At 34.6% G+C, this 64,475-nt stretch overlaps 4 protein-coding genes and 2 pseudogenes across 4 annotated transcripts; 3 read left to right on the top strand and 3 right to left on the bottom strand.

Annotated features, from left to right (window-relative positions):
• The first annotated feature begins 2,639 nt into the window (after positions 1–2,639).
• On the top strand, positions 2,640–4,368 carry LOC125676411 (uncharacterized; annotated as a pseudogene).
• Positions 4,369–18,623: 14,255 nt separating this feature from the next.
• LOC125673442 (tripartite motif-containing protein 45-like) lies at positions 18,624–22,509 on the bottom strand. The gene is made up of 3 exons (XM_056158215.1): positions 22,271–22,509; positions 21,369–21,706; positions 18,624–19,863 (listed from the first exon to the last, which is right to left on the bottom strand). The coding sequence occupies exons 2-3, from the start codon at positions 21,643–21,645 to the stop codon at positions 18,971–18,973; spliced, it is 1,170 nt and encodes a 389-aa protein (XP_056014190.1). The 5' UTR covers positions 21,646–21,706; positions 22,271–22,509; the 3' UTR covers positions 18,624–18,970.
• A 3,581-nt stretch (positions 22,510–26,090) lies between these two features.
• LOC125672792 (uncharacterized) lies at positions 26,091–33,697 on the top strand (annotated as a pseudogene).
• Positions 33,698–34,709: 1,012 nt separating this feature from the next.
• On the bottom strand, positions 34,710–37,134 carry LOC125681422 (probable ATP-dependent DNA helicase RecS). The gene is made up of 3 exons (XM_056158217.1): positions 36,499–37,134; positions 35,510–35,669; positions 34,710–35,031 (listed from the first exon to the last, which is right to left on the bottom strand). Exons 1-3 carry the CDS (start codon positions 36,920–36,922, stop codon positions 34,710–34,712), a joined length of 906 nt encoding a protein of 301 aa, XP_056014192.1. The 5' UTR covers positions 36,923–37,134.
• A 535-nt stretch (positions 37,135–37,669) lies between these two features.
• Positions 37,670–39,123, top strand: LOC130052646 (P2X purinoceptor 7-like). The gene is made up of 3 exons (XM_056158219.1): positions 37,670–37,892; positions 38,010–38,243; positions 38,508–39,123. Exons 2-3 carry the CDS (start codon positions 38,025–38,027, stop codon positions 38,766–38,768), a joined length of 480 nt encoding a protein of 159 aa, XP_056014194.1. The 5' UTR covers positions 37,670–37,892; positions 38,010–38,024; the 3' UTR covers positions 38,769–39,123.
• A 1,481-nt stretch (positions 39,124–40,604) lies between these two features.
• On the bottom strand, positions 40,605–55,096 carry LOC125678766 (uncharacterized). Its single transcript, XM_056158214.1, has 13 exons — positions 48,959–55,096; positions 48,419–48,577; positions 46,216–46,269; positions 45,995–46,099; positions 45,555–45,656; positions 44,518–44,824; positions 44,053–44,335; positions 43,725–43,961; positions 43,550–43,626; positions 43,349–43,453; positions 42,977–43,194; positions 41,625–41,789; positions 40,605–40,962 (listed from the first exon to the last, which is right to left on the bottom strand). The coding sequence occupies exons 1-13, from the start codon at positions 49,174–49,176 to the stop codon at positions 40,890–40,892; spliced, it is 2,103 nt and encodes a 700-aa protein (XP_056014189.1). The 5' UTR covers positions 49,177–55,096; the 3' UTR covers positions 40,605–40,889.
• Between the last annotated feature and the right edge of the window lie 9,379 nt (positions 55,097–64,475).

Raw genomic sequence — 64,475 nt, 5'->3', positions numbered from 1 at the left:
CTGGACATACCAGAGGTGGGATCAGGTGTCTAGTAGGAGCAAGCATCCCCGTCGACCGGTCACACCCGCCGTGAGCCCTATATTTTGATCAGGTAAACGGAGTTATCCGTAGTCAAAATCAGTGTACCAAGAACGGCCTAACAGTCCGTATGAAACAATCAGATAGCATTTGACCCAATAATAGGTTATATTGGCATACTAGATCGTTATAAAGACCATAGAATTTGCAAAATGCTGACTTTAAACGAGACTGTTGAAACCCCTGCACCATCAACATGTTTGTCATTAGCTTGCCTCGATTTAAAAACTGACCATACGCAGAACAATCTCTTGCGTATCGAATCAGTTGAGAGATATAAACACCATATGTAGGTGATAATGGAATATTGGTACATAGATATGGGTAGTTGACGATGGGGAAGCTGAAATCATCCCGTTTGTCATAAAGTTGAGTTGTTAGTTTTCTGTCAATGTCTAATGTTAATAAGATATCTAAGTATGAAGCAAAAATGTGGTGTCTTGTATTTCGAGCTCACAGGGATATATCGAATCGACATATGAATGAAAATTATTATTATCAATAGACAACATGTTGTCGTTATATCGAAATGTCGAATTCAAGGCCACAGCAAGATATGTTTTCTTCTTACGTAGACGTTTTTGAATAAATTCTGCTTCATAGGAATATAGAAACAGGTAAGTTAACAAAGGAGCACGATTCGTGTCCATGGAAATTCCAACATACTGTTGGAAGACCTGACCACCAAAGACCACGAAAATACTGTCAGTGAGGAACTCTAGCATATTTTTATTTCAACTTCAGAGTAATTGTGCGTGGAAACAGAAGGGTGTTTAACGAAGTAATTTTTTGCATGACTGATCACTAGATATGATTATTTCCTTTTTCCGTTTTTGTTGAAGAAGCAACTGTCTATAATGTCAAAAAGTCTAGTCTTTAATTTATCGTGAAAAGTCATAGGTTTTGATGTTATTTATTTGGGGAAAGTTTTGAGATTTCAAGAATTTTTTAGAATCCAAAGGACTCGAGCTACGAACACCATGTAATGGCCTACGTTTGGGGTGAAATCTAAAGTGTCTTTTGCTGAATTTTTGTATCCTTGATTTTCATGTATATTACTTACCCAAATCACATGTCACCTTAATTTGTGAAACCGGATGTTGATTAATTGAAATTAAACGTCAAACCCATACATGTATTTGATTTTCCCCCGGATTTTCCATCTCTTTTTCATTTTGAGGCAATAATTTTCATATTGTGTATGTTTCACTGTGAGATTTAATTCGATTGAATAAAAATTGGTAATGAAAGGTATTCTTTCCAATGAAAAAAACCTCATAGCGACGTTTACGCTGCAATCGAAAAATAACTGTTTTGAAATATCGCGAGACGAAGAGGAATAGTCGTCTGAACAGCTGACATCACAATTGTGATTACTGCGGATACCGGTGCCAGTTAAGATGCTTCTTTGTGTTGATTCCTAAAAATTAGATAGGTGAGTATTACAATATTTCCATTCAACAGCAAGTATTACCAATTGTATAGCCTGGAGTTAACATTTTCAACTAAATTTTTTTAAAGTGTTGCACCTCGAGTCAGTACGCTAAGCGGAGCTATCACTAGGCCGACCACTCATTGGGAGATTGATGTTTGTCAGTGCATAGGAATTAGATACATAGTCGTTTTAATGTATATGTATGTATTAGTTGTATATCTTCAGTGTCAACATAAAAACAATTTCACTTTTGTCAACATTATCCGTATAAACCCTCTACTCGGCGAGAAAATTGTTATATATAGTGTTTTGTAATGCATTTTCTTTACTTTGAAGTACAATGACAAGTAAATATATATATGATTACAAGTATAAATAAATAATATGTAAATTTATAGATTTATTTTTTATACGAAAAAGGTGGTTGCTTTTTCAAATGATCATTTTACACATTTAAATGACAGTTTTAAGGAGTTTAATTCATATTTGTAAAAATGTAGGGGAGGTTACTGTAAGCTAAAATAAGTGGCGGATCAATGGAACGTGCACACACAATTTTCAATAGAAAATGGAGGACATGCATATATAAATGGAATTTATGAACATTTTCGAAGTATAATAATTACCCCATCATTTTTTTTTAAATCAAGACATCCAAACATGTGATATAGATCTACCATAGTATAATAATTATTGTACCAGTATTACATGTACCGGGGTTAGTATGGTGGATTTGAGTTTGCGTAACATATTGTGTTTATATTTCTACCTAGCCATTTATTATTGAATGTGAAGAGAGCGATACCTTAAATAAAGGTCTCAGTTATTTCTTCTTCTTCTTCTTCTTATTATTTTTAAATATCATTATCTCAATTTTTGCATTTAAAGTTCAGCACTATTACATGTACATGATTTTATCATTATTCCTAATAAAACAAAATCAATTTATTTACATCCAGTGTTTTTCACACCAAATTAAGAAGCTACGAATATTCCTTACTGATTTCGAAAAATTGTCAACTAATTTCGATATTAGGAATTTTTAAATATTGAATTCCTCCTTAAATAAATGTGAGGGTGGGTGAATGGGTGCGTGCGTGTGTGTTTGTGTGTAAACTATTGAAATTTTTGAACTATAGATTTTTAAAGAATTTTTCTTTTTACATACTACTTATTCATGCGACATGGCATGCATGTTGATCATGAAATGGAAATTTTACAGGGTTATCAACCGTAAAATATTCGTATCATATTGTTTTAAAAATTGCAAATAATTTGGACACGATTCTTCTGTAAATTTTGACGATATTTGAGGGGAAACTGCGTGAATGATGTCTTAATACTTATATATGAATAACACTACATAATTTACTTTATGTATTCAACATGCATTGGTATTTTTATGGAGAGGGCTTATATACACAATGCCTGTTGTCCAATCCATTTGTGTTTTCTGCATACTAAAATATTGTTTAGATTCAAATTATAATGAAATTATGCATTAATATTTTGATTTATTTCCGTTTCCAAATTACTTTGTTACAGATGCCTAGAAAAAAGTCATATAAGTGTTTTAACTGCCCTAGAATTACGAAACAGACAGATAGATATGTTATATCAAAGATTCATAGGAATGTGATAAGCAAACTATCTGGAAGAACACCTAGTGACGGTGATTTTCTGTGCAACAAATGTAGACATATATGCAGGTCCTATGTACAGAAATCCGGCAAGTCAAATCCAGAACTCAAGAGTAGTAATCTGTCATCTATACACCAACCATCATCTTCTACGTCCTTTAGTCCTCCTTCTGTTCAATTGTCATTCCCATGTACAGCTAGAGGTCACTCTTCTTGTTGCATATGTAAGAGGCCTTGATCTAAACTTGTTGTTGTTCCTGTTGATGTAAGGCATCAAATATTCATTTCCAAGGAAATCATTATCCCCGCAGGATCAAGATGCTGTCCTAATCACTTACAGGGAAATATTGGTGACCTTCAACCCATCGCAGAAAAAAACAACAATAAACAGAACAACAATAGCCAAACTTATAAAGTTTCTACGGTCAGAAATTCAGAGACAGGAGAAAGTGAGATTCAATTTTGAAGATGACAAGAATCTCAGTGATAAAGAATACTTGGACTTGATGGGAATTTCTAAAGTCTCTTTTACAGACCTAATGCAGTATGTTGAGGGCAAGATCAGACCTACTCCAACCAGATCTCTAAGGACAAGTTTGGCCATATTTCTTACGAAAATCAGAGGAGGCGAATCCAACAGAGTTCTTTCTACCCTCTTCAATGTCTCCAAATCAAGTGTAAGAAGGTGTATCCATTCTGTCCGGTCAGTGCCTGCAGTGCGATTTGTGTCTGAGAATTTAGGTTTTCAGCACATTACACGATCTGATGTCATACAACATCACACAAGACAAATTGCCAAAACACTTTTTGGAAACAGTGCTGATAACCAAGCCATTCTGGTTTTGGATGGAACATACATTTATATAAACAAGAGTGGAAATTTTAAGTTTCAAAGGCAGTCCTTCAGTTTACACAAGGGACGCCCTTTGGTGAAACCCATGATAATTGTGTCAACAACTGGTCACTTTGTACCAGTAATGGGACCATATCTTGCCAGGAACAATTATGCCAGTATCCTCACTCACATCATGAAATCCAATATCGAAGATATTCGTAACTGGGTGCAGGAAGATGACATATTCATCGTTGATCGCGGCTTCCGTGACTCCTTAAACTACTTGTAAGAACTCGGAATCCAAGCCAAGATGCCTTGCTTCATGTCTAAAGGAGAGAAACAGATGTCCACAGAAAGTGCAAATACAAGTCGTCTTGTCACAAAGGTAGATATGAAATACAATTTAGTTTATTGTATTCATTGTTGTGTATATATGCCCTGCAATTGAAATATCATGAATATTGCTTGTATGGTTAATTTTTTTTCTCAGATTCGATGGGTCGTGGAATCTGCAAACTCCAGAATCAAGCAGTGGAAATACCTTGGGCATGTATTGCCAACAAGCCAGATTCCATACATAGGGGATTTTATAAGAATTGTATGTGCTCTGTGTAATAGGTAAGAAATATGATAAGTAGCATGAGGTGTAAGTACCTTCCTTTTCAAATTCAATTCTATAGGCATTGTATATCTACAGTATTATGTAAATCATATTTATTGCAGATACTTGAACCCCCTTTCGTGTGGAAATGCTGATGAAGATGAGATCCTTGGATATAAAATGTTGTATCTGTTAAAGCAGGTGAACATCTTACAACATGTGGAAGATCTAGATCAGCACTTGGATCGACGTTCTGTGTGTTGGGAACCAGTAGAAAATCTGAAAGGTATCTAGCAGCTGTGTATAATATGCTTAAAGGACACATCTCGTGTTTTCAAAGTATACAGAATTATGTGCATTTTATCTTCCTTATGCTTATAGAAAATAATTGTAATAGTTCGTTAACTAAAGTATTGCGATAATTAGCCACAATATGGACTTAAATCTAAGCCCCGATTTCAAAAAGCCTAGTTAAATAGATAGGTAGTCACGTGGTACAGTGACGTCATATGCGACCTTCGTCGATCAACTTGTTGTAATAGTAGTGTTAGATATTTTCAAAAACTCGGGTTTTAGGGGTCTAATTTATTTACCATGGAAAACATTTATTTCGATGTTGACAAATTTCCCGAGTCTTATATCTTTTAGCCACCAGTGCATACAAATAGCGACCCAAATGTAGCGAGGAAAGCGAGTATGAAATCTGCATAAATTTGCGAGTAAATAATGTTTACATGGGATCACTGTCTAAACACTATTTGGTAATTGCCAGTTCTGTAAACAACTGTAATTAGCGTTGTTGCTTTTCTAAAATAAACAGAGCAATTATTATTAAATTTATTTTTGGAGAAGTAAAGATAGGCCTAAATTATAATACAATTATGTAGCATTGACAACTAAGCCTACTGTCACGGGTGCATTTCGGAAAAAAATATATAATAAAAATGATCAAACTTATTGTGAAAATCACAATAGTTTTAAATTATTTTATTCAAGCAATTTTATTAATCATTATTTTTTGTTATCTACACATTGTTACTTAGGAAGTGGGAGCGCGGCGTGCTGTTGTTGTAAACACGTACGCGTTCCTTAAAAAAAATGAAAGCATTATAATTCAATTCAAAGTTGAGAAATATAATATTTTATTATTTATAATTGAAAGTTCTATTATCTTTTATCTTTAAATTTCTTTTTTAAAACTACCAGTTGGTAGACACTGCTAGCAAAGTTCTGTCTATATGTTGTTACAAGGTGAAGGTCAGTTGGTGCGAGTGTGTATTGAATTTGATAGCAGAACGGAAAGCATATGCGGTAGGCCTATATGTAACAGTGCGAAGCTTCGATAGAACCATTTTCTCGCAGTTTATATACGTCTTTGTCCAAGAGCTTGTTTGAAAAAGTATAGGGAAAAATTCTACTGGTTTTTTTTTTATGGCAAAGTCGTTGTGCCGACAAAAAATATTCACGTCTTGTCCCTCATACCTTCCTTCGAAAATTGAAAAAAACACAGTCCAAATCATCTCTACTGACAGCAAGTACACCCTTAAACGGCACAAAACACCCCAATGCAGTGTTATTTACAAGCCGTTAATGTGATAATTGTTTGTTTGTCAATTAAATCTAATCTGTTTATGAAATGGCTAACAACTGTTTTCAAATCTTCTCGTTCGAGGTCGCATATGACGTCACAGATAATGGCGCGTAAAATATCGAAGAAAATATGCATATCGTAAGATTTGAATTTCATCGCTATCAAACTCGAAAACTACGCAAAATGTTTCTTTTAAAACACATATAAAGTAGTTTTAGACATGGAATGAATTAATTTTGCTGAAAAAATTAAAAAGTTTAAAAACATGCGATGTGTCCTTTAACCCTTTCTCTACCGTATCGGTCAATATGACCGATAGCACGTAAAAACAGGGCTACGCAAAAGGAGTGTCTATAAATCTTTGAAACTACGGACGTAATATATATGTTTTATATATCATATTTTTGGAAATTTTCTATATTTTTTAACTATGTAAAAATCAATTGAATAAATAAAGCCATTAAATTAAAAAAAAGCATTTAAAATGAAAGATGACTTCGTCTAAATATTACGCAACGCTTTGTCGCAAGGCCATTTCCCCCCTCGGTATGATTTTTTTAATTTTCCCTATGAATGCAATATTTTTTATATTTTTGAGAAGCATATATTCCCTGCTTTCAGTACATATAAAAAATATTTTTAATGCCTGGCAAAGTTATAAGAAAATAGCAATTTTTTGCACATATACGTTGTTTTACGATTTTATTTCTCAATGTTTAAACAGATCGGCGTTTTATCTATATTTATATATGGAAATAGGGAAAAGTAAATACATTCTGTAAAAGTAGAGGAAATGTTCTTTTTGATGGACCCTTATTCATATTATAATTCTCTGTAGTTTTTATATTACGATACAATGAAATTGGGACATGCTGCGCGGTTTTCTTAAAAATTAGCGACAAATCGACGTCGCTAACAGCAATCGACGCGCGTCGCACAATAAAGTGGTGAAAACTATTTGTATTGTCCTTTTTTAAAAGTAAATTCAGTACCTGTTGATACACTAAAACAACATACATACATGTATGAAATAATCAGCCTGGTATCTCTGCTTTAAAAAAAAAAAAAAAAAAAGCATAAAACCAATATTGGTTTATAACAGTTACACAACCTACATGTAACTTCATAAATGCTACATCGGCAGATTGAATTTAAAAAAGATTAATAAAGTACTTCAAATTCAAATATAAACGTTATATTTGTTCGGAATAGTAATAATTTTTTTCTCTGCCAAAGAAAGAAAACAAAAAAGAAGTTCGCCTATATATAGCCTGTATACTTTTATTTTTCCGTGATCCGGATCGCGGGCCTCGCGGGTTTTTCTGAAAGTGTGCACGGAGAACACACGTGTTTCCGTTTCAACGAAAACAAACAAACACAGCTTCACCGTGACTGTCACAGCGAACGCTTGTATTTTACATCTTTAAAACGACCTGATGTCAGAAGAAGAAGATGCCCTGGATCCCCTGTTGCAGGATGACCCAAACGATCATGCATTCAGTATAAATACGTACATGTAAGTTGATGTAGCCACATAGGCCGACTAAAAAGGGGAAAAAATGCGGTTTTGTTATGAAAAATTCACGATTAATTAACCGCGATTTGATGCCATGCTTTGTCGTTTCATGAAAGAAAATATTTATATTTTATGATATCTAAAACAAGTGAATAACACTCTGTCCGGGTCCGGCAGTTTGATTAACACCCCCCCCCCCTTTTCCCCAGAATTATCTCCTTACCTGACGCGCGAGTGTAAGAAGGGGTTGTATTTAGTGTATAATGGGATGGGGTGGTTTTAATCAGACTGGGCATTCACGACCGCTGGTGAGAAGGCTATTTTCCAAGTTTTTTCCATGTTTATAAAAGAAATTATCTTTCTATGAAAAGAAAACACAATCTGTTAGGAAAACACAATTTGCATTATTGTAATGATAGAATTTATTATCATAATTTGAATTATTTTCTTTATTCTGTAACAGAAATAAAAACAAAATGTGTGTTTGGGCCAAAATGGGGGTGGGTTAACATCAATCAAAGTCTGATTATGACAGGCTAATGAAAAATCATATTGATTTCTCTTTTATCCAAATGCATGTATTTTATATACACTTAATAGCTTATGACCATAAATTACATGTGATCCATACATGCTGGTACTTGTATGCTATGACCTGATGGGCACGTGTCCCATTCTTGCCGTCCTCCTCCGTGGCCGAGTGGTTAGAGCAAATCACACGGCCTCTCACCTCTGTCGGCGCGGGTTCGAATCCCGTTCGCGCCGGTAAGTGAGAAAGTTTTCCCAATTTACTTTCGAAAGATCGGTGGTCTCTCCCCAGGTATCTGGGTTCTCTCTTCCACCAATAAAAAAACTGGGTGCCACCAGATAACTGAAAAATTGTTGAGTTTGGCAGAAAACATCAATCAATCAATCCCCTTCTCTAATTTCGACTAAATCCACAGCCCATCAGAGTACCATACAAGGGGATTTAGACACTGGGTACCATTAAGAAGCAATTCAATTCAACTTTTATATCTGGGGTCATTCACTTTCCCTCAGAGTTTCAGTATTTTCGCTGGACCCTGTAGGTTTTAACCTGAATTTCTTCAGTATTTGCCCTCGTGTATAATATATGCTAGGCATAATGCAGATACCTACATGATACATATTTTTTTTTTTCATTACCCACTCTGCTACTCTCGCAATGTATAATAAAATATTCGATTCATTTCTAACACATGTATGCAATCCCTTACCTTATCTTTAAATAAATTTGAGTAAATAAATTCAAGTGCGAAACTGTTCCATGCTACCGTGAAACTTAGATTTTGCTTTTTAAACATAAACCAACAATTCTTAATTGTAATTTCTTTTCTTCTTTAAAAAGGGTATTGACATCCCAATATTTAGTGGGAAGTTTCCAGGTATCATCCGCTAGCGACAGTCTACTGACAAATCCAGACATGCATTGGAAGGATGCTGATGTGGAGGACACAGGAACACCTGATCCCAGAACTGTGGCATTTCATTCGGGGTGACAACCTGGCTTTCAGTTGGTATGACTCTTTGAGGTTGAATATAGGGTTTAATCAGTATAAATGTGATTAACATTCAAATAAATCCAGATAATACATTCACAATTGGAATCATGGCATTATGGTACACTGATATGTGTGTACCATTTAACTGTTTTTTTTTTTTTTTTTTTTTTTTTTTTTGCTGCATAGCTAGGGATCGTATACATACAAAATGAGACAATTTCTAATTAGTTTCTAATTATAAGGTATGACACGTTTTAAGGTATGGTGGCCAATACTGATTTTATTTTTATTTGCAATTTTCTTTCAGATATGGGACTCTATTATTCGGAAAACTGCAGATTTTATGAAGCTGTCTTTGACAGAAGATTTGGTTTTCTCCATCTGTGTTGCCACCAACCATTATGCTGAGATAGTCATAACTAGGGGGAAGGGTTGCCATATACTTCCCAAGGAAGTTTGCAGCCTCTCACTGAAGAGGAACTGTACAGGTATTACTAGTTTTAAAAACCGATATTGTGGCAGTGATTTCCAGTTTCAAAAGAATAATAAAATGCATAGTAAAAAGATTACCTTTACCAAAATTAATCTGGCTGTGAATGTACATGTAACTCATTTATTAAATGTGTACTACAATTACCTCTGATAAAATTTCATAAGTAATTAAATGCATACTTTTCAGAGGGCCTTGATTATCGAAAACATTTACAGAGCCAATTTGAGTATTCAAAAGCTTTGACAATACATTAGTATTTAGGACTAAGTATTAACGATGACGTTTTGTCTATTAACAATGATAGCTTTCATTCATATGTCGATTTGATATATCCCTGTGAGCTCGAAATAAAGGACACCACAGAGTCGTCCACTTCTGCTTCATACTTAGATATTTTATTGAAAGTAGACATTAACGGCAAACTAACAACTCAACTTTATGACAAACGGGATGATTTCAGCTTCTCCATCGTCTACTTCCCACATTTATGTAGCAATATTCCATTATCACCTGCATATGGTGTTTATATATCTCAACTGATTCGATATGCAAGAGCTTGTTCTGGGTATAGTCAGTTTTTAAATCGAGGTAAGCTACTGACAAACAAGTTGATGGTACAGGGATTTCAACAGTCTCGATTGAAGTCAGCATTTCGCAAATTCTATGGTCTTTATAACGATCTGGTTCGTCAATACAACCTCGCATTGGGTCAAATGCTGTCTGACGTGTTTCATACCGATTGTTAAGCCGTTCTTGGCACACTGATTTTGACTGCGGATAACTCCGTTTACGTGATCAGGATATGGGGCTCACGACGGGTGTGACCGGTCAACAGGGGATGCTTACTCCTCCTAGGCACCTAATCCCGCCTCTGGTGTGTCCAGGGGTCCGTGTTTGCCCAACTATCTATTTTGTATTGCTTGTAGGAGTTATGAGATTGATCACTGTTCGTTATCTTCACCTTGCATTAAGAAATACTTTTTTTCCAGATTTTTGTGCATTATCTTATACACGCCTGCTGTGAAGTTCCAGTCGATAGACAGATATTGGTCAACGCATGCTACTGTCGGAACAACTCGTTATCAAGAATTATGTCTAGAAATAGGTTTCAAGAGGTTGAATATAAGAACATTTTTGTTAAATATGATGCAAGTACATTTAAATCTAGTGATTGAAAGTAAGTACTTGAACATTCGTTTATGTTGAACTTGGAGAGGAAAAATGGTTAGTACTTTTTGATAACATTTGATAAGGTGTTGTTGCTTAGCAACCAAATATAATTGAATAAAAATAGATTATTTTAGATTAACAATAATTGAAAGATCTTTGTTTTAATGTTGCAATACTTATTATATTTAATGGAACATAATGGCAAAACGTCATATTATTAGAAAATGATGGACAAGTATATAAAGTACGAAGTTTCCATTTGATGACCTTTGATCTTAATTCTCTTGATTATATTTTTTGTTAAAAACCTTTTAAAATGATTAAGATCTATTTAAAGATTATATTTTAAAAATAATGTGACATTTACTAATCATCATGGATTGTAATTACGTTTAAATTGTGTCGAATGGATGCAGAAAGGCAAATTATGGTCAAAATTGTACTATGAGTGTTGTTACTTAGCAACCAAAAATATTTGTTTGTCAATAAAATTGATTAGTTTGATTTTGTTCTTTTTGTAGTATATTAAAAGGCACATTAGCTCATACATTTAGAATTTCCTATTTTTGACTCTAATCTAGTGAGAGGGGTCGTAATATATATATATCAGAGAAAAAAGATTGCAAAAATGTGCACTTATATGACCTTTGACCCCGTAGACCTATTTGAGGTCATGAGATACATTGACAAATTTTATAAGAAATTGTTCCCTGTCCAATTCCTAACAAAATTACATGTCATATGCCTACCCCAAATCGTGATCCATGCAGATTTAAATTGATTTTAAAATACTGTCATTTAGTCTTTAAAAACCTCTAAAATGTGCCGGTAGAGAAAGGGTTAAAGATAATTCTGCGTTCTTGAAAGGGGAAGACATGCGGACTAAACATACTGCAACACATTATCCATACCGAGTTTTTATTATACATTGTGTTGTAATAAGATGTGTTATACATGTTCACATTACAGATGTTCAATACACAGTAAAATATTCCAACTCCAGTTGATGAAAGTGACTCATCTGATGAAGGGAGTGAAACTGAAGAGTGACCTTAAAAGCTTGTAATTGTTCATAAATTGCGTGTTCACTTATTAGTTATACATTTTGTTAATGAATGCTGTGGCATTGTTTTGAAAGTTTGCTGATCAAGTCTTTAGTTGGTCAGTATGTGCAACATTGTTTGAAGTTTTTGGGAAACATACTAGACATCATTAAAATTCAACTACAATTATTCATCTATACAACAATCTTTTGGCTTATTTCGTATTACTATCCATACATGTATTTCAAAATATACATGTAATTACACATATGTGGTAAAAATAGTATCTGCTAATGTACAATGTTAAATAAGTTTACTCATTTACTGATGTATTGAGTTAAAGTAGTGTGTGAGTATTGTGAACGCATAGTTAAGATATTTAAATCAGTTCATACAAGAACTCTAATTATTATGTATAATATCTTCTATTTAATGACACATGTAAGAAAAGATGATATCATGGATTGCTATCTGAATACCAATAGTACCAAAAAAAAGTTTTAAATGATTGACTCAGTCTGCAATTCTGCATATATACATATATTTGCATAACATTTATACATAATGGCAGACAACTAAACAAATTTCACCCCAAAAAATCTGGGTTTTTTTAGTTAATCGATTCATATTCATTGATATTGCAAAACATAATCATATTAAGTAATGACGTGTTTTGATTACTTAGTATATTTTTTTAAAAGTGCAAAATGTCATTCTTTCTACATGTTTACAGTGTTTTTGAAACTGTTGTCATGGAAACCCAATGTTTCCATAAAGTTGAATTTGACTGTCATCTTTTGAAGAGATTCAGCATATTCATTGTTACTTATATCATGAATTAAAATTCATCACATTTTCCGTTGGCATGCAAGACTTGCGTTGATTATTTAAGTGCTGGAAAATGGCTTCATGACATATTCAGCATCTTCAAATTTAGAGCGCTATAAGAAACAATAGCAACTCATAACCCATGAAATCCCATTGTATAATGAAAGTTAACACCCTAAAGAGCATTCATGATAAAAATCATCAAATTCTAAGAATAGGCCATTTTTCGTGGTTCGTGGCCTTTGATTAACACCTCTTCTGGCATATGTAGTCGCACATTAAGTTGGAAGTTTTTCCTTCACAACTGTTAAAATTTTCGTTAGGATTAAAGATAGGGGCTTGGCAAAGCACTTACTGGATCAAGCAATGTGTCTTTGTAAGGGTTTTATGTAGTTTAGGAATCCAGTATAGGTACGGTAACTCATATTCATTCGACCCATTGACTGGAATGTTACATGTGTCTAAAACTGAAGCATGGTTTTGAAGAGCTTCATCTTTTGAAAGGGCAGTTGGAGTATAAGTATGATTACCAAAAGTGGAATTAATGCCAAGTTCGTTGAAAATACAGTTGTAATAATGAACCTTACAAACAAAGACAATGTTTTTACTACCTTTGTCAGCTGGAACCAAAACATATTCCTCATGTAACCTATCCAATTCTTTTATCACTTCTGGTTTACTAAACACAGAAGGATAGATGGTACGTACTTTTGTTTTAATATGTGTAATGCGGGATTTTAACATTCCTCTTATGATTTTAACCTATTCAGACAATGTATCAGGTTCTTCTCTTTCATATTTAGCCCATCGTCTGGCATAATCTTCGACATAATTCATAATAGAGATTCTGTTCTGTCGCCAATGGAAAGGCCGTGGTTCTCTGTATTTAGGACCTTTAAGAATAAATGATTTAAAGTTCTGTTCAACTATATCAATATCAGGTGTCAGTAATGACATGTCCAGCTGGATTATAGTTGAAAGAAGATGGGGAACAAGAACACGTATCTAGGCACTGCAGTTTGTTTTTAATTAAAAAGTTTAGATGTAATAGTAGAAATATAGCTGTAGGAAATACAGGGTGTAGACTTGAACTTGAAATAAGTTGGAATACACGACTGAACCATTTTATGACGAAAAATGTTACTTATGTTGACGGCATCTCGATTTGAGCTTAACCCTTTCTCTACCGTACCAGTCAATTTGATCGGTGGTGTGTAAAAACAGGACTACGCAAGAGGAGTGCCTCTAAATCTTTGAAATTACGGTAATGAGATATATGATTTATATATCATAATTTTGGACATTTTCTGTATTTTCTGACAATGTAAAAATTAAGTAAATAAAGCCATTAAATTTTAAAAAAGGATTTAAAGTGAAAGATATGTTCGTCTAAATATGACGCAACGCTTTGTCGTAAGACCATTTTCCCCATCGATTTTTTCCCCTATGAATACAGTATTTTTGAAAAGCATATATTCCCCGCTTTCAGTACATATAAAAATTATTTTTAATGCCTGGCAGAGTTATAAGAAAATAGCAATTTTTTGCACATGTATGTTTTCTTTCGATTTTATTTCGCAATGTTTAAACAGATCGGAGTTTTACCTATATTTATATATCGAAATAGGGAAAAATAAATACAGCCTGTAAAAGTAGAGGAAATTACCTTATTGATGGGCCCTTATTCGTGTTATAATTCTCGGTAGTTTTTATATTAGGAGGAAATAAAATTGGGACATGCTACGCGGTTTTCTTTAACATTAGCGACAAAACGTCGCTGAACGTAATTGACGCGCGTCGCACGATAAAGTAGTGAACACTATTTGTATCGTCCTCTGAAGGTAAATTGAATGCTTTTGACACACTAAAACAATATACACATATGTATGAAATAATCAGGCAAGCATTCTCTGCTTTTAAAAAAAGAGAGTAGAAAACCATTATTGGTATATAACAGTTACACAACCTACATGAATTATGAATTGTAACTTCAGAAAGCACCTATTGAGAATGTTACATCGGTATAGTAAATTGAGAAATAAATAAATAAAATACTTCAAATTCAGATATATAGGATATGTAATATTTGTAAAGAATAGTAATAACTTTTTCTGCCAAACAAAGAAAACAAAAAAGATAAGTCCGCATATGTCTGTACTTTTTTTCCGTGATCCGGATCGCGGCCGTGGGGTTTCCTGAAAATGTGCACGGGCAACACACGTGTTTCCGTTTCAACGAAAACAACACAGCGAACGCTTGTATTTACATCTTGAAAACGACCTGATATCAGATGAAGAACATGCCCTGGATCTCCTGTTGCAGGATGACCCAAACGATCATACATTCAGTATAAACATGTAAATTGATGTAGCCACATAGGCCGACTAGGAAAAAAGCACGTTTGTGGTTTTGTCGTGTTATGAAAAATTCACGATTAATTAACCGCGATTTGATGCCTTATTTTGTCGTTTCATGAAAGAAAATATTTGTATTTTATGATATCTAAACCAAGTGTAGAGCACCCAATTGTTTATTAAGAGCTGACCATATCTGACATCAATCAATCTGTCCTGGCCAGGCAATAATCAGTCTGATTACCCCCTCCCCCCTTCTCTCCTTACCTAACGCGCGAGTGTAAGAAGGGGTGGATTTAGTGTACAATGCGAAGGGGGGTGGGGTGGTTTTAATCCGACTGGGCATTTATGGCCGCTGGTGTTTATAAAAAATTAAAAGAAAACACAATCTGTTAGAAAAACACATATTACATTATCATATTATCATAATAATAGAATTTTTTTTTACCATGATTTGAGTTATTTTCTTAATATTGTAACAGAAATAAAAACGAAATGTGTGTTTGGGCCAAAATGGGGGAGGGGGTAGTAACATCAAAGTCTGGTTATGACAGGCTAATGAAAAATCATATAAATTTCTTTTATCTTAATGCATATATTTTACATACACTTAGTAGCTTATAACCATAAATTACATGTGACCCATACATGCTGGTGGGAATATGCTCCCCCCCTCCCCTTTTGCCTAGATTTTCTCTAATTTCGACTAAATCCACACCCCATCAGAGTACCATGTAAGTGGATTTAGAATGTACAATGAAGTACCAATTCAATTCCACTTTAAATCTGGGGTCATTCACTTTTCCTCAGAGTTACAGTATGTTTGTTAATTAGGTAAAGCCCCAATCTATCCACTATGTGAGAATGAGGAAGGACAGCTACTACTTGTGTGGGAATTATCTAATAAAGTATTTGTCATATACTAAAGGAGCATATGTAATCTAAAGTGAAAGTTAGAGCTACACCGAGTTCCTTGTACATCATATTTTATTCATTTACATGTACTTAGGTAATGTTCTTTCCTTTCTTCTCACATCTTAATATATGTTATAATTCATCATTACTATAGTATATGTATTTCTAATGTACTCTCTGCAAGGAGGAATAAAGTATTGAATGAATGAAGACTCCATTATTAGTTCAATTTTTAAAATTCGTCTAGCTGATCACAGAATAATGAACGGGTAATAGGTCCGAAAAAAATATTAATGTGAAATTCAATTCAACCACGCATGTGGCCCGTATACTCATTAATTTAATAGCATATCTGTACGCTTAACAGTTCAATCAAACTCTGTATGTGTATATGGAACTCGATTTACGAAAAAAGCTGTCCCCATTTCCCATGCATATTTACGCATACTATACCGCTATCGCAACACCCCCCCCCCCCCCAAAAAAAAACCCGTTAATTGTAAGAACTTGCCGTGCTTTTATCGTTATGAATAAGACTGCGTTAAATTACATGTATATGTGTATATTGTTATATAATAAACATTTAAAGGAAGAAAAAACAAGATGTGTTTGTGAAATGGTAAATTCCAAAGATGACCAAGGTCACAAGGACAAATATCTTAGTACCAGTAGAATGACCTTATCATAAGAAATGCTCATGTGCAATATGAAAGCTCTAATATTTACCATTTAGAATTTATGACCAATGTCAATTTTTTAAAAGTAGGTCAAATGTCAAGGTCAAAATGATTAGTACTCATGAAAAGGTCTTGTCACAAGGAATACTCATGTGAAATACTAAGCTCTAGCACTTACTGTTCAAAGATTATTAGCAAGGTTAAAGTTTTCATAAAGTAGGTCACAGGGTCAGGAATGTTGGTACCCACGGAAAGGTCTTGTTACAAGGAATATATGCTCATGTGAAATATCAAAGCTCTAGCACTTACTGTTCAAAAATTATTAGCAAGTTTAAAGTTTCAGACAGGATGACAGAATTACAGAATGACAGACAGGACAAAAACAATACCCCTTCCACCCCACCCCCACCCCCCACCCCGATCTTCGATCTCGGGGGCATAAAAAGCACTACTATAGATTTCAACACATGCGCTTTCATTAAGGATCCCCAGTCCGTGCTGAAAAATGTATCTACTCGTGCGCGGCGATAAGCTTCTAAGACGCCCAGTGTCATCAAATGTTTTGACTGTAACAGATAAACATCACGAATGCTTTTTCATTTTTACCACTTTATGTTCGCCAGTCTTAGTCACTATGGCCACACTTGTTTCATCGCCCGGGTGAAGCCGGTTGATACTTCCGGAAGCAGATAAGTAACTTGTTTCAAGTATTTTTAAGCCACCAGTAGACCGGAGAGTAACCCAGATCGTCCGAACAGGCACATCGAAAACGATATGGCGGAAAATGGTGATAAACATTTTCTTGCTCGTGATTAATCCATTTTTCATTCATTTTAAGAGTTTAATTTTCAATTTATAGCATAAAGAAGAAAGGTAAGTTTTCTGACATTTTTTTGTTTCCATATGCTAGACGATACGATGAACTTCTCTGGAAGTTGCAGCTCAATTTGCAATTTAAGTTAACAAAACATTATAATAGAAACTAATTATCAATTATGATTTTTAAACTGACTTGAAGTGCAATTTATGCAGTCTGTTTTGCAGATGGGTTTTTTTTCTTCTTCGAAAAGTGCATCAGTTTTGTTTTTACATTTTGATAGAAATTCGGCTGATTTCGCAAGACAAACCGGGTCCAAAAGTGAACCGATTATGAAAATTCATGTGCGGGAGAAGACTGCTTTTATCGATGATGTCAACTGTCTGAGTGACTGTTAATGTTCGTCTGCCAACGGGTAATTAACTTTGATTCTTAACTACAAACGAATGCCTTTACACCCAACAATAATCAAAAAATTGTGAAACAAATTGTACTAGTATTAAAGGAGGAGGAGGGGTTTGCGATATACATGTACATAATGAAAATGCTCATCCACCAATAAGTCAAATCACCGTCTTGGAGTGTGTTTGCCTGTTGATCTGAGAGTACTGGCGTTGAAAATACAGGTTTGTATGTGGTTGGATTAAAAGTGATCTCCCATTTGTCACGATCTAGTTGAATGGAAACGTTATAATTATCTACTCTAAGTTTCATACGCTCATACCCTAATTAGAATAGCTGAAGACGCTGATTGGCTTATTCAAATTGAAAATACAACTGTACTAGTGCCTATAAAAAAGCTACTTTGAATCGAACACCGGGAAGTTAAAACTTAATTTTCCACTAAAAGAAAAGCAGATTTGGTTTCTAAAAATCATCTTCTTTCCTGGAAAGATGAATGAACTTTGGACTATTCTCAGCGTAATTATTATGCAAATTGAATGCGACTCCTTAGATAACCCGTCCCGTAGGGATCCCAGTTAGAATAGGTCCTGAGTACCCCTTTCTTGTCGCAAAAGGCGACTAAATGGGGCGGTTCTTCGGATGAGACCGCAAAACTGAGGCGTCGTATTTGCAATTGTAAAAAAAAAAATTCAACAGGTACATGAGTTACAGATCCAGTTTTATTTGACAATAGAAAACAAAGTGCATGTCATTATCTATAAATTTCAATGGCAATTCACCTGACTACCCAAGTATCGTGCGAATCGGGAACATCCCTAAATTAAACACGAGGCGAGTCATGTAAATTATCATAGAATTGGATGCAGTAGACTACAACTTTCAAATCCAATCACAAACAAAATCACAAATTTCTCTATTCATTTCAAATTAATGGATTATGTGTAAAGTAAGTTGTTGTTTTTTTCGATTATAGTTGTACAACACAACGAAAGTATGAGATATTCTTATTTGTCCATGTCAGGTCTTAACTAATAAATCATTCTATTCGTCACTCAGTCTCTTTCTGTCCTAGTTTGGGAAGCTTTATTTTGTAGCCCGCTTTTGTTTGTTTGACGCTCGGAATCAAATCTCCTACTAATTTGGACAACATTTCGGCATCCACTTCTGGTTGCCGAAAGCTAGGCGTCGTAAGCTCTATCAAGGGTGGAACACGTCTGAATTTACCCGCCTTCGCCACATGTACACGTTCCATTAGTAGTGCAACATCATTACCACTCTCCAACTTTTCATTTTCTTCTATATCAGCTTGAATTGATGAACGGATGCGTTGCATTTTGGAGAGAAGATTGGAAAGATCATGCATGTCCTCTACTTCCATTTTCTGCGCATTACTGAGAAGTTTTTGCATTGATGTGTTTAACTGCGAATGAAGCTGTGACGCCTGATTTTTTATTTCTCTCGTCATATTTTCGTGATTTATCTTGTAAACCGTTATAGTGGACTGAAGCTCAGAAATGAGTCTATCATATTCTGGAGCAATGGAACCCTCAAGATCTTCGTTTTCTTCCCGCAGAAATGCTTTCATTCTATCGCATGAATCGGAAATTTCATCGAATATATGATCAGTATGAAGATTTGATGCGATGCATGTAGTACAAATCGGAATTTTACAATTTTTGCAATAGAGTTCACATTTTTTATTTTGATGCACTTCGCAGGAAATAGAATTATCACATCCATCATTTTCTTTAAACTTATATCCAGTGATGTCATGACGGCTTGATGGATCTGATGACACGTGAAGACCAACGCATGCTGTACAGAGGTTCAGGTTGCATCTTTTACATACATATTCCACTTGGTTTTTGGTTTGTTTCTCTGGGCACAGGTCACAACAAATTACATCTTGTGCAAATCTCAATACTTCTTTTTTCTCCATCTCTGAAATAGGGAAAATTTCTTTTAAAATTGGAACATATACTACATGTTTCAATTAGCAATGAAAAAATTATTCTGGAGTTTTTACTGTAAAATTAAAGATACTGATCACACCTATCTATTACACGGATCCCGTGGGGATCCGGCTCAGAATAGATCCTCAGTACCCCTTGCTTGTCGTAAGAGGCGACTAAATGGGGCGTTCTTTCGGATGAGATCACAAAAACCGAGGTCCCGTGTCACAGCAGACCTTGTGGCATGATAAAGATCTTTCCCTGCTCAAAGGCCGTAAGTGCCGAGCATAGGCCTAAATTTTACAGCCCTTCACCGGCAATGGTGCCGTCTCCATATGAGTGAAAGATTCTCGAGAGTGACGTTAAGCAATATTTAATCAATGAATCTATTACACGTAAATATGAGGAACGATATGGATATTTATTCACAGAAGAAAACTCGTATCTCCCGCGAACAAAGTGAAGGACGAATAAAGGTTCTTGTGGTATTCTACATTAATATAATTCCACACAATTGACAAATATGATATTAACAATTTGAGTAGGAATTATGTACACAACAATTGATGAAAGTCTGACGGCTGATTAATATTTCGACACTGGGGAGGGGCTCTTATTTATTTATTTAGTAAATAAGTATTTGTCATAAAAGTGGAAACCACTGTGTGTTGTATCCTAGCACCTAAAACTGTGAATTCTCATATAAATATAAACAGTTTAGGGCAAAGTATATATCGATAGCTAAAAGACACTAAGTATCATTAGTTTGTTGTCTTTGAAGAAATAAAGCTTTGATTGGGCTCGATATTTCCGTAAAAACCACACGATAGCGCTAAAATGTAAAGAAAATCAAGCTCGTTTCAGTTTTTATTATATGTACCACAACAAATTCTACTGAAAAACATTGACGCGCCGAATACAACTATCCGGTAAGTGAGACGATAAAGATTACAGAAGTTGTTGACCTTATGGTGCAAGTAAGTACTGAAAGGATTCCAATTAAAAGCTAGGCTGTCGTGTGTTGGAGTGGCATGGCACTCATAGGCTAACCAGCAGCAGAGGTTAGCCACCAGGAATATCGTCTTCTTGACCAGTCTGGCGACCAGCTGTTGTGTGCAGGGTGTCAGCCTGAATAAGGCTTGCAGTGTGCACAGCAGTTGAAGGGCTGTGACTTATACTGTTTGCCCTGAGTAAGGTTACAGTGTAAACGGTAGTCCGAGGTTGGACAGTGCAAGGTTGACAGTTAATTTACCTACTGCAAATGAGCCACTCATTAGATAATATTTGATTCCCTATTCTGTGTTGTTTTAATGATTATCATGCTAGAGAAGGTTAGGCCATACTATTAGTATATATTTGCAGGCCTTTATTTTCAATCATTTTGCTAATCATTTATTGAGGAAAATCGTTACATTAAAGTCCCCTAAACCATTGAATTGACAAGATAGGAGCCCTGGAAGGCGCTGATGATTAGAGAAATACAGTATACTATACCATCTGCATTTGGTTGCTGAAAGTCTACTAGTGATCCACATTTGATACAAAGCTTTGTTATTGGGTTTACAATGTTGTCACAGGGTTCACCATTAGACAGAATTCCGTTGCACATCTTTGATCCTTGTAAATAATATCTTCGAGCTGCATTCCACCCACACTTTTTACAACATATGCTTGTATTTGGAATTTTCTCTGCACAGGGTTTAATGGTCCTTTTGCCATTATGAATGGTGTTTGGGCAAACTATTGGTATGCGCCGTAGATAAAAAGCCATTTCTCAGCTGAAACAAGTCGTCCCGAAGAAGCAAACTACTTTACATGTGCAATCTCTTTTACTGCAAAAGTAAATTAGTACTCAATAGCGTTGATATAAAAATATTTACTAATAATTGGTATGTTGAAAATGCCTTTTCAGATACATGTATTGTACATGTGTCCATTGAATTGAATGTAAACGCAAATGAACATAAATGTACCTGCCAGAGCTCTGAATTTGCATGTATCAGAAAAGGCATTTTCAACTTATTAATCATTAGTAAATATTTGTATATCAATGATAAGACAAATAGTATACGAGGTAAAGTGTAAATATTACAACTGTACGTCAGAATTGTCCTCTTATGCAGAGACAGCTCCGGTTTTAAGTGAATAGCTAGCTATTCACTTCGCCTATATATCCGAGAGACCTATAGCCTTTCGCTTCTATAATGCAGGGCGGTTAAAGAAAGAACAGTATTTTCCTGACATGTATATGAATGTGGGCATTTTGAATTGAATATTGGGAACGGATGTTGTTGTTGTGTACTTTTTTAGAGTAACAGTTACGAACTTATATTTAACAACATAATTAGTATAATTTGAACACATTTTAATACTGATCTTGAGCATTACAAACTGACCTTCATCCCTGGTATCCCGTGGGGTTCCGGGTTAGAATAGGTCCTCAGTACCCCTTGCTTGTCGTGAGAGGCGACTAAATGGGACGGTTCTTCGGATGAGACCGAAAAACCAAGGTACCGTTTCACAGCAGGTGTGGCACGATAAAGATCCCTTCCTGTTAAAAGGCCGTAAGCGCCAAGCATAAGCCTAAATTTTGCAGCCCTTCACCAACAATGGTGACGTTTCCATATGAGTGAAAGATTCTCGAGAGACGTTAAACAATATTCAATCCGAAGAACCGTCCCATTTAGTCGCCTCTCACGACAAGCAAGTGGTACTGAGGACCTATTCTAACCCGGAACCCCACGGGATACCAGGGATGAAGGTCAGTTTGTAATGGTCAATCAATGTAACATTCAATCAATCAATCATCACTGATTCAAACAAACTGGCTGAGTATATAATGAATCGTCAACTATTTTTTAAAATAAAATCATTAGAGACGTTGACCTTGGCTAAAACATTTTTGGACCGGGGTTAAAACAGATCATTCAATCATGAAGTAACTATGCTGTTTTATGTCCAATTCAAAAACATTTCACCTTTATTAAAAGACATTATCATCTGTAAGGTGTCACAAATTTTAACCTTGATTATTATTCAACGCTCAAAACCGTATCGGTGAGGTTTTTTTTTAATGAGGAAAGGGGGAATTTCACCAATTTTTTTTTTACCTTGACCCATTGATAAAGTCAAGGTCAATTTTTATGTCAAAATATAGTCCAGACCAAAAGCTGACTTGACAACCGTTTGACATTAAAACTTCAAACTTGGAATATGGAGAGATGATATGGAAGAGTGCACTAACATTTTTGACATTGACCCCTTTCTTCATTCAAGGTCAAATTAAGAAAAACATGAATTTACAATAACTTTAGAACGCTTTGACATTAAGACATCAAACTTAGAATATGAGAAGGGGGACTGAGGAAAGGGGGAATTCCACTAACATTTTTACCTTGACCTATTCATAAAGTCAAGGTCAATTTTTCATTTGAAATATAGTCCAGGTCAAAAGCTGACTTGACATCCGTTCGACATTAAAACTTTATGCCTCGTTCACACGAAGAATTAAATTCGTATTAAACGTAAGTTAATGCGAATTAAATCTGAACCGCGTTCACACGCAGATTTTAATGCGCATTAGTTTACTTCGAATTAAATTTGACGTCGTGATTTAATGCGAATTAGATTTATGCCTCGTTCACACGGATGCACATTAAATTTTACTTCGCATTAGATTTGATACGAAGTAAAATAATGCGAATTAAATTAATTCGAATTAAATAGCGTTCACACGGCGGTAATATTTAATGCGAAGTAAACTAATGCGCATTAAATTCGTATGTATCTCTATTAAAGGGTGCGCGAAATAAATTAAAGAATAGACTATGTTATTAAAAATTATTTTTATAGATATTTAATGAATATTGTGTAGACTTTGTTTAAAACGCTATATACATGTAGTATACTACATGTTCACAATTTACATGATGATCTAGATCTACACATAATGAGTTTTGTCGTGTTTATTTATATGTTCCCAAGAAATAGTAGACTTATAATACGTATTAGTAATTAAAAATTGCGTCACAACAGTAGTCAGCGGAATGGTGAAAAAGACGTTCCAAAGTTTTAAAATTGGGCCCATGAAGAAACAATACATTGTCTAGATTGAATGCTGGTCGTCAGAGGAAATAACAAGTAATTTCTTAGGAACATATAAATAAACACGGCAAAACTCCTTATGTGTAGATCAGCATGTAAATTGTAAACATGTAGTATACTACATGTAATAGCGTTTTGAACAAAGAATTCTGTATCTACTCAATATTCATTAAAATATCTATAAAAATAATTTTCAATAACATAGTCTATTCTTCAATTTATTTCGCGCACCCTTTAATAGAGATGCATAACGAATTTAATGCGCATTAGTTTACTTCGCATTAAATATTACCGCCGTGTGAACGCTATTTAAGGTAGCTATGGATAGCAACCACGTGATCAGTAAAAATTGTGTATTTTCACGTGAATTCATTTTCCGGAATTCCTTACTCCGTCATAGAATAGTCGAAAAACAAAAAGGGGTTCCGAAAGTGTTTTGTTGCTGTGACTGACTCGTACTCGCCTAGAGAAAATATGCACATACCACATAAGTATACGTCAATATCTGTAATAATGGTAGATCAAATGTTTCATCTGTGTGAAACTTTTTGCCAATCGAAATGTTAAACCAACCACCAATCCATGTACATAGATGCGCTACGTAAACAAAGTTGCAGTTGATTGATGCATCGTAATGTCCGAGTGCAGCATGCTGCGAGATTAAATACTGTTTATACAGTCATTGAGAGGCTAAACAAAGTTTCTTGCAAGAACAGGAAGTTGGTGGATACATTCAACTTGGTCAACGAAATCATAGTTTCGTTTGGTGAGTGAAAAAAAATGCCATAAATTTGTATTCAAAAGTTCAACTCACATTTCCTCTGCTATTTCACATCGCGATTTATAATAACATTTGTAAGTTTAAACACACGACATACAGTATATGTATTATTTTGTATGTATTTATGTATTCCACGTGTGCTTAAATATAACCCCCACCTGTGCATGTAATTGTAAACGGATGTCATGTAAATGTATACCACATTTGTAAACATGGGCTCTCACAACTCCTTTGTTAAGAAAATATTGTCATGAAAATAACCGTTACGAAAATAACATACATTGAACTACATGTATAAAAGTAATGAAAAACAAATGTCTGTATAGACGTACTATCTAGGGGTATGAGGGAACCGGATAGAAAGTGGAGGGGGGGGGGGGCATGTGTTGAATTATAATTCCCTAGACTATAGTATGTATACATATACTATTACTTTGAAATTTCAGTGACCTAAGAAATATATCAAACCTGAGGTTTCGTGTTTCACACAAACATGTAGGTTGGCAAAACCTTTTTAAAAATAATGTAAATTAATCACAAGTCTGCATATGCCCTCTCATAGGCAAATGTATGCACTGTATGTATAAGTAAGATATGTATACTACAGTATGCCCTTCTCTTGACCCACATTTTGTAAATAAAACAGATATAAGTCTATGGCAGTTTATGAAAACATATATACACGTCATCTCATATTGCAATTTATAATTTTGAAACATCAGTATTTAAATTTTCACTGAATATGTGTTGAGACACAATTTTAAAATTCACATTGTCTGACGCAGTCTAATTACTCAATGGTATAATATAGACCTAACTGCGCAAATATCAATCATGATGATCTTTTTTCTAGGCATCAGCCTGAGGACCAAGGGAGGTTAGTTAGGACCAGAGCAGGTTGATGTGGATTTCGAGTCAACAAGTATAACAGCAAGAGAGGTACTATATTTTCTTTTGATAAACATTTGTAAAGATAATTCAGAGTATATCAGATATTCATCTTTTTTGCTATATTTAAATATATTTATCTATATTTTGAACAGGTACTCCATTTAGAGTGATGATGACATATCCCATGGACCCCCAAAACTCCACAAATTTAAAAATGTTTGATCAAGTTCCGAAGATTAAAGAACTACTGCAAAATTTGGGTCTTGGATGAAAAACATTAATTCACTTATATGAGCTCAGAGCAGTGGATGTTGTACAACATACTTTAAATTAAATTGTGAATTTGAGGGAAAACAAATACATGTACTCGTGTATTACATGTACATGCCTTTTGAAAGACATTAATATTGCATAGATGTAAAGGAAATTTCAATGTTGATTATTCTTTCTTATGCCTCGTTCACACGAAGAGTTTAAAGGTACATACGTACTCGTAATCAATTTTTTTTTCTTTCCAAAGTAACATAGTTAGTGTATCTATAATGGCGGTTTATAACAAGTTATGTAGCGTAAACTAATTGATTTCATCCCGAAAGAAAGAAATTGGTCACAATAAGTTCTTCATTTCTGACCAATATTTAACTCTCGGAAATCTTCGGTTAACCTATTTGCATAATGTATGCATAGCGCGCGCCTTTTAAACACGTGATTACAGAGAAAACAATGGCGTCGGTAAGTATTGACGTTATTTCACTTTGAGTAATCTTCAATCTAATTAAAATTAGCTCTATCACTTGCTCTTGTTTATTGATATGTCGCGCGTGGTAGATCTAACGTAACCCGATTTGAAGCTCGTTTGAATGACCGGAGGTCAAGAAATTTTTCGTCCAATCAGATAACCACTTTCGGGATCTTGAAAGTGCCAATAGGCAAGGGAAGCAACCTACCTCGCTAATTATCGATCTTTCGGAATCTTTCGGGGATTGGCCTCGATTGCACAAAAAAGCCCAATAGTCCCGATCGTATTTATTATTTCCGGTTTATCGAAAAACAAAAAACAGCATGGTAAGATTCCCACTTATGAGACGTTTTGATGGCATTCCAAAGCCCATTCACGCCTAGACGTATATATAATAGGTCAAATATATGTGTGCTATGTGGATTCTTGTTTATTCAAGTGGAAATTTCATCGACTGGGGAAAGAACGGAGAAAAAGTTTCTTAACAAAAAACTAAAACTTACCGATGAACGAATCAAGGCTATAACTTCGGTTATTGACAGCTTCAAGCACGATTCCAGTATTTCTACAAATGGCATTTGCCTTAAGTGTTTCAGAAATGTCGAAAAGGTGTTGCACATGGAGAATGAGGTGTGTAAACTTCAAAATGAGATTTCAGCAACCAGACGTTTTGTCAAACAGAAATACCAACTTGCCTCACCATCACCATCCAAATCTGTCACAGAAAAACGACTTCTCAGATCCCCCTCTACAAATGTACCAGCTGCTAAATCGCAAAAAACCTTTCCCTCGACTGTGTCAGTTATAAACTTAACTTCACTTCCAACGTTTGATTCATTATGTCAAAAAGGTGCAGAAAAAGCAGATTTGCCAGATGTTTTGGCAACTCAACTAGAGGAAAGGAAACCTGTTCGCCGCTCCCTGGGATTTAGCGAGACAAAAAAGATTGATGAGTCTACACTTACAGGCGAAGTAGAGGTAATAGAAATGTTGCATGAACAATAACATGTTTGCATAAATTCCCTGTTGGATATTTGTAGTTAGTTTGCATTCAGTTGTATGAAAACAAATTTTTGCAGTTTCCTTTATTTAGACACGGACCATTCGATTTAGGGGGCTTTGTTTTGTACCTCAGTCAGATTATTTATTTTAGTACAGTCTACAAGTAAAGTTAAAAAAAATTGTTGGCAAAATATTTTTTCAATGGCAAAATATTTAGCCGGATTATTTTTTCAAGAGCACACACAGCCAGATTACTCTCAAGAAACAACCACCCCCCTTCTTCATTAAAATTAAATGGTTCATGTCTAATGCGAATTAATTATTGTGCCCTGATATTGAATTCCTAGCATATCTGTATAAAATTCAGCCGTTTAATACTAAAGTACATTACATTTGCATTACACAAAATGCTTTAATTTTGCAATTGTGGCAATCACACCGTTTTGACAGATCTTGATATAGATAATATCATATTTTCTTTTTAAATGTACAAAAATTAAAACATCAACTGAAAGATGAAAGCATAGATTTGTTGTTATAAAATTATCTAATGATTATGACTTCATTTACTTGATTTTGGTACTTTTTTCCTTGAATAATACATTTATGCTAGTATGCGTGTGTCATTTCATGTGAATAACAAGCATTTGTTTAATTAACAAACATTTGAAATTGATTCAGTTTGCATTTATGACAGTAACTTACTAACACAGATACATGTAATGTAATTAATGCTACAAAATACACAGGCTGTGGATTTTATTTATACAGTACAGTCAGTTATACAGATCATGAAGAAACCTATGGCCATAGAATCCGCTTTCACATGTTTAATATCAAGATCCACTACTGTTTGAAAACATTTTTTAATGTAGACGGCAAGATGTCCTTTATGGATCATACATTTGTGTATTTCATCAATGGTATTTTAATGAAATTATTGTTTATTGATTTTGGTAATATTTCAAGTAAATTTACACATTGTTAAACATTCATGTCTAATAACATGAATATTTCTTTTACAAATGTATTGCAATCTAATTAAAATTAGCTCTATCACTTGCTCTTGTTTATTGATATGTCGCGCGTGGTAGCTACCATGCGACATATCAATAAAACGGGAGCAATGATAGATATAATTTTAATTAGATTGAAATGTATTGCAGCTTACAATGTAGGTATTAAGAACTGTTATTTTTTAATCCATAGTTGAAAGTTATGTATGTTAATTATTTAATTGCATGTTGTTTTTACTCACATTGTTTACATTTCAGGAGTTTCAGATTAAAAATGTGCATGTTTCTGTTTGCATCTTGTTCGAAATCAATTGCAGAAAACGATGAAGGTAATATTTCTTAACAATAGACTAGTCTATATGAGTTTGCGTTAAGGCTTAAATTTTTTGTGACTGTTTACTTTTTCAGTTTAAAAATTGATAAAGGATATAATGTGCATTATGTACATGTAAACATATGAAAATGAAAATACACATTATGGGGTAAGTGTCAAAGAGACTGTATCCATCCATGAGGAAAAAATGTAAAAATCTAGAGGTCTCCACAAGGCCTTGAACAAGGATGCATTTCTATTCCTAAAAAATATTCTTTTAATTTTTTTTAGTTCTTTTAAGTATTTTTCTAGATATTAACCAAATTTTTATCAAACAATAGGTACTTGAATGTTTCAAACAAAAATAGTGTATTCTCAAAACATTTATGGATAATGAAAAAAAATCACTCATTTGCTCCAGGCAACAAAATAGATACATGTATATACATTGTAAAGAATAGTCTTATTTATATATTTAAATGATTCTTAGTCAAAATGGTGCAAATAATAATTTTTTCTTATGGAAGATTATATTCATTAAATATTCATATACATGTACATTGTACAACATGTATTTATTTCAAAGAAACATACCATTGTTATATTATATTCTTATTGTTCATCATAGGTTTCCATTTATTACCCTAGTGGTAAGAAAACAACTTTTGTTCCAAATGACAATCATCGCCAAATATGTAGGACAATATGCAGGGGACAAAATGTAGAAAGAAACATCATTGAAATTATTGGAAGGTCACACCAAGATGTGCTTACAACAGCAGTTTCAAAGCTTGTAGCCAAAGAATGTGAAACCATCTGTAAACGAGGATCAGGGACATTACTACAAGACAGAGCATATGATGGCATATTTCAATTTTCCTGGGACAAATTTCACAAAGAAATTGAAGTGAAAGCCCCAAATACATTGAAGATAATTTCATCAACCATAAGCAACATACCGGTAGTACCAACTGAAAAGAAATTCTTATGCATCATGAGTACAGTAGCTTCAGCATTACATGGAAGGAGCCAGGAGATGTCATCACTCCACTACCAAATAGGATTTATACTGACCCGCGGAACATGTAAACAGAAGGTCAGTACAGTATGTCTATTGAACTCAGAGCCTACATGTACTTAAACTTTTACAACTAGCTGAAGCACACACACCTTGAGTAATGGTAGGCAAGATTCCTATGCTTCAAACACCTACACTACAGAAAAGGTGTTACCGTGATAATTCACTGTGATAGTGGTACCACTCTCGTGGTGGTAATGCTGTAATTTTTTTTCTGTTTGATATATTTTTAAACTCAAAAGTGCTAATAAAGTGATGGCAATGACTTAACTAAATACAATAGAAATTGGGTTGATATGTGAAAAGGAGAAAAGTTACAGCATTACCACCAAGAGAGTGGTATCACCATCACGGTGAATTAACACCTTTTCTGTACTGTATCAAGCTGCTGTGCTGTAAAATCCACCAGTAAATATAAATGAATGAGAGTCTCAAAGATAAAACTAGACATTTTTCCATCAAAAATATCATGATGGGGATTATAAAGTTTTGAGCTATGTAATTGAAGCCACACATCTTGTGTTTTAACTGTGAAGTTGGTACAATTATTAAGAATATCCATGTTACTTCAGCAAAACCTCATACTGATATTGCGGAATGATCATCATCTTATGTAACTCTTCCTTTAAATTAAAAACATATAATTATTTGCATGTTGCTTGCTTTTGAAAAAAAGTAATATACTAAGTATTTCATTAATCCATGTTACAGGTATATCAACTTTCATTTCAGGATATTGAAAGACTGGCAAAAATTGGACTTAGTGTTACACCAAAATCTATTCAACAGAAATTATTATCTTGGCAAGACCATTTAGACAAAGAAATTGTAGAATTAAGAGATAAATGGAAGGAAGGAGGCAATGTGAAATTTCAATTGATTGGAGATAATTGGGACAAAACTATATTGCCATCCTATAGAACCAGTCAAGACAAAACAATTTCTCTTCACTTATTTCATATATTTGCTCTCATTGATCGTGTTTCTGGAGATGAAGATGTAAACCAAATCCAAATTGAAAGAAAACTTAGTGTTGTTGATTTTATCCCATCACTAGAAGACCAAAACAAGCTGAAGAAAGAACTGACATTCCTAATTGCCTCCTCCTTGATACATAACATTGAAATTTTGGACAAGGAATTTGGAAAAATTTATCCAAGTCATTTTCAGCATGAATATAGTGACAAAGCAGGCCTTAAAACATCTCAGGTATACATTTCTTACTTAATGCAAGTGTAGTTTGGCCATGACAAAATACAATAAAATAATTTTAATTGAAAAATAGAGGTAATTGAAAGCCTTTTTTCTCCTATAAAAGACAATAATCTTAGGAATTCAAACATTGTGGTGCATTTTCCAGATACGTAAGTAGTTTTAAATACTATCAATTGTGCAACAATGCCTATTCTTTAAAGTCCAAAAGTTTGTAGCATGAGCATGTATGGGGTTAAACAAAATGTTATTTGTGGATAAAAAAAAATTTTGCTTTCCTATATTGTACATTTGTAAGATGATTTTACCAGGAGTGTGCAAATGGCTACACATTCTATAGTGTACATGTATGTAATTGAGCCACATTTATTGTCATGATCTGACTAGTTATTCTGTCATGCAGATACATTAACATGTTTATCAGATTTTTATTTATTCGTTTAAATATGTACATAAATTATTAATTTATCAAATAGCTGAAAAAAGAAGTTGGTTTATTTGATTCACATTAAAAATACACTTGTCATTACATTTAAAATGTATTAATTTTTTTTTATTCAGTTTCCAATTGGATTATTCGACTGTAATGAGACTAAATTAAGCTTCTTAAGAATCTGACGGAAAAGTACGTCCCATTAGATGAGGAAAATGTGATTGATGAAGTCTTTTTTGGAGGTAAGTGGAAATCACATATGTTTGAATATCTTATTTCAGATCTTTATTTTGTCTACACAATTTAATTATGCAGCTGCATGCATGCATGTGGCTCAGTCTAGCAAAGTTTTGGTCGATGTTTCAATACAACAAAATGACTTTTTTATGAAATGTTTAATTTAAATTACATGATGTTTAATTTAAATTACAATATGTACATGAGTTTGCAATATTACTTTCAGGCGACAGATTAACAGATGAGAGGGTTCAGTCAGCACAGCAGGCAATGTCAAATGCTGATACTCCAAAGGAAAGACTTCAGGGATTTATCTCTAAAATTGAGGATTGGCATAGAATGATGAATTTTTTAGAGGTATAAATAAGAATTGAAGTGTAAAGAATGCCATTTAACGCTATACTTCTATGTACATTGTACATGCATGCAAAAGTACGAAAACAAACAAAAGGTTGTTGCTTAGTACACAATTAAAGTGATCCAATTTAATGTGAAATGAAAAGTTCCAAATGTAATGTTAGCACAATATTATCTCAAAGGTAGCAACTTTTATTAATTCAGAGAAAATATACAAATGTAATGTTTGGGTGAGAGCAGTCATATTTTATGTATACATGTTTTTAATTATTTGGGGAGATTTAGAGCTTTTCACAAGGAGTGGGATGATCATTGTTGAATGTCTTTAGATTTGTAAATCTCATTCTTCTTGTGCATAGAGTGCTGTCTCTTAGACGTTTGCTTTATATCTTTTCTTTTTCATATATATTATTCTGTTAAATTTACTTTATATAGCTTGTATAATATATACTGCAATAATACTCAATTCAAGTTCATTTTATTTTAGGGCATATGTAAACTCACATACCATCAGAAGTCAAAAGGAGACAGAGGGACTGCAAGCTTTTTCAGGAACTTTCTCAATGCGCGAAATGTGAAAGGGAAAGTAAAGAATTCTTTCCGAGCATATAAACATTTATATTACACCATATTTGATGCAATATGTTGTATTTTGTTTCTAAGAGAACTCAATGTTACTTCTGTAGATGAAATAACATTGCCAGATGACTTAAAAGAGAAAGAAGATGAAAGTAAAATTGAATGGCTTAATGACATATGCAAAAAAATTGTGGAAGTCTGGATATTTGATGGTCAGGATGATATGTTGCAACACGTACGAGAAATTTTAGATAACCCTGAACACCCGGAGAATTACTGGATGGCCAATGAGACTGATGACAGATTTTCATGTCACTTTTGTGAAAAATCGTACTTAAATATTGGTAGTTTGCAGGCACATGAAAAGCTCAAACATAATCATATTGTCCCACTGGAAGAAAAGAAAAAAGGAAAGTCCACTAAGAATGATGATCAATTATACGATTACATCCTGCTTCTTTTCAAACTTACTGCTCTGTTAAAAAATTTGGACACAGCGATTGATATGGGAGACGGAGGAAGGTCTGTTCGATCATCAAAATATGAACTCCCTATATTCAATAGAACAGACAAAATCAAGTACGTTATAGGCTGTGTTCATTTGATATCATTAACAGAAGAGACTTTGTCACCTGAGCAGCGACATAGACTTATTTGGAATCGGACTGTTAATGTGCAAGGGGGCAAAAATCATAACATCGCTAATGACGAGTATTTGGAAATGTTAAATAGGGACAGTAAAGACATAGTTACTGGACACCAAACCAAAGACAGTATTATATCACATTCAAAACAGTACCCCCATCTCATCAACTATGCAAAGCATTTTGATGCTATTAGTGATATCAGAAAAAGAAAAGGGTTTCATAAATTGCCCAACTATAAAACAGATGTGAAAAAAACAATGAAGGAATTAATGGAGATAGAAGCCTTGACCTTTACACCTGGCCGTACTCTAGTCTGTAAAGAAGTTTGCCGTGGCAGAGACCCCTTTTCACAAGCTTACAAAAAACTTCCTACTTTGATTCATAGACATAAACCAAAATTCCCATTTAGACGCTTGAGGAATAAACATCACTAGCTTGTATGACTGATTATCAGATTATGTATTAAAGATAACAAAAAACATCACACCATACATGTACGTTAGTTTGTTTTTTGTTGATTGTTTTATTGATATTCCACACAATTGTTATAAGTGTCTCTTGGTCATGTCAGTCTGAGAAATTTAACATGTTTAATATGAATCACATTTTGATCCATAAACTGATACACTGCATCAATTTTCCGATATCGCTGTCACAATAAGATTTAGTTTAAGATAGGTTCTAATGGATGAGCTAATTTTTTCTGGAACTGTTCGATTGGAGAAAAAAAACGTGTTTATCATGTTTATGATTGCATAGTCATCAGTGAATACATGTAGGTGCATTTCTGAATTTTGTCAAGATGGCAGTTGCAGCATAACACTTAGATTAGCATAGGCCCTTGCTGGAAATATTTTAAAAATCGACGTCTGAAATTACTTGCGCAATATAAACCAAACTTAAGTACTTAGGTCAAGTTCAACTTCCTGTTTTTTGCTCAGATACGTACCTGTATATACATTTTTGAAGTAATGAGATAAAAACACAAACATTATTTATCATATTTATGTATAAGATATTTATTATCAATATTAAAAGTATCTCATGTGCCTGTCCTAACTCAGGAATTGTGGTCATAGGTTTGTGTTTTTGTTTTAAATTTTATATTACATGTACAATTTTGGTAATATTCAGGTAAGAGCAGTATAATTTTGCATATACAATGTACATCATGCTTCATTTACTCAAGGCAAATTAAGAGCTTTTCACAAGGAGTTGAATCTTCCCTTGTTGAATGCATTGTGGAGACTTCGGTTTTTCTTATGGATGGAGTGCGTCCTATTTGACACTTACACCATACCATGTATTTTCCATTTTAAGGAACAAATGCTTTCAATGTTAACCAACACCACCTCCTGAATTGTTATTCAACATATTATTTTGATATCAAAAGAAACTGAGCATGGTCATGTAATTTAATCTGATTATGATATGTATTACAAAATTTCATGAACTGAGTATAAGTGTTTTTGGAAAGTTCATTTTCATATTCTCTAAAGAATCAATCAGCCAATACATGGCAGTTTCAATGGCATTGTCAATTTTTTTCACTACCAATTTGATATTGGTCTTATTTGGAGAGACTGATATGAATTTAGAAAGTCCTTGCTTCAAGTTAAGAATCTTGGAAACTTGCTTCTTAATTTTGTTCGTACAGGTTGCACTTAAGGCTAGTACTGACGCATGCGGAAAAATAGCTCTTAATTCACCAACATATCTAAACCATTTACGGAAAGCATCTTGCTCTTCTGTTTCGTCATCTCCGCCCCTAAAAATACAATAATTGGATGTAAGTACACTTGCTTCATAACATGTTGTACATGTATTTTGTCAAAATAAGTTGTCCAATGCCTAAGTTGTTTTTAAAGGATCCAGACCATTAAATTTAGAGGAAGGCTTGTATAAAGATCTTTATCAAATAAATATGTTGACTTAAATGAAAATGAAATTTGAGGTAAATATTAGTTTTTCAACTTCATTTCTGCAATTTTTAAACTATTGAGAATGCCTCGTCAGAATAAAACACTGTTCCTGCTCTCTAGACAGATTCGGAATACTGTATTATGGAAAAATTTATTATATTAAAAGATAAATAATTATTTCAGAAGGCTCATACCGTACAATAAAACATCTACATGTATATTTAGACGCTTCATGTTTTTGGAAATTTAAATCCATTGCAAAATGTGAATCATGAAATTAATAGGTATGTACATGTAATTGTTCACAATGAATAATATATTTACCAGGTCGTAATCGTGTGGAACTCATCAATCACAATGACACCAACGGACAGTTCCTGCAACTGAGATCTCCAAAATGGGTCTCCAACAAGTGTTTCTGGTGATGCAAATATGATATCTATTTCACCTTTTCTTATCATATCGTCACCTTCTTGGGAATTTCCTGAAAAAAAAAACATTATACATAATGACAAGTAATAACAGCGAAAAAAAACAAGTGTACTGTAACATTTCACAAATAATTCAATCTAATTAAAACTAGCTCTATCACCTGCTCTTGTTTATTGGTGTGTCACGCGTGGTACCACATACTGTATAAAACGGGGGCATTGATCGATATAATATTAAAATATAGATTGCAAATAAATAAAACACTATATCCGTCAATGTATAAATGTACACAAATGTATCAAAAGAAACAGCAAATGCTAATTTTTACTTGTACTGGCAAAGTAAGTGTTTAAATAAAATTGAATAAGGGGACGGCCATTTGATTCTGAGGGGGGGGGGGGGGGGGGCTGGCAGTTTTTGAAAATAAATATCCTGGCTGCCAAAAACTTGAAAATAAATAATCTGGCCTTTGTTCCCAAGAAAATAAATAATTAATCTTGCCTGACCTTAAATCTCCACATTGCTATATTAAAAATTAAATAAATTGGCCTTAGATAGGCAGAAAATAAATATTCTGGCCCGCTGAAAATTGAAAATAAATATTCTGACCCGACAAAATTTGCCAGCCCCCCCCCCCCCCCCCCCCCTCAGAATCAAATGGTCGTCCCCTAATATAGAATTACATTCTCGAAATCTCCAGCTATTTTCACATGTTAAGCCACACTCCACAGATTGCACCTATTTTTAAATTACTTTCTAGGATTAATTTGGATACAATCATGTCTTCTAAGGACTTATTTGTGCATTAAAATATGTACTTAACTGTAATTTCGTAAATTAGCAAATATTATTCATACTTTATTTTAATTCAAAAGTTTTACCTTTAAATGCAGCCTTCAAATTTGGAATGTCAGTAAGACGTTGCACTTGGTCTGCCATTAATGAGACAAGTGGACAGCACACTATAATCTTCTCATTCACATCGAATTTGGCTTGAAAAGGCAGCCCATGACATAAATTTGTTTCAGTCAATTGACGTATCAAGGGCAAATACATCTGATAAGGAAGCGATTTCCCGTATCCAGTCGGCAACACCGCCATGCAATCTTGTTTTGACAATAAACATTGTAAAATTTCCTTCTGTTCGGCTTTGAGCGCTTCCACATTGAATAATTTGCAAACTTCTTTTTCTACCGCTTCGATTTTATCAACGTCCTCCATTTTTACTTCCACAACGAACTTCGTACGAAACGGCGTTTTTGATTGGTTGTCGTAAAGTTCAAAAAGTTCGTGACCTCGGGTCATTTAAACGAGCTTCAAATCGGATTCCTTTAGATCTACCATGCGACATATCAATAAAACGGGAGCAATGATAGATATAATTTTAATTAGATTGAGTAATCTTTTGTATATATTGGAATAAGAACCATTCCGATTAAATTAGTTTTAGTAGATCATGTGCAAAACACTAATTATTAATTAGATATGCACATATCCAAGAATTGGTTGAAAATATCCAAAATGAATGACTTGAATCTCTTCTACCAAAAATAGCGTCTGTCATACGTCTTGCCACGCTTGTTTGTTTATATTTTATTTTTAGAACTTTTACAGATTTTAGTCTGATTAATTAGAGACACAGGCACGTATAATTGGGGGAGGGGATACGTTTTCGAAAATAGCCATCATTTGTTATGTTTGGATATATCAAAGATATATACCCCCCTCCCCCCTATACCTAATGACAGTTGTACATGTATAATAAAATGGGTCGAAAGCAAGTTGGAAAGTTTTGAATAAAAATTATTTAGTGAAGTATGGGCATTCATTGATTAAAAGATTTTTAAAGAAACTACTTCTCTTCCGGATGACCCCTTCCCAGCAACATACACATTAAAACCCATGTGCCCAATTTGTGATAGTAGAATGGGAGATTCAAAATCACTTGTTATCCACCTAATTCTATAGCATTGTCCTTACAATCCTCACCCCACCTATTATCTCAACCCAATAAATAATAATCACATGGGCACTTTTTGCCAATTTTCAGGAGAGTTCTAGTACCACAACTATACAGAGCAGTGATGAAGAGATAGATGTTCAAGGTCAAGTGAGAGGTAGGGGCAGAAACCGTGGAAGGGGGAGAGGTGTTCGAGGAAGAGGCAGAGGAGGCAGGGGGAGAGGTAGAGGAGGCAGGGGAAGAGGTAGAGGAGGAGGACCATCAAGAGATGAAGTTGCCCTTGATCAAATCAATAGAAGGAGTGAAGTTTTACGGGTAAGCAACAAACATATGCAAAATAGATTTGTACACAATAATATACAAGTTACTGAAAAAATGACATTGCCATGTACCCTATTAGATCTACACATTTATGTATGATTTATATTGTAGGAACACATTTCAATTATGGAGGTGGATGAACTTCGAGAACTGTGCCTAACGATGGCAGAAAAACAACCTGGTCTAGTTCACGATATCATGCATCCTCCTACCCAACAAGGGGGCTACCACCCACAACCTGGCGGGACTTGCCCAAACTGGTGTGTTTGTGGAAATTGCCGGCAGATGCCAACAGAAAGGGAGAAAGTGTGCTGTGGGAAAGAGCAATGCATAACTCTTTTACCAGTAAGATGTAGGATCATTAGAGTACATATTTTGTAAACATTTTTAGTTGTTTTTTTTTTTTAAATTGTATACAAGAATTTTGAAGATGGATTGTATCATTGCTGAGTTTTGTATTGGTCAGTTCACATATATATTGCTTTCAATTTACTTCCTCATGAGATAATTAGAAATATAATTTTCATACCACATTACAACACAACACATCTTTATCACACCGATGTTTCTAAAAAGATTCTAAAGAACTACATGTAATTTCTTCTATAGGACTTCTCGGTGCTAATTCTCGATGAAGCTGTGCTAGCCCTTGCCAGACTATATAGGAGAGACATTTTGGTCTTCAATGATGAAGTGGACGAGAGAAAAGGCAACCGTCACCAAGCGTACCGACAGTATATCTTGTGGACCTATGGCAGACTAGGTGCAGGGGACAGACGGGTCATTCCATCCTGCGCGGTTTGGTCTATTAGAGACAAGTTTCCTGACCCTTTTGGTCAATACACTGGATTTGTTGCAGGGCGAATATAAATGTACATAGCCAAATATAATATATATATATGTGTTTGTAAATGTAATTGTATATATACTAACCTTAAAATTATGATAGCCAGTTGTATATTATTTTAATACTGCTAGTCCAATATTGTTATTCTCTATAAATATCCTAGATTTTTTTTTTTTTTTTGGTATTGCAACTATGAAGTTGAAATATTTTTACATCCTCGTAGCCATGTTTAAAAATTTACCTATATCTTAGTAAAAATGAACTATTATCAGTCACTTTTGATTTTTTACACATTGTTCATATCTTTATCAATAATCTGTTGTGGTAAAAGATTGAAGAAATTGTTGTAACAAGAATAAATTTTCTAGGTCTTTTAAATTTTGGTGTTGTTACAATGTAAATGTTAATTAATCAATGAAATTGACAGGCAAGGTATGACATTGTTTTATGACCATTTTCATTATCCTCTCATAGTATGAATGCTCCAAGCATAATCATCCCGTTTCTGAAATGTTATACAAATCATAAGTCTTGGTAACTTTTGACCTTTGACTAAACAAAGTGATCATGTCATCTGCACTACCTAAAACTGCTTGCCTATTATAGGCCTTGCTTTCCTTGAGAAGACAAACCTCAACAGGGGGTGGCAAATGACTACTTGTATTTCCTTTGAGTCAAAAGTGGGTAGAAGTCCATGGCCGCAAGGTCAAAGGCCTTGGTACCAAAATAAAGGCCTGGTCAGTAGCACTTTTTATGTGAAGTATCAAAGCCCTATCTCCCATGGAAATATCAAATATGCAGTATTGAATATTAGGTCACTAGATGAAGTCTTCAAACACCAGAGATGTTTGTAAAACTCATATGCCCCAATGGTGCAAAATTGGAAAGGGTTATACACATGCATCATTTTATTGATAGTATCACCAATTCAAAATAATGAGCAATGTTTTCCTATGCCAGGAGTGGATTGACCACAATAGGGGTCATGTGCTCCGTATGCTGTACCAAGTTTGGTGTCGATCAAACAAATAATTCTGAAAATATAGGAAACAATATATTACTATGTCCAGTTTGACCTCAAATCATTAGGGGTCATCTGAAGATGTACAAATTTTGATGTCTGTTGAGCAAAGGATTCTCACATGAGTGAACAATATATTCCCAAGTCCAGTTTGACCATGTGACCTCAAAATCAATAGGGGTTATCTTCTCCTGAAGATGTAACAGTGCACTACGTTTGATGTCTGTCAAGCAAAGCGTTCTCAAGATATTGAGTGAACAGTGTCTTCTTATGTTCAGGGTAGATTGACCCTTGACCTGATAAACAATAGGGGTCCTTCTCTCATAACCAACCCACACACGAAATATCATAACGATCAATTGAATGGTTCTCATGATTTTGAGCCAACGTGATCTACTGACCAACCGCCAGGTGCAAAGCAGTATGCCCCATTTCTTTGAAGATAAGAATGAAAGGCCTAATCATGAGGCATATACATGTAAAGTACATGAATCAAACCCCTACCCCCATTGGTTGAAAAGAAATAGAACTGGTTATTTTTTTTCCATAGTGATAAACAACTCGTTTGGCAATCCAAAGAAATTATATCCTAAATATACTTGGGGAAAACTTTGATCCGATTTAAACATCATAGAATGTAAACAATGTCAAGGTGGTTTTACCCAAGTTTCATTTTTTCTATCCCATTAGTTCTTCAGGGGTGGACAGGGCCTTTCATTTGAACTAATGTAAATCCCCATATATTGGTCTAGAGTAAAGTTTACAAGGAAGATGGACAACATGTGATCAGAAAAGTTGCAATGTGTAAAATGGGTTTGTTACAAGATTGAGACAGATGTAGATTTTACATGATATAATTTCAATTAGATATTGCTGCAATACATGTACTATACTAAGTATAATTTCACATTTCTTTACAATATAAAATTCACATTTAATTTCCGTGGCAGTTCAAAATCGTGATTTCTGCTGCAACACAAGTTCTTCAGTTGGAGGTGGTTCTACGGGTGCCAGATGTTTTGCAATTAATCTGGGATCATCTGGTGCCAACACAGTTTTTTTCATGCCCACTCTGTCATTAATCCTCAATTTTACAGCATCGCACAATAGAGATGACATATACTCATATTTTTTCCTTTCCCTCATGGCATGCACTGTCCATCTCCCACTTTTTTTTATTAAATACACGATGGTACCTATTAAATAAAAAAGTCACATAATTAGAGAATGCTCAACATCATGTATTTGGTATAATAAAACATTGTTGTAATCATTCAATCAATTCATATTGCATCAATGATCTCATAAACAAGGCGTACAGCAAACAGTACAATATACGACTATTGGACCTTCAGTGCAATATTTGTATGTAAGACAAGAAGAAATCCATAACACTCTTTAAACCTACTTAAACCCTAAAGTAGGTCACAGTGCATCAATCATGTTAAAATGTGAACAATTTTGTATTTCTCTGAGAGGGAGGTTCTGACCAAATTTTGGAAAATGAAAACAAAGTTTTTCTACTAAGTGAAACCATAACGTTGACCTTGAGGAATAATAGACATCCTCTGCATAAGGTGTATGTATATCGTGTTTGATGGTCCTAGCCCCAACGGTGTAGTCTGTATCCTGCTTACAAGATTCTCCTATCAACTTATACGACCTTGACCTTGAAAAACAATGGAAATCTTCCTCTCCTCAAGATGATCAAATGTACCAAGTTGAAAGATCCTGGAGCTTATGGTTCATTCTACAATTTACCTACAATGTCTGAACAGACAGACAACAGTATACCATAGTGGTACGCCCCCCCCCCTTTTTTTTGACAGACCGGATACTTGTACATCCCTAAGATTACCTTATTTTTCCATCTTTGTTTTTCTGCACTGGACGGTCTGAGTTCATATTGTGATCCAGTGCTGCAAGTCTGTTCCTGGCACGATAGACTGGTGGGGTATAGGCGTGTCGTTTTGAACAGTACATCAGAATGTGCTGATGGAATCCTTCCAGTTCAGCTGTACTTCTGAAATTGAACTCTCATGTAATAACAATGTTCGTCATCAACATGCATGTACCATTGATACATTTTTAGACAAGAGGCCCACAGGCTGAAATTTACATTCCTCCTACAGAAATTGCTTCATACCAAAATTTGAAAATTGGAATAGCAGACTACTTATCGAGAAGTTAAAAATCAATATATGCACCCAGGGGTGCATGAGCCGAGTTGCATGGGATACATTGTAAAGTCAGGAATGATGTGGCATATTTACAATTGTGAAGAACTGATTTCAGTTTTAAACTTTTCGAGTTACTGTCCAGAAACCATATTTGTCTGAAATTTCAATCTATTTTTGGTAACTGTGACCTCGACCTTTTTTCTCCCAAAAAACTAGGGGCCTTGCTTTGCTGGTATCCAACACTATATCCAAGTTTCATTTCATTCAAATTAACAACTTTCGAGTTATCCTTCGGAAACCATTTTTTTTTTGGAAATTTTAAATCTATTTTCGGTCACTGTGACCTTTACCTTTGATCTGTTTTCTCCAAAGTAAATAGGGGTCTTCCTTACTTGGTACATAATAATATCTTAAAGTATCATTTGATTCGGATTTAAACTTTCTGAGTTGTCATCCGGAAACCAAATCTTTCTGAAATTTTTATTCTTTTTTCGGTCACTGTGACCATGACCTTTGACCACTTTTCTCCAAAATCAATAGGGCTCTTCCTTACCTGGTACCCAACAATATATCAAAGTTTCATTTTATTAGATTGTAAATTTTTGGAGTTATTATCCAGAAACCCAACTGTTGATTGATTGTATCTTGTTCAACATCCCTCTCAAGAAATTTTCTCCCATATGGAGGAGTCATCAATACTGGTGAAGGGCTGCAAAATTTAGGCCTATGCTCAGCACTTACGGCCATTGAGCAGTGAGAGTTCTTTAGCATGCCACACTTAGTGGTTTTAAGGTCATCTTCAAGGACCTGTGCAGTCAATACTTGTTTAAACAACAGAGGACCACCTTTACAAAAAAAACACCTTGTCTACAGAAGCATAAATAGTGGGGAAAACAGTACAGTATTTACAATACCTCATCTACTGAGTGACCAGTAAATGCAAACCAATATGCCCCCTCCTTTCAAGCAACCCAAACAAATTATTTAGACAGAAAATAGTCTATTCTATTATTTCATTACTCCATTTTACCTGAATCTCAAATAGTATCCAACATTGTTCAAAAGTCTTTTGTTTAACACCACAGCTGCTAGGTCTTTTAATACATGGGCATGCTTCGTCGGTGACAACCATGGTTTTGTCCTTTCCTCTTCACCTAATTCTCCATGAAGACAGTGGTTAACACCCCCATGAGATAGAATCCACTCATGTGTGTCTGTAATGTGGTGCAATACACTTCGCCATATGCCCTGGAAATAAAATGCACACACTGATATGCAGTACATGAATAAGTTTGCTTTTTCCAATGGAAAAAGTCCATGCAAATTTGTATACATTGAACTTGCTTCTTCAATTGTAATATTGACAAATACATGTGCATTAACTTTCCACAATATGTCTTACCATGAATTCCTCATACGACTCTGCACGACGACATGAAAACCAAAAGTGGTTAATGATGTCTTTACACCAATCCAATAATATATTATTCCCCTTCTTCTGAGCCACCTAAAATATGAATTACTGATTAAAACTGTTCATGATTTTGAGAATCACTATGAAATAAGATAATTAATCTCTCACCAAAACATTATATTTACTAACCTTCAAAATCTTCTTCCCCAAATTCTTTGCCACATGCCATATATCATGGGAATGGTGTATATTTGGGTAACCTTTCTCTGAAAATAGAAATAAAAGTTGTAAATGCTATGAAAAGAGAATCATTTACATTTTATCAATTGCTAGTCCATAGAGAAAATTTATATGAAATACTTACTCATTACTGAACCAATTCCCAGGTGTGCATCAGTCACCACCTCTACCACCTTTATATCTTTTTCTAACAGGTCGTTGAGGGCGATTTGAAATCCTGCTTTTTCCATGTTGACAGACTTCCTATCAGTCATCCTTTTATCTAGGGTTTCAATGGTCAGGATTTTTTTGGTCTCGTTGTCCATTAACGTGTATGAACAATACTGTGCACAATGGCCTGGTGAATCATTTCTGCCATCACCTGAAAAAGGTACATGCCAAAGGGGTTGTATAAACAAATACACAGACATTCGATAAGAAATGAATGGCAATTGAAATTTGAAAACTCTTACCTAAAACTACAACTTCTTTGTCCTTGAAGTCATTCAACAGCTCTTGACGATGATCACTCCAGAATTTGTCAATGGTTGGGATAACATATGTACTGCAAATCCTATGAAACTGGTCTGCAGAGGGAAATTTCAGTTTTAACATCTCTGCCCACAATGCCAATTTTCCATAATTATTTCCAGAGGTCAGGATGGAACCACAAATTAGGAAGTCTCCACTATGTAGCCGTCGGTTTAACTGAGGCTGTGAACACCAGTGGTGACTTACATGGCCTTCTTCACAAATCTAAAAATACATTTAATAATGAATATACTGCCAATGTCCAGTGTGTAACAAAATCAATGAATAACCAAAACTAATTAAGATTTCCTTTACAAAAATGTATCTTTTAATACTGATATGATCAAGTAACAAATTCCACTTATATGCTAAATAATACTAAAAGCTAAAATATTACTGATAAATACCCATTTCAAGTGCAATGCAGATCCAACATAAGACTCCTTCATCTGTGTAGGTTTATTGCATGATTGTTCTGTGCATCGTGGTACATGTATCTTGGTCAACTCCTTTATCTGATCAACGAATGCAATACATTTCAAAGCCGTAGTCAAATCTCTGCATTCTCCCTCTGTGGACACTCTGTGGACGCCTGGAAGAACTCCCATCTCAATATCTGGACCTTCTAGTTGACCATCATTACCAGGCAACTCAAACCCAAACTCAACCTCTTCATAGGCTACATCTTCTGCCATACTGTTCACATCATCTGGTCTAACACATAAATTAATTTCATGTAAATAACACTCTAAAGAAACATTTATTCATGTCTTTCCAATATCAAATACATGTTCAATAGATAGAGGATATTCAATATGTCATTGGGAAGTCTTAGCTTATTTATGAAATAAATTCTAAATCTTAATTTTTGTGTATTACATTTTTTAGAGTTTCTTGTATGTCCTTTAGCTGTCTCATTTATATGATTAGCATGACCTTGCTGTTCTAGAGGTCAAGGTCATAGATCGTGGTGAGAAATTATGGGTCTTACCACAAATCTATATAAAAATATGAAAGTTTAACAAAATAACTCAGATGTTATTGAGTAGATCAGGTTGTTAAAAAGTTAAACTCCAAGGTCAAAAGGTCAAACATGGTATCACTTGAAAGATCTTGCCATAAAAAATCTATATACAAAATATAAAAGTCCTAAGGTCAGAAAATATTGATTTGGTTAAGTTTTCTTAAAAGTATTTTAAACTCTAAGGTCCAGATAAATTGGTAAAGAACTTTGGTACCTATTCACAGGGAATGTGCATATGAAATATGAAATCCTATCACTAACTATTCAAGTTATGAGCAAGTTATGAGCAAAGTTTCTGAAAAGATGGACAAACAAAAGTGATCAGAAAAGTTCATTTCATCTAATAAATAAATAAATATTTACATATCATGGGTGTAAATTAAAATTATGAACCTAATGTGAAAACTGTCATATACTTACAGAATAGCTGTGACATCAAAACTTGGCTGGTAGTTTGGGTCATCCTCTTCTGAGTCTACTGCCTCTAAATCTGAGTCTTGTACTGAGATGTCAATGGACAAGCTACAACATACAAGATGTATTCTATTCATGCACATGGCACACTTAAGACTTTGGGGGTGGGGTTCATATATGTAAACAAATTAAATATACTTCTCTAAGTTTCATATACTTTCATATATGTTCGTACAACATTCAAGACTTGAAGTATAAAATTTAACAATGTGCAAGCCCAGCATTTAAGAGTAAATAGGGTAATTTCTTCACAGGAAGAGTTTTATTCAATATAAAAGTATTCAGTCTTAGTCCACAAAGTTGAAGTAATGTAAAAAGATGTAGTATGCATAATGTATACTTCATTATATTTTATATATCTAATAGTGGATGCACAAAATTCTTACTTCAAAGGATCACAAAATGAATCTGACCACTTCTTTGGTTTCCGAGAACGGCTAGATGGTGTAGCTTCTGCAGTAGGTTTCATATTTGTAATCTTTTTTCTAGTACTAGTGGGAAAAAAAGAATATGAAGTACTGAAGGTAAAAGTTGAATAAAAACACAAGATATGAATTATTTTCTATGGTATGTATTGAATTCATTAAAGAAAAAATACTGTTCATACCCTGGATCTTCAGGACCGGAAACTTGCAATTCCTCCACTCCTGACATAGGTTCTCTACAATGAAAGAAATTTTGCTTATCTGAACCATGGCAAGATTAGGAATGAGGTCATTGAAAAAACAGTAAATGTAATACACAACTTCCGAGATATCAGCTCTTTTGTGATGGAGGTACGTTCAGTGTTCTGTTGAACGCTTGAGTGGGTACAAGATGTATACATACACTATAGACAGTGCTGAGTAGCTATGTAAATACGGATAAAAGTAATGAAAGTGTAAATTTTGTTTATATCAGCAGTTGTTATACATTAACTGACCATATCAAGAACACTATTTGTTTGAATTAGGTCATCAATTAAACATGAAATCATTTTTTTTATTTCCTCCTCTGCACGAGCAATTTTTAATCAAAGAAAAATGGTGATTATCGATTTTTGTTTAGCTATTTTATTATCAAATACTAATAAACTTACTAATAGTGTGTGTCCCAGCAGTTTGGGTGGTTGCATAATGTCTGATAATCGGCCTTTAGGCAAATTATGAAGGCAGCGATAAGCAATTGTACCCACAAAGGGAAAGAACTATTGGGCAACTCGGAAATTGTGTATTGGTAGAAATGTTCATTGAGCATTTGTTCATTTACAGGTAATCGTAATTTTTAAAATTAATAACTTTGAAAAATATCATATAATTCCAATTATATTTCAATTACTTTTGAATAATTTACAATCTACCTTGTTTGTTATTCTACAAAAACTTATGGATGAATGGAATAAACTACTCAGTATGTATAAGAATTTAAAATACATACACTGTATTATAAAGGATATATCACATATCTGTTGTTTGTGTATCATTGTCCTCAAATAAATACTCTGTCCATATTTGTTAATTGCTAAAATAACTACTCATGGACACTTGGGTCACCTTACCTGGATGGGCAGCATATGCCCTCAAGTGAGGAATGATTGATTCAATCTGTTCATTTAGGGACACACTGACAATTAACAGTAATCTGAACAAAACAATACCAAACCCCAAAACTTATTTGAAACAACAAAGTCAGGGATGACAGGTGTTGTAAACTGTTTACTGCACTCCAAAGTTACAAAACCCAGGTAAAAAAATCTCATCAGGATAAAATCTAATTGCCAAATTACTTGTATGATATTTTTTTTATAATAAATTTTTGAAACTACTAACATTGAATATAATTGTTAATTTGATTAATTAATTCCTCAAAGTAAAGGAGGTAATTTCATTACATTGTTTATGTAATAGTTGGGCACTATGGAAGATGTACAGCAGTGAAGGAAAATAAAAAATTACAATGAATTCAAACTATGTCTGATGGGACATTTCAGATACTTGTGTATCTAAATGGTGATCACCAGAACAATGCAGATTCAAATATCTTATAAAAATTTAAAGACCCAATTTTAATTTGACACCCCCAAATTGTAAGCTGCCTGCCAATCAAACATTTAACAATAGATCTCAGGTGGAGTGACATCTGCAGACACTGTGGTCTGGGGCTACCCCAGAGAGGTGTTTTGATAACAATAACAGCCAGTATCTACAGGCATTCTTTAGATCTTGAGGAAGCCCAGTATACCTGAGTTTTGATAGCAAATGACCTGTCCACAACTGCTGTTTTCTTGTAATTCAATTGTTTTTAAAAAGGCCCCTGAACAATGCAATTTCAATATAATTGTAATTTCCCCCCTTTATATACCTGTACATGTATTATAAATTACACAATCAGAAATTAAACAATAATTTGCACAATAAGTTTTAAAACTTGTAACCTATTGAAATAATTTATGTCATCAATTTATGATACCTCTATATTTATAACAGAAATTATTCATTGAGTCAATGACAGAGAGAGAGAAAGAGGGGTGGGTGTAAAATGTGTGTCAGCTACCCTTAGGAATACAACCATTATTCAAACACCATGACCACAGAAACTCTGCAGAGGTCACTGAGACAGGTCCTGTGTATATCAAAACTATAAAAAAGCATGGACAGGTGATTTCTACCATGTTCTGCCTCTGTGTATTTCTTTGAGTGCCATGGGATATAGCAATTAACACCTTAGTAGACCCTGGCCACTCCAGGTAAATAACATCTGTTTAGATTAGGCTCCGCCTACATTTTCACTGACCGTACGGTCATGAGATGGGTCTTTAAGAAGAAACTCACTGTTCTGAATCAGCAGATATCTCTGACATGGATGGTGTTCTGTCATATTCTTTGTTTTTTAATCTTGATATGATGGAAGAAGCTGCTGGTGTAGAAGTTTTCATGGCCATAGAGGTGTGGACGCTCTGGGGTTCTTTAAACGCTGCTTCATTTTCAAATCTGAAAAATTATTACTGTATCATGAATAATCACCATCAACATCTTATCAGCTGATTGTTGAGCATTCAGTCATCGCAAGACTTGTCGTTTTTCAAAATGTGTGTGTACGACGGGTGACCCCCCCCCCCCCCCCCCAACCCACCCCGAGTATTGAAAATCAAGGTTATCAACTCAAAGCAAATTTTTAGTGCTGACTTCAAAGAGGTCGGGGATAAATTTTACATTGCAATTTGCCATTTGTCCCCCTTTCTCGCTTAGCGCGCATGTTATGAAACACGGTAGGACTACATAATAATATAATATACCGCAAACTTTTCCTTTACATCACTTCATATTTTACAGACATATAAAAGTATGAGAAAGACTCAATAATTTCTTTACCGTTCCAGCAACATTGTCGCCATTTCTTCGTCCGTCTTCGTTTTCGTCTGTTGTTGAAGACTTTTCCACTTCTCAATTGCTCCTCCAATGTAAATTCTACTTCCTGCCAGTTTCTGGTTGTACTCCTTCTTCCTTCTTTTTCTCTCTGATGTTGTCAGAGTGGCTACTCTCCCTCCTCTTTTTTTCGCTTTCTTTTCTCTTACTTCGTCTTCCGCCATTTTTGATTTGTTTATCGCGCGATATGCTAATAAGACGGTCACGTGGTCAGCATTCGGCTTCTTTCGGAGAGACAGAGTTTCAAAAAGACAGACTGTCTTTTGAAAATATTTTCATTTATATCTTTAAAACCATAGATTTTTGAATACATGTTTAATAGAGTTTTTTAGGTATTTTTATTCATAGAATACCGTAGTAATAATATTTTTATAAAAAATTAGTATGAAAATTGGAGCATATGCATCTTTAATTCGCATTAAACGTAAGTTATTGCGAATTAAATCTGAACCGCGTTCACACGGAGATTTTAATGCGCATTAGTTTACTTCGAATTAAAATTGACGTCGCGATTTAATGCGAATTAAATTTACTTCGCATTAGCTCCGTGTGAACGCTAAGCGAAGCTAATTCGAATTAAATGTAGACGCATGCGTAATGGCAAATTTCGGTCACATGCATCATACCCATGGTCAGCTATATATATTAATGTTAGTTTTGTACGAAAAACTAAGCAAAATGATAATAATCACTAAAAACATGTACAAACAGCATGTCATTAGGTAATGTCATACGTAAATATGTGCTCTGCATAGGCATTCTGAGTAATACATGTGGAAGGAATTGTTTTGAAATACGACAACAATGTTTTAAAATAGTGATAATATGATCGTTTTTTTTTTCTTTTTTTTCTTCTTTACATTTTTTAAAACAAATATGCCGCTCGTTGTTAATTTTTATACCATATGACGTCATAGTAGACTTATAATACGTATTAGTAATTAAAAATTACGTCACAACAGTAGTCAGCGGAATGGTGAAAAAGACATTCCTAAGTTTTAAAATTGGGCCCATGAAGAAACAATATATAGTCTAGATTGAATGCTGGTTGTCAGAGGAAATAACAAGTAATTTCTTAGGAACATATAAATAAATACGACAAAAAACTCTTATGTGTAGATCAGCATGTAATTGTAAACATGTAGTATACTACATGTAGGCCTATATAGCGTTTTGAACAAAGTATTCTGTATCTACAGGATATTCATTAAAATATCTATAAAAATAATTTTCAATAACATAGTCTATTCTATCATTTCGCGCACCCTTTAATAGAGATGCATACGAATTTAATGCGCATCAGTTTACTTCGCATTAATATTACCGCCGTGTGAACGCTATTTAATTCGAATTAATTTAATGCGCATTATTTTACTTCGCATCAAATTTGATGCGAAGTAAAATTTAATGCGCATCCGTGTGATATATTAGTAGATATATTAGTAAAAAATGTGCACATGAGAGAATATCAATTTTATAACTTCAATCAAAGTGTTTGAATTCCTTGTAATTCAAAATTTAGTTGAAACATACATCATTGATACATTAATGTATATCAAATTTTTAGAAAAGTTTCATAATGGAACTAATTCACCCCCCCTCCCCTTATACATACAGTGAACATAGACTTTCACCTGGGGAAAACTACGGTTAGTTAATGCAATATACATGTATATGCATTCTCAGTTATCCAATAGTGAGTGTTTGGTTCATTGTGAAACTACAATTAAAAATCTTAAACTTATGAAAGACACACCTATCTGTGAAGGCAAGATGACTCAGATGGACTTGCATGTAGTGATCCATGGGCAGTTCATGGGTCTCTTTCCATTGATATTAATTATTTATTGAAATATGAAATGGTTATTTAAACATATTTGGTGTATTATACTGTATAGTGATATAAATTTCTATCAAAAAATATGTATAGGTAATAGATTTGGTCCAGTTACATGTATTAAAAGAAATTGTATGAAAAATAACTAAATATTTAGGCAATCATTGTGAGTGCGAAAAGGTCAACTGCAATAGCACACACTATATATCACTCTTAAATGGCTCATAGAAACTTCTAGTATTGTGAGTTTGAATGCTCAATGTGGTAATTTGGGAATGCTTAATCATTTAAGGTCAATAGTTTATTTCTGCTGACTGTATCTCTTAAAATTCATTTCTAGAAGGGAGGGGGTAGAGTTACAAAATCTGACATAGTTTCAGATTAAACCTCATTTGGTATATTTTTTCTATTCAATATTTTAGATATTACTTGACTTATTGTAAAAATGAAATAAAATCAAAAATTTTATGAGCAGAATTTTGTTGTTGTCAGAAAATGTATGCCTGATAGTATTTGAGAAACGTCATATTTAGGGTATTGCCAAGTCGAATCATCCCAAAGTTTTCCTTAGATGCATTTTGAATTTCTAATCAATGTTGATTTTTTATCTGTTTGTGTTTAATTTACATAACTATATATGACAAACAATATTTCTGGTGTCAATAAAATTTTTATTGGCTTCTGTGTTAATTTGCTCAATTTTGGTATTTTTTGCCTTTTTGGGCTGCAAAAGAGGGGGTTTCAATCTCGCTTTCCTCGAAAATTAACCCGATTACTTTTGTTGATTTTTTGATATGTTTTAGGATAAAGTCAAAATGTTATAATAAATAAAATTGAAAAAAATTCAATGAGCGGTTTTTTGGGGGCTAGCTATCAATAGCTACCTTAATTCGAATTAATTTAATGCGCAGTATTTTACTTCGCATCAAATTTGATGCAAAGTAAAATTTAATGTGCATTCGTGTGAACGAGGCATTAAACTTGGAATATGGAGAGGTTATATGGAAGAGGGGTGCACACCACAGACATTTTTGACCTTCATCTACTTACAGTGTCAAGGTCATACTTTTACATCAAGACTATAACCTGAGGACTATTTGACATTAGGATTTCAAACTTACAACTTAGAAAGCAGATATTAAGACAAGATGTACTGTACCAAAATCTTTTACCTTGACCCGTTTCTTCATTCAATGTCACTCTTTTACATCAAAGTATAGTCAAGACTATACCCTGAAAACCCTTTGACATTAGGATTTCAAACTTACAACATGGAAAGCAGACATTAAGACAAGATGTACTGTACCAAAAATTTTGACCTTGACCTATTTCTTCATTCAATGTCATGTTTAAAAAAACCTTCATGATTTCATAACTAAGATTTGTTTGACATCAAGACTGCAAACTTGTAATATGGAAAGGCAATATTGAGGAGGGGGTGCACATCACCAACATTTTTGACCTTGACCTATTTACATTGTCAAAGTCACTCTTTTACATCAAAGTATAGTCCAGACCATAACCTGAGAACCCTTTGACATTAGGTTTTCAAACTTACAACATGGAAGGCAGATTTAAGACAAGATGTACTGTACCAATTTTTTTTTTTTACATTGACCCATTCCTTGGAAAGCAGACATTAAGACGAGATGAGATCATGGTTAAATGCATTGAAGGAAATTTTTTATCTTGACCCATTTCTGAAGCACTCATTATTGTTGCCCCGGTTATTACACAATCAAACTTTGAAGGGGAGACATCTGGGGTTTTTTTTGTTGTAAAAAAACAATACCCACTAGTTCTAAATGTATTTCGAGAGGCAACTTCATATATAATATTTTATGTGTTTGTATTGTCATTGACCCATGACATTAACATTATTTATATTACAACCTAAATTATGTTCTTAAAACTATAAATTTGTCTTGCAATTTGTAAACTTAAGAGCTAGATGCAATGCAAGACGATGTCATACTTCAACATAATCTAATTAATTCATTTATATACTGCTCTCAGTCGCCTGCAAGTGTTGATCACCGCATATTTAATGCTGTTTTAACAGTTTCGGTATTTTACCACAGCTACTGGCTCATTGCTAAACGATTTTGTAGACAGATGTACTCCATCGGGCCCAAGGTACTGGAGGTTATCTCCAAACCCCCTGTGTTTCCAAAATTTCACATTTGGTAAGGATGCACACGCAGAGTTCAGAATCTGGTTTATTTCAACGACTGTGTCATTATATCCAGGCGGTGATTTCTTGGGGTCACGACGAATAAGTTGACTTACAATCATGTGTTTGACTTCCGTACCATGAATCAGAAAGTCCGTAAGAGAAATGATGTCTCTTACAATCCTTGCAGGTGAATGTAGTAACACATCGTTGCCCCCGATTTGCAAAAAACAAATGTCTGGGGCTAGGGAAAATTTGCACAGCGATTTAGATGTCGCTAAGCCTCTCACTGTTAATCCTCCTTGACCACGAATCGTTACAGAGAATCGACTTTGGTCTAAACAAAGATTTACATAACCCGAATTAACTTTTAAAAACGTGCCAAGTCTTCTGAAGTATGAATGTCGAATCACCGCGCCGCTACCACAGTTAGATCTGCCATAATTAATGTAAAAACGCTGGATTTCACCCTTCACAGTACCCAGGTTCCGATGAAGAAAAAAGAATCAACACAGAAAGATATCAGCACTTACATGTTGAAGTGTTATCTGAATCCGCTACTTTTCTTATGATTCGCTTAAAACAAGTGAAACGTCTAACGATAATAACAATATACTGATAACGTCATACAGTAATTTATTACGTCAAGAGATAATCTAACGTCACATATGTACTAGTGCATTGTTACGTCACAAAGCCAGCAAAATAATGTACCGGTGTATTGTTACGTATATAAATGCATAAAACGTATTATTTACAATAACATCACTGTATTTCTTGACTGGGTTATTGAAATAAATGTGTTTAAAGTCACCTAAATGATTTATTCACTTATCGTCTATATTAAACTAGCAAAAACTGCTTTCCATTTACGTGTACACGTAATTTTATTTTTTAAGGTAGCGACGGATAGCAACCACGTGATCAGTAAAAATTATGTATTTTCACGTGAATTTATTTTCCGGAATTCCTTACTCCGTCATAGAATAGTCGAAAAACAAAAGGGGGTTCCGAAAGCGTTTTGTTGCTGTGACTGACTCGCCTAGAGAAAATCAGCACATACCACATAAGTATACGTCAATGTCTGTAATAATGGTAGATCAAATGTTTCATCCACAGGTGTGAAACTTTTCGCTAAACGAAACGTTAAACCAACCACCAATCCATGTACATAGATGCGCTACGTAAACAAAGTTGTTGATTGATGCACCGTGATGTCCGAGTGCTGCATGCTGCGAGATTAAATACTGTTTACAGTCATTGAGAGGCTAAACAAAGTTTCTTGCAAGAAGAGGAATTTGGTGGATACATTCAACTTGGACAACGAAATCATAGGTACGGTTTTAGCCCAAATCTGCCCTGTCAAGGAAATTCACCAAAATACTAAATCTGGTATTTGAGAATTTGCCATTTATGAAAATGACCATTGTTATTCTTTATCTACCATAGTAGCTGTAATATATTCAACGGGAAACTTTATATTAACCCGACGACGTCACCAAATTTGACATTAATTTTGACGTAATATACGAGAGTTCTCCCCAAGCGATGTTTTGAGTAGGAAAAAAAAACTGTATCACACATAAAAGTATTAATTCTTAATAAATGCGAAATTATTGGTTTTTCTACTGATTTGAATGGGTATTAAATGGAAATTGAAACCACATCAGATATGCCGCACGGCGGCAAAAACTGCAGGTATTCGCGGAAAGCTTTTCTGGTGCAGAAATATAATGGTTTGAACACCAAATTAAAGAATAATAGAATCCTTCATTAGTACGAGTGTGGGATAGGGAAATTCCACCGAGGGGACAAGATTCGCAGTCTAGGACGAGGCTTTGCCGAGTCCTAGACAGCGAATCTTGTTCCAGAGGTGGAATTTCCCTATCCCACACGAGTAAATAATGAAGGATTATTTTTCTCACATTTTAACTACAATTTAGTGCATAAAATTAGGAGCTTTCAGAAAATTTTAGATTATCAAAATCCTCATTTGAACTTCGATGCAAAAACTAATTAGATAGGCAGAAAGAGCATACCCGAAAATGGTTTACACTATAAGTGTAAACTAATAAACCCAAGGTTGTCCACCAGAAAGCTATACTACATTAAAATTTAAAGAAAACAATGCAAAATATTTTTACTTCACTGTGTAATGTAAATCTTCACCGTGTAACGTAAATCATAGAAAATATATGACGTCACAATCAAATGACGTCGCAGCAGTGTGAGACATATAGAATATCACACTCTAATGTTGATCTCGGACCTGGGATTGGCCCCGAGAGTAGATCTCGGCCCGAGCCCGTAGGGCGAGGGCCGAGATCACTCGAGGGGCAATCCCAGGTCCGAAATCAACATTAGAGTGTGATATTGTTTATATCATATACCTAAAACACAACAAGTTGATAAACATTTTTTTAAAAATTGGGGGGGGGGGGGGGGGGGGGAGGGGGGTATTGACCCAAACATAAATACATGCCTAACATGGTATACTGTACAACGATATTTGACTATTTTATTCCTTCAGTGAGTTTACTCTAATGGTTATGTTTCCAGTACTATTGGCATTATGAAACATGCTAAAATCTGGGTTTTGTAGCTTTATTCCACTGCTGGTCACAATAATTGGATGATTAATCATGGACATCCCCTCATGTGGTCTAGAATCTGAACGTTTCTGAACTGCTTGGCTGAGAAACTTGTCATATCTATCGCTGTGCTGTTCATGTACATGTATATACTATTAAGCAGCTCCTAGGGGCTTGCTAATGAATACTAAAATTGGAAATAAGTGAATTATTTTTATTTCTTTTTCGGATTTACAAAACTCGCCCGTTTTCATTATTTCATATAATTTGTAAGAGTTGTAGAACTTTGTTTACGTGGCGTCATCGTATGAACGGGAATGTTTACAGATCTGATGCTGCTATTTATTTGCTTAGGGAATGTTACCTTATACTGAAGTAAGTTTTTTTTTTACCGTTTCCCATCTGTTTAGCATCTATAAGTCGTTGAAAAACGTCGGAAGATATTGGTTCTGCTTTTCTTGTTTTATTGCCAAGTCCTCGGGATTAAATCGTTTTAATTTTCTACATCAAAATTACCGTAAATTAACATTTTGATCTCCATTAGGACCGGGAATTTCTAATAATGCTTTAGTATCACCCTCCATAATCCTCCTACTGCTTTCTGTCGCCTAGAACGTTGATTGTTTTGAAATGAAGTTAAACGTGTTATTGTTCTAAATAAACAATTGTTACTTGGGTTACCCCCCTTTGCTTAGATACTCGCTACAATTTAGCGCTGTTTTTGAAAACGTTTTTATTTCATTTTTCTGCTTAAATTAAATTTTGTCGTGGAAGAAAGTATTATATTTGAAAAAAATTGTGTCTAACATCATTTTTTCATGTAGTTATGTTAGATTTCAAAAGATTAAAGAAGAAATAGCCATTTGAAATTTGAGGACGAGACAGCCCCTTGACAACGGGCCGAGACAGAGATATCTCGGCCCTTAGGGCGAGACAACCCTACCTACTTGCAGCTGTCTCACCCTAGCCAAGATAGGTGTATCAGGGCTGATACACTACTAGGTATATGATATAGAAAAATCTCACATGGCTGTCTCACATGGGTAAAGTCGATCTCACACTGGTGATAATGTGAGAAAAATGTTTCTGTCTAGACTGCGAATCTTGTCCCCTCAGTGAAATTTCCCTATCCCACACTCGTACTAATGAAGGATTCTATTAATATACTGGTAACAGTGATTTCTTACTTCTGTCTCCAACTTCCTTTATTGTGGCGAATTTTAATATACTTTATTTTTATATTTGTTAGAGTCTCGCGTGCGTTCGAAAAAAAAATGATGACATCAAAGGCAGCTCAAATTCAAATCACTGAATTTTATGTGAAGTTTGGGTTATCACCAATGTAATTCTTCACGAATCGGAACACAATAGAATTCATCGGTATTTGTTTTTAATTGGCATACGCAATATTCCATGTATGTATATTCTCAATATTATGCGTGGTATTAAGTTGGAGCAAAATGTCATTTCATAGGTAGACCCAGGAAAAAACGCAGTGTTTCTGAGACACTAGAAACACAACTTCAAAGGGAAGATAATTATGAAACGGTTACGGTTATCAGTGGTAGGGCATTTGCTTCGTAACCGGGAGGTATAGTGTGTTCGAACCCCGCTCATGACATGCCACGACGAACCTGAGACGTATAGACATACAGTGCTCTTCGACAAAAGTGAGAATCACGGGTCTTTCAGATAGGCACCTGATGCCACCTCGACTGTGTCCAGGGGTCCGTGTTTGCCCTACTCTTTATTTTGTATTCTTTATAGAAATTACGCAAATTCATCACTACTCGATATCTTCAGCTTTTCAGCTTTTCGTGACCTTAAAAAAGGAGGTCCTGTGTCACAACAGATGTTGGCACGTTAAAAAAAGCAAGTGCTAAGCATAGGTTTTATGTGATACTTCACATACAGCTGATGATTTCTCAATTTAAGTGAAAAGTTCTCTCTCTCTCTCCCTCTCCTCTCCTCTCTCTCTCTCTCTCTCTCTCTCTCTCTCTCTCTCTCTCTCTCAATGTATTCACAATTTCACACACACTCTTACTCACCACTATCAGGCTCAGATTTCTCCGCAAAAAAATCGTCAATGTGTTCGGTACTGTACAACTGAACAAAGCTGGTACACCCCAACACTTGGTTTTCGCAATTTAGTGTCATTGTATCCACTTTTGCCCAAAGAAACCCTCTTAAAAGTTGTAAAATACAAAAATCATTCGATAGTTTATACAAGAGAAATAAAACTTAAGACTTGCTAACCAACCCCTGCCCCATGATAAAAGAAACCATTCAAATATAAACTGCATTTTCTCATTATGCAAGTAGATACAATACATACATCGTATATTTATCTCGAATGGAGAAAAACAAAATTTTGACGGAAATCTCAATACTGCGAGTCTCAATATTATATTTGTATATATCTATATGTTCGCTTTCTGTAAACCCCCTTCCCCTGACTGCATTTTATAGTAGTAAATTAAAGAAAGATAGATGAAATGTAATTGTAAGTGATACATTGGATACATGTAATCAACCCACACCATTGACCAATCATATCAAAAGCCCTATTTTTGTGTTTGTCAATATTTTGGAGAAGTCACCCCCCCCCTTCTTTTTTTTTGAAAAACGATCTATGTGCCTATAATCTATTTCAATTTCAATCATTGTAAATTAAAATACATATCGTAATACGAGTAACACAGATGGAGCAAATTATCTTTCAGGCACCTCAATCATACCATTTAAAAATAATTTTAATGAGTAACATATTTTCAGTTCCTTCTAGGACTAATGCAAGTAAAAGGTGCTTTGCAAGAAATGTATATTAATCCCTATCTTAGCTACACAACCTTTTTTTTTTTTGTTTTGTATTGTGTTTTCAAAAATGAAAGTGAATTAGTGTTCCCCAAACAAAGAACTAGTTTTGTAACCACCGAAGACCCCAAGTGCTATATTGTGACACGGGTCATCCGTTGTTAAGGTCATATCTGAGGACCCGTGACATTTACACCTGATGCCGAGCGTTTAACGACTTGGGACTGTCGCGGCCGGGATTCGAACCCCAGGCCTTCCGCATGCGGGGCGAACTCTCTAACCTCTCGGCCACCGCGGCGGTGTATATTTATAGATAGTGTGCGTAAGATTTTATATTCGTGAATAACCATCGTATACTTTCTGACAAATAAATTGTTGTCTTTGAAAAATATAAAATTTTACACTCGCACTAAATACGTCACTGCTGTACGTTTGTATTTGTCGTTTGCTGTTACATGTAATATACCACATGCCGTTTCCCATTTAATCAAATGAATGTGAATGGTAAAAAATAATGCTTGGATCTTCAAGGAATATATTATTTATTAAAAGAATCGTCCATCGTTATATGAACTATTTAAATGTAGTTTGCCTAGTATGTAACATGAATTCTCACGAATCGTCGGTTGGTGCTATTTATACACCGTTCTGTTTACACTATATATTCATAACAAAAATGGCATCCGGTCTGTAAGATAGGCTTAAATGTATCCGGATTTTTATTATTATGATGATTTTAATAAATGTTAAAGTGTTTAAACAAATAACTATATGAGCATATATTATTTGAAAATATATTTACTACTCAAATGATTCTCGTTTCCTCTTCAACCGCCACGATCAACGCAAATTGCGTCACGATGGCAAAGTTAGCATCTTTCAACTGTTATTTTAACCCCTCTCCCATCGTCGCCCGGGATGAAACGAAGAAGAATTGTAAGTCATTTCGTAAATTTTTAATCCATATAAAAATTATTCCGGGCGACGAGGGAAGAGGTGTTCAATTTCACAAGTTTATCAATACAAAAACCATGAAAACACCACAAATAGCCTGAAAGCCCTTACTTTATTTGATTAAGTACTACGCATGCGCGTAGATAAGTTGATTTCCATATGCTTTTGAGAGTTACTATAAGTCACTCTTTTAGGAATTTGACAGGAAAATATCTGCAACGCAAAATAATTTTCCTCCATAAACGCCGGGCAGAATTTGGCCAAAACCGTACCTACTCCTTTGTATTCAAAAGTTCAACTCACATTTCCTCTGCTATTTCACATCGCGATTTATAATAACATTTGTAAGTTTAAACACACGACATACAGTATATGTATTATTTTGTATGTATTTATGTATTCCACGTGTGCTTAAATATAACCCCCACCTGTGCATGTAATTGTAAACGGATGTCATGTAAATGTATACCACATTTGTAAACATGGGCTCTCACAACTCTTTTGTTAAGAAAATATTGTCATGAAAATAACCGTTACGAAAATAACATACATTGAACTACATGTATAAAAGTAATGAAAAACAAGTATCTGTATAGATCTACTATCTAGGAGCATGGGGAAACCGGATAGAAAGTGGAAGTTGCCGGGGGGGGGGGGGGGGGGGGGCATGTGTTGAACTATAATTCCTTAGACTATAGTATACATATACTATTACTTTGAAATTTCAGTGACTTAAAACATAAATGATATCAAACCTGAGGTTTTGTGTTTCACACAAACATGTAGGTTGCCAAAACCTTTTTAAAAATGATGAAAATTAATTACAAGTGTGCATATGCCCTCTCATAGGCAAATGTATGCATTGTATGTATATATGTATACTACACGTATGTCCTTCTCTTGACCCACATTTTGTAAATAAAACAGATATGATGAGTCTATGGCAATTTATGAAAACATGTCATCTCATATTGCAATTTATAATTTTGAAACATCAGTATTTAAATTTTTACTGAATATGTGTTGAGACACAATTTTAAAATTCACATTGTCTGACGCAGTCTAATTACTCAATGGTATAATATAGACCTAACTGTGCAAATATCAATTATGATGATCTTTTTTCTAGGCATCAGCCTGAGGACCAATGGAGGTTAGATAGGACCAGTGCTGGTTGAAGTGGGTTTCGAGTCAACAAGTTTAACAGCAAGAGATCGAGGTACTATATTTTCTTTAGATACACATCAGACAGCATTTGTAAAGACAATTCTGAGTATATCAGATATTCATCTTTTTTGCTTTATTTAAATATATTTATCTATATTTTGAACAGGTACTCCATTTACAGTGATGATGACATATACCCTAGAAATTTTATGAGCAGAATTTTGTTGTTGTCAGAAAATGTATGCCTGATAGCACAGGGGCTAAGCCCGTTTTGAGCCCGAACTCTGTGATACCATAAATATAGAAAGGGGTCTAACTCTGACTCAGATAAAAAATTACCCACTCGCTTCAAATGCCTAAGAAATCAGAAACTAGATGTGATATGCATAATTTGCCGGTCTCCTTGAATAGATTAATGTTTGAACTACTTGCATGGGAAATTTCAAGTCACGGGTTCTTCAAATGACAGAGATATACGTCATCATTCTCTCGATTTCACGTGTTTATTTTTACATTTACCGGTCCAGGTCATCGGGTGGATTCTCGCCTATGACAGCAGCGAAATTCAGACTAGTGTGGAAGATTTTGGACTCATCAATTAAAAATTCACATGAAATGTACGCTTCTTACTTCCTCATACTTTAATAAAGTTCTCTATGTTCGCCATATCTGGGTCGCTTAATTTACAAAACATCAACTCCTGACTCCATCTGCCATTTTGAGAAACACACTAAAGACCCGAAATACCTAAAACTTTAAAGAAGGGGGAAATGGGTAAAAATAATCTAAATGAAATGAAATAAACAAAAATTAAAAATTAAGGAAACCAAAACTTAATGTTTAATTTCCTTCTCTAGGTGCAATATCACAAGAATAATGTTTTGATCAATTTTAAGGCATTTTAGATTTTAAGTATATCGGGTATTTAGTGATCTCATTAAAATGGCAGATCTTGTCAACAGTTGATGCTGCTGAGGAAAAAATGAGTCGTGTAACGTCTACACGAAGAACATTATTAAAGTATGAGGAAGTAAGTAGTGTATATTTCATGTGAAATTTTAATTGATGAGTCCGAAATCTTCCACACTAGTCTGAATTTCGCTGCTGTTATAGGCGAGAATCTACCCGATGACCTGGACCGGTAATTGTCCTAGTAAAAATAAACACGTGAAATCGAGAGAATGATGACGTATATCTCTGTCATTTGAAGAACCCGTGACTTGAAATTTCGCATGCAAGTAGTTCAAACATTAATCTATTCAAGGAGACCGGCAAATTACGCATATCACATCTAGTTTCTGATTTCTTAGGCATTTGAAGCGAGTGGGTAATTTTTTATCTGAGTCAGAGTTAGACCCCTTTCTATATTTATGGTATCACAGAGTTCGGGCTCAGAACGGGCTTAGTCCCTGCGCCTGATAGTGTTTGATAAACGTCATATTTAGGGTAAATCTGGCCAATTGCCAAGTCGAACATTCCAATGTTTTCCTTAGATGCATTTTAAATTTATAATTAATGTTGATTTTGTATCTGTTTGTGTTTAATTTACATAACTATATATGACAAACAATATTTCTGATGTCAATAAAAATTTTATTGGCTTCTGTGTTAATTTGCTCAATTTTGACATTTTTTTGCATTTTGGGCTGCAAAAGAAGGGATTTCAATTTCGCTTTCCTCGAAAATTAACCTGATTACGTTTGTCGATTTTTTGATATGTTTTAGGATAAAGTCCAAATATTATGATAAATAAAATTGAAAAAAAATTCAGTGAATGGTTTTTTGGGGGGCTAGCTATCAGTAGCTACCTTAAATGATTGGTTAGATGTCATTTAAATTATCCGCCGCCGACTGTAGGGAGATATTCTTGTTCTTCTATTTCCATCCATTATTTTCTCAAGATCTCTAGTGAAAGTGCGTCAGTAAGCGGTGAAAAAACTACTGAAGTGATTTGTGTATATTCTGAATACACGATGGACAGGGCTTTCTTGTCAATCATAACATCACGTGATTCATTCACGCTTGGATAAACAGAGTAGTCCTGGGGACTGCTGGGACTGTTTTCTAGAGCAGTCCCAGAGCGGCCCCACTTTTTTGAGAGAGCAGTCCCAGAGCGGCCCCACTTTTTTGAGAGCAGTCCCAGAGCGGCCCCACTTTTTTGAGAGAGCAGTCCCAGAGCAGCCCCACTTTTTTGAGAGAGAAGTCCCCGGGATTGCTTTCTGGGACTGCTTGGGTGTCAGGTTGGGTCTGGTTGGTACTGTATATCCTTACTTAGGAAATCAAAGGTGCCGAAAAACAATCTGATATACAAATAGCAATCTTACTACAAACTTCAAAACCCCCTTTGGTGGATTTCAAATGGTACATTTGAGATACATCAATGAAAAAATTCCAACTTATATCTAAATGTCGTTTAAGATTTTAACATTTTATGGGAAATGGGTAAGAAAACATTCTTTCCTATATGAATACCTGAACATATAGGAAACAATTAGATACTTTGATACATGCCCTCATGCTCAATATTTGAGCACGAGGGCATGTACCAGATTTATGAAATTCATAGATCCTGTGTCAAGGCTTTACGCTCCAGAGCCGGTTCTTTGAATCATTTTGTGAAAATAAATGTTTCAAAATCCAATCCGCTTCTCCTCAAGCGGACATCTAGGTGGGTAGCTATTTTGAGAATAAAACTCTCTCAAAACTACATGTAGGTCAGAGGTTCAGGCTCTGGAATATTATTATAGGGATTTGTAATCAGTGAAAATCTTATCTGTTGTATATCAAACACACGAATTGGGTGTGTATTGATTTACAAGGTGACCTCTAACTAAGTATGAAGCGCATGACCCCTAGACGGGGGAAAGGGATCACATGGTGAAAATACATCATCTTATTCTCCAACTCCGAACATTTAGTACACTGGGTCCTTAGTTATAATGAACATGGAGACAAAATTAGATGGTTAACACTAAAGAATTATTCAAAGGATTAAAGAAAGTTTTTTCAGTTCAAGAAAATTATGTCATGTTTATCTTGCTTCTGTAGATTGACGTGAACCAAGTGCATGTATTAACTTCACTATTAATACATGTATTATTCAATGTTATGGTTAGTAGTGCCTGGTATTTACTAGTAATTACATAATGGTGTTGGATCCTGCATGTGTTACATTACAAAGCAATGTGACCTGATTTAAAACGCTGGTACATGTATTAGTCAATGTTAACCAGAATAGCCTGACATTTACAAACAAGAGACCCATGGGCCACATCGCTCACCTGAGTCACATTGGCTCATATCTTCTTTGTAAACTTCTTTGGCCCAATGGTTCTCAAGAAGATTTTTAAAAAAAATCTATTTATTGGTATGTAAAACTTTGATCCCCTATTGTGGCCTCATCTTAGCCCCAGGGTTCTTGGGTTTAACAAATATGAATCTGCACTCTGTCAGGAAGATTCCTGGTAAATCTCAGCTTTTCTGGCTCAGCGGTTCTTGAGAAGACTTTTAAAAATTTTCCCTATATATTTGTATGTGAAACTTTGATCCCTTATTGTGGCCCAATCATACCCGCGGGGACCATTATTTTTAACAAACTTGAATCTGCACTATGTCAGGAAGCTGTCATGTAAATATCAGCTTTTCTAGTTCAGTAGTTCTTGAGAAAAAGATTTTTCCTATATATTTGTATATAAAACTTTGATCCCCTATTGTGGCTTCATCTTACCCCCAGGGGGACTTGATTTTAACAAACTTGAATCTGCACTATGTCAGAAAGCTCTCAGCTTTTCTGGCTCAGTGGTTCTTGAGAAGATTTTTAAATGACCCCACCCTATTTTTGTGATTATCTCTCCTTTGAAGGGGGCGTGGCCCTTCATTTGAACAAATGTGAAAGACGTTTACCCAAGGATGCTTTTGGCCAAGTTT

This window comes from Ostrea edulis, chromosome 3, assembly GCF_947568905.1.
Source record: "Ostrea edulis chromosome 3, xbOstEdul1.1, whole genome shotgun sequence".
NCBI lineage: Eukaryota > Metazoa > Mollusca > Bivalvia > Ostreida > Ostreidae > Ostrea > Ostrea edulis.
This window is presented reverse-complemented; position numbering and strand designations above follow the sequence as displayed.

Bases quoted from the DNA above. Each gene is read 5' to 3' on its own strand.
- LOC130052646 (XM_056158219.1), top strand. From the start codon at position 38,025: ATGGAGGTGGATGAACTTCGAGAACTGTGCCTAACGATGGCAGAAAAA. The intron at 38,244-38,507 runs GTAAGATGTAGG...TTTCTTCTATAG, and splicing joins AATGCATAACTCTTTTACCA to GACTTCTCGGTGCTAATTCT.
- LOC125673442 (XM_056158215.1), bottom strand. From the start codon at position 21,645: ATGGCTTTTTATCTACGGCGCATACCAATAGTTTGCCCAAACACCATT. The intron at 19,864-21,368 runs GTATAGTATACT...TCCCTATTTCAG, and splicing joins TCAGCAACCAAATGCAGATG to AGATGGAGAAAAAAGAAGTA.
- LOC125681422 (XM_056158217.1), bottom strand. From the start codon at position 36,922: ATGACCCGAGGTCACGAACTTTTTGAACTTTACGACAACCAATCAAAA. The intron at 35,670-36,498 runs GTAAAACTTTTG...TTTTTTTTTCAG, and splicing joins TTTGAAGGCTGCATTTAAAG to GAAATTCCCAAGAAGGTGAC. The intron at 35,032-35,509 runs GTAAATATATTA...TTGTATTTTTAG, and splicing joins TTCCACACGATTACGACCTG to GGGCGGAGATGACGAAACAG.
- LOC125678766 (XM_056158214.1), bottom strand. From the start codon at position 49,176: ATGGCGGAAGACGAAGTAAGAGAAAAGAAAGCGAAAAAAAGAGGAGGG. The intron at 45,657-45,994 runs GTAAGAATTTTG...TGTATGTTGTAG, and splicing joins TCATTTTGTGATCCTTTGAA to CTTGTCCATTGACATCTCAG. The intron at 41,790-42,976 runs GTAAAATGGAGT...GTTCAATTTCAG, and splicing joins GGATACTATTTGAGATTCAG to AAGTACAGCTGAACTGGAAG.